We start from the raw sequence: 72,089 nt of genomic DNA on the forward strand, positions 1-72,089 counted from the left end.
TGTCTCTACTTACACTGTAAATCTATATAATAGTATTGTCTGTTGTATGTCTCTACTTACACTGTAAATCTATATAATAGTATTGCCTGTTGTATGTCTCTACTTATACTGTAAATCTATATAATAGTATTGTCTGTTGTGAGTCACTACTTTTACTGTAAATCTATATAAATGTAATAGTACTGTCTCTGCTGTATGTAACTACTTATACTATAAAGCTATATAAATATAATACTACTGTTTGTTGTGTGTCACTACTTATACTGTAAATCTATATAAATGTATAGTATTGTCTGTTGTACGTCACTACTTATCTGTAAACCAATAGAAATATAACAGCATTTTTTTGTTGTGTGTCACTACTTATACTTTTAAATCTATATACATATAATAGTATTGTCTGTTGTATGTTACTACTTATACTGTAAACCTATATTAATATAATAGTACTGTCTCTTGTATGTCACTACGTATACTGTAAACCTATAGAAATATAATAGTACTGTCTCTTGTATGTCACTACGTATACTGTAAACCTATAGAAATATAATAGTACTGTCTCTTGTATGTCATGTAATTACTTCTTCCCCTGTTAATAGACTGATCTTCACCTAATGTATTATGAATCCTTGTTAGGCAAATGTAGAGATACAAAAATCTTGTGGTTACACATTCTATGTTTTGCCGTTTTAATGTGTGTTTTTTAATAAATACATTTAAGAGAAGCACTTTTAATGTGCTAATATAACATTCAATTAATTATTTACAAATACATATCTTATTTGTGTTTTTTTTTTATGTCTTTCTTTGTAATGTGCTATGTAATGAGTTTGTATAGCAGCTGTAAGAGTATATTGAGGAATAATGATGGATTGCCACGTGCCATTGTTGTTTACTTAAATGTGTTACATAATCACAAAAGTTAACCACCTGGTGTGATTTATTTTCCCCACCAGTATTTCATGAAGTTTCTTGAACGTGAAATATTAAGAAAGGTGGAGTTATTTTGTTTTACAAGGAAACAGAACATTTAATTGAACTGGTTAGAAAACCTAGTTAATTCTAGTACAAAATTATACAGCTGTCAATATGTATACGTGATTTCGAAAATATAATTTCGTATTCTTGCATCATTTGGGCCTGGCATGGCCAAGCGCGTAAGGCGTGCGACTCGTAATCCGAGGGTCGCGGGTTCGCGCCCGCGTCGCGCTAAACATGCTCGCCCTCCCAGCCGTGGGGGCGTATAATGTGACGGTCAATCCCACTATTCGTTGGTAAAAGAGTAGCCCAAGAGTTGGCGGTGGGTGGTGATGACTAGCTGCCTTCCCTCTAGTCTTACACTGCTAAATTAGGGACGGCTAGCACAGATAGCCCTCGAGTAGCTTTGTGCGAAATTCCAAACAAACCTTGCATCATCAGCCTCATAGCTTACCAGTGAGCCCTTGCAGAGACAATAAAACTGTGTACAAACGTACGTTTAGAATTATTCTTCTTAATAGTAGATTATTTTCCCGAAAGAGGGTCAGAGAGTGCCTGGAGGGGCCATCTGTTTTAATCACTTGTACCTCTATACATTAGTGTGTTGTCTGTCAGTCAGGAGACTCTAAAATGACGTCACTTAAGGGATTTTAACTATGCACTTTGTTTAACTTTGTAAGTCAGTTGCGCTGTCATGGAGTCATTAAAATATGGTATACCATGAATGAAACAGAAAAGTCATGCGAGTGTGTGTTTTGTTTCCTCAATGTAAAGCCACTTCGGAGCTATCTGCTCTGTCCACCGGGGGATCGAAACCCTGATTTTAGTGTTATACGTCTGTAGACCTAGTGCTGTCCCACAGGTGGAGGTGGACAAGAATTATGTGTTTCTTAGATTACATCTCAGCTTGACATATAAACTTCGAAAACCAACAAATAAAATATATTTGTTACTCTATATTACTGTTTATTCAATCCTGACACAGTACACTTGCAAGGACCCTATGCAAGTAGATGTTAGAGATAATTTATATCTGTAATTAATAATCAATCTAACGGTGCTCATGAATAAGGTAAATCAATACATTTAGAGGACTTTCTCGTATCATCTTAATATTTGCACAATTTAGAGCTTTTGCCTCAGGAATTTCTGTCCATAACTGTCTTTAATGTTAAACTGATAGAAGACAGCTATCCAACAGCACCAACGGACAACTCTTACGTTACTATTGTCTGACCGACAAGTGAGTTTCGACCATCAGTTTGTTATATTCATCCGCTGTCCAAATTTACAATACTTTTTATATTAAGAGAAGTTCTATAGCAATACGATTACCTTGTGCCATTTTGTAATGTTAACTAGAGTGGCACTCATGTGAGCGCACATCTCCGTCACGCAGCATTGATCAAATTCCGGCCTCAAAACATAGGTAAGTGTTGCCCTATACGTCGTGTTCAACGGATACTGATCATATCCGGCAGGACAGTAAGGAATAATATTTTGCATGTGTCCACCAAATTTCATCAAAATCAAATCATTTTTGACTGAGTTATGGAGTAAAAATAGTTTGAAAAATCGGTTCGAATGTCAACAGATTGTTTGATCTTCGTGGCTTTAGGTTTTGACCTTGACTCTGCAAAAAAAGTAATAATTTCTAAGTTGGGTAATATTCTAAATGTGTACCAACCTTCGCCCAAATCCATTCAGTTGTTCTAGAGAAATCTTGCTAACAAACAAACAAACATAAACAAAGGTCCAAACTTTGTACTCGTCACTTTCGGTGGCAAAGGTAATAATTAAAAGGTGTGTTTGTTACCGGAAACGATTTACCATTACGTTAACCATTTTTGTCTAAACACTTAGATACTTGAGAGGAAATGACGTACAGGACAGGAAGTCATTGGTGATGGAAGTATGTCATTAATTAAACGATTTCTTCTAATTTTCTAATATCTTTTGTTGGAATCTTAGGTTTCATAACTATAGTATCTGTTTATTTAATTCGTGTAATTTAGGAAAACTTTCGAGTTTCAAGAAAGACAAACACAATAGTATTGCTATACCGGTAGGGATAACAAATATTTTTGTGGCGACATCTACTGTCGTTTTAGGACATCACGTATAAATTAAAATGATCCATGTCACACTGTTGTTTTAAACTTTTTCACAAAGACACCATAATAAGCTTCATTTAAAATAAATCAGACATTACGTCTGGTTTAAGTATAATTATACAATCAGTGTTCCAGCCACACGTATTATGTTAGAATATTGTCTTATAATATACAAACTATATTCCATCTTCACGTATTATATTAGGATCATGTCATAACGAACAAACTATATTCCATCTGCAGGCGTTATATTATTTTCATGTCTTATAATATACATATAATTATTCCATCTACATGAATTTTGTTAGTATCATATGTATATATATATATATATATAAACATAATACTGTTGGTTATCAGTTGTCTGCCAATCTAATTACCTTGAAGGGTGTAGGTGGATTTTCACCCAAATTGGTATAGGAGTTCTTTAGGTCAATGTGGGGTTTCAAAACAAAATTTTGCGGTTTCTACGGACAATTTCACATTCTTACTATCACCCTACTCCTTGTTAAGGGATCTTCCCCAAATTTGTCAAGAAGGCTTGTTAGGTCCATGGGAAAATACGTACAAGCTCGTTTTTTTCACATTTTGTGTTTGGCAGTTTTTAATGGGCGTTTTTGTAATCACACATAAAGGAAGCAAATTTTCATATCCTAAGATAACCTTCCATTAATTACGAATTTACATAACTTTCATACACGGGTACCCACAGCTAGTTCTGTAATATTCTGCGCTAGCCGTCCCTAATTTAGCAGTGTGAAACTAGAGGGAAGGCAGCTACTGCCAACTCTCGGGCAACTCTTTCACCAACGAATAGTGGGATTGACCGTCACATTATCACGCTCCCACCGCTGAAAGGGCGAGCATGTTTGGTACGACTAGGATTCGAACCCACGGCCCTCAGATTAGGAGTTGAATGTCTTAACCACTTGACCATACAAACAATGTCTAGATACACCGTCTACGTTGAGGTAACATTCTGTAATATACAATGTTCCATATGCACTGGTTATGTTAGGATAACATACTGTATTATACAAACAACGTTCCACATACATGTTAGAATCATGTTCTAAAATAAACAAATTGTGTTCTATAATTCACACGTTAACGTTATGAAACGAACTGTGTAATAACTGTTTGTGTGTGTGGTTCGAGATGAAACACATTTCCGTAGCTCAACCAGTTCCCAATCTCAATCACCCCGTGTTAAAGTGGGTCGAAATGTGCGTCATTTTGAATGCAAATCAATGGCCATTCTTTCTGTACACTAAAGCTATTACAAAGTTATTAGATTTCAAAATTAAATCACGCGCTTAAAAAATAGTCACGTGCTAGCTCATCGACAGGGTTCTAGTTCATGTCCCCACGCCACGGACACGCTGTTCTTTATATTGTGTATACAGTTTAGTATTGGAAATAACCTAACCCTATGTTGAAGCAACCTTCTTTATAAACCCAACAGACTAGAGAAGACGATAACAGATGCGCATAGTGTTTAATAACAAACTGTTGTTGTTGTTTTCGTCATCACTGCTTGGGTGATATATCATATTTCTAATGTCTGCACAGCTTCGTAGCTTCAATTTTAGTAATACGTAATAAGAATCGTAATTTATTTAACAGTCGTGCCGACTATTTGAAAAGCTCAGTTTATTTAATTCAGGATTAATCACAGAAGTAAAATGACTAACATGTTGTTTCAATCCTGAGAGGTTTGCTCGTTTTTTGAATTTCGCGCAAAGCTACACGAGGGCTATCTGCGCTAGCCGTCCCTAATTTAGCAGTGTAAGACTAGAGAGAAGGCAGCTAATCACCAACATCCACTGCCAACTCTCGGACTATTCTTTTACCAACGAATAGTGGGATTGACCGTAACGTTATAACGCCCCCGCTGCTGAAAGGGCGAGCACGTTTGGTGCGACAGGAATTCGAAACCGTGACCCCTGAGAGGTTGTAAAAAATTACTTAAATAGTTTGTTTTTAATTTGTTTTCAGTAACCCGTTGTTTAAAGAAGTTTTTTTTTTGGCAACATTATATTGTTTACTGAACCCTTGCCCAGAAAACAAAACAAAACACTTAAACAAAGAGTTACTGAAGAAACACGTTAAAAAAACCCAACAAATCACAGAAATCAGTGCAGTAAAATTTAGTTGTTTGTTGTCAAACGTAGTTGGTTGTCTGTGCTGGGGATTGTTAGTGTTATAATCTCTTATTGTCGAGCTGAATCGTTGATGGGTGAGTGGGATGCATGTGTGAATCAAGAGTTTAATTGCACCCTGTTTCTCCATGTTACAGTTTAATTGCACCCTGTTTCTCCATGTTACAGTTCAATTGCACCCTGTTTCTCCATGTTACAACTAAACACTTCACTAGGAAAAGCCAACAGGTCGTTATGAAGACTGAAATGTGGTAATTTAGGCCTAATTAGTTTAATACATGTGATATTAATGGCCAGTTCAGAAAGCAGCAACGTCCAAACATTGTCATTTCTTATTTAGAGCTGCTGACCAGGGTAAAGGTTAAACAGTCATCAGTACTTGCCGCGTATTATATAGCTACTTCTACCCGACTAGCAGGGTTGACTGCCATCGTTGTACTGCCCCTACGTTAAAGCTAAACGGACGGAACGTTTTCAGTGGTATATCGCGGCTCGAACCTTAGACCTTCCGAATTGTAGTACAAAAAGATGATAACGATGTGTTTTAGAGCTACTTATTAAACATAATAATGAATTCATCGTTTGAGCTACAAAAGTTTGAGTCAGTTGAGTTACAAATAGTTAATTTAGAATCACCCTCGACACCGATGAGATAATTTTATCCAAGTCTTAGAAGGGGCGTATTTCCATATTCTACTTTGCTCTGATTTCCTTTTTCTTTCTTTTTTTTTTTTTTTTTGAGGAATTGAACAATGGGACTAGACAAGGCTCAAACCTGTGATTATTTGTTATAATTACTTTCCAAGGTTACAGTAACAGGAAATTAAACGTTCACTGCTATTTCATCAGATAAAACTTTAATGGATTAAGTTCCCACTTTAAATATTCTTTTACGTTTCGTTTTCATTAACTTTTATTTTTTAATCGCACTTTCTTGAACAACAAACTTGAGAAAATTAAAGTTTTATTTGCTTCTTTGAATTTAGTTGCTAAGTGTGTTTTTTGTTACTTTTGTTGCCTTCCTGCGATCCTTCATCTGTACTTTCATTGTAGACACCCTTTGGAAGTACGACCGTTGCGACCCCTCGTGTCATGAAGTAGAAGAGCTTCAGGTCGGTAAGTATCTCAGTGTTCTGTTTCTTCCAGGTGTCGAATCTTGTGATCAGTGGTAAATGTATAGGACCGATAACTGACAACAAATAAATATTAATACAAACATAACAAAAGCAACACAAAAATATATACCGACTTTCGAATTAACAAAAAACAAACTATAATTATTTTGAAACAATTTTTGGTAAATTAAGCGCAGTGAAACAGGTAAAACTCTGAAACTAGATTGTATAAGAGAATGTAGTGAGTTCTTGTGCTCCGGTGAGGCGATGATTACTTTGGTTTCGGACTTATGTTTGTGTGTGGGATTCTTAGTAATACTTCTCTTAAACGGCTGAGTGGATTTAAGCAAAACTAATTATATATCTGGACTATTTTAGGGGAGGTCAAGGTCAAATGTCAAGGTCACAGGAAAGTCAGGAAAATCTAAAAAAAAACATCCCTATATGTTAACATGGTCACCGATATTCCACTTTTTCTTTTTGCTCTACAACCCAGACAAACATTTCCACGAAACTTGGCAGAAATTATCCTGCCAGAAATGATTCGTGCCAGTTGATAACTGTGGACATACGGATATATTTTCGTTTTGTTTTGTTTTGTTTTGGTTTTGCGTGATGAAGGTGTGCGATGTTGTTAGCTCCCTTCTGGTTCCAGCTGTCCACTTTTGTACGGTTTACTTCCAACAAATTAAAACTGACTCAAAGTTTTAGTACATAAAAATAAAACCAGTGGTTATCAGAAAAATGGGAAGTACACTTCCCATTTATATTATTATTATTTATATTATTATATTATTATTTATATTATTCGAGCTTTCACTTGAACCAGCACCGAGTTTAAAAACAATATCTCGTATTCACCTAATTAAACCAGAGCCTACTTTATACTTAATGTTTTACTACCTTTCTAATTTAACCAGCACCTAATCTATAGTTGAGGAACTAATATTTACCCAGTTCATTTAGTACCCAGTTTATAGTTGCTTACATAAAGTTTTTCTCCCAACCGTAAAAACAATTTCTCAGCACGTCGATGTTCTGTCAGTCTTACACGGTAGGGGGCGGTTTAAACTCTACAAGACGTTGTAGTCCTTATGTTATTGGCATAGCGAAGTGTAATACAATAATATTACAAACTATATAATAATCACCTGATGTGTGAAACATTTTAAAAGAAAAACATTGTTATTAGAATACCATGAGGGTTAACTCAGATATGTTTTAATTGTTGTCGTGTAGTAACGAACGTATTAGAGTAGGTTTAGAATAGGTGTGAAATACGAAATTCTGAACAAACCTCTGACGGTTGACTTACAATAAAAAATATTGTGGATATTGTTTCTAGGACTAGCATTACATAGAAAACGAAATAATAGATTAAACACTAGCCAAATTTTCGTATATTTCTATTTAATGAAAATGACGTTTCCACCTGGCGTCAAATCTACGGACACAGAGATAAAGATAGCTGTAAAAATTATATTTTATACTATTATATCTATATATGTACAATAAAATGTACTATTATAGCTATATCGATACAACAGAAGGTACTATTATATCTGTATCGATATAACAGAAGTTACTATTATATCTGTATCGATATAACAGAAGGTACAATTACCTCTGTGTCGATACAACGGAAGGTACTATTATATCTATATCAATATAACAGAAGGTACAATTACGTCTATCTCGATACGACAGAAGCTTTGTGTTTTACTACAAACAAACCAATACTAATTAAAGGTGTAAATACAATATATTGTGAAGACGCCCTCAAAGACACTTACCATGATTCAAGGTTAAACATTTTCGAAAGCTACATTTTGTATTTCCACTAATATGTGATTAATGTGTTGGTTGTAGTTCATTAATTTTCCATTTCATCACTAAAATGTTGGTAGTAAAGCAAGCGAATTCGTTAACGTACGTGAATAACTTTAGTTGTTTATATATATTTGGTGTTTATAGAATTAAGTTCAAGTTATGTTTAATTTCTAACTCAAGCGTGCACATTGTTCTCTCATCTTCTGGGTTTTTCGGGGTTGTTTTTTTTCCGTCAAAAGGGGGAGACATCGTTCGTGGTTTCGCTTTCTCTGGTTTCGAGTTGATTACATGGGTTAACTATTTGTAGCTACGTGTCTCTCTACCTTAACAGCTCAGACGTTAATAGAAACGTGCATGGTCAGTACGAAAAACGTGGAAAGGAATTTATGAATATATATGCAAATGATTTCCAGTTTGGAGATCACAAGAGTTTGTCGGAAGAATTAGCTTAAGTTACGTGTAGAGAGCCAGTTTTAATAATTTTTTTTCTATTTGAAATTCTTCGGAAACTTTCTAGAAATCCCCCAAATATTAAAATATGTAAGTTTCTCTTGATGAACGTCGCAGTGAAGACTTCGCTCTGTTCGTTACACATGTTTATCTAAACATAATTCCCTGAAATCTAGAAATTTGATGACTACCAGGCTGCTGAGTAAGAGATTTTTGTGTTTTTCTTTTTTTCCTCCAAACGACTCTGCAGCAAAAACTGCAAAGTCACGTTTCTGGGATCTTATAATAAAGATCTAAAGATAATGTTAGGCCTAGCCACTGAACTGTGACTAAACCAGATATTAAGCAGCAATGTATAATCTTCTAAAACCATTGAACCATTGAACCATGATAAACCCACACGCACTGCGGGTTCTCTACTGGAACAAGAGATGAAAGTCGACTACATACATTCTCGCTGTTTTATCAGTTTCGGAGGAACGCTATGTCGTTATATTTTAATGTCATTTTATCTACAGCCAGATAAATAAATTGAACTTACCGGACTGTTCTACAGTAAGTTGAACTTAGCGGACTATTTTACAGCCAGATAAAGAAATTGAACTTACTGAGCTATTCTACAGTTAAATAAATAAGTTGAACTTACCGGACTATTCTACAGCCAGATAAATAAACTGAATTTATCGGACCGTTCTACAGGCAGATTAGTAAGTTGAACTTAGCAGACTATTCTACAGCCAGATAAACAACTTGAACTTACCAGACTATTCTACAGCCAGATAAACAACTTGAACTTACCAGACTTTTCTACAGCCAGATAAACAACTTGAACTTACCGGACTATTCTACAGCCAGATAAACAAGTTGAACTTACCGGACTATTTTGTATAATGATGCTTTGGTAAACATAAGATCTTGTGAGCCGGAAAACTGAAGATTAATAACATACACATAGACAGAAATAGGTGTGACATAATTAGGGTTTATTGCCCAAGAAAAGAATAACGTATAAAACAAACAAAAACATAACTTGCCTCGTGCTTTCTAAATGTTGGATATTTCTACATAAACTATATTAATTTTTCTGTCAGGTGAAATAAGTTTGCATATCATAAACAGATGTATGTGCTGATTAGTGTCATTCAGGTGAAAGAACGTGTTGTATAACATAATGATATGTGGCTCAGTTCTACTAAGTTACAGAAACGTGTTGTATAACATAATGATATGTGACTCAGTTCTACTAAGTTACAGGAACGTGTTGTATAACATAATGATATGTGGATCAGTTCTACTAAGTTACAGGAACGTGCTGTATAACATAACGATATGTGACTCAGTTCTACTAAGTTACAGGAACGTGTTGTATAACATAACGATATGTGACTCAGTTCTACTAAGTTACAGGAACGTGTTGTATAGCATAAGGATATGTGGCTCAGTTCTACTGAGTTACAGGAACGTGCTGTATAACATAACGATATGTGACTCAGTTCTACTAAGTTACAGGAACGTGCTGTATAACATAATGATATGTGGCTCAGTTCTACTAAGTTACAGGAACGTGCCGTATAACATAATGATATGTGACTCAGTTCTACTAAGTTACAGGAACGTGTTGTATAACATAATGATATGTGGCTCAGTTCTACTAAGTTACAGGAACGTGCTGTATAACATAACGATATGTGACTCAGTTCTACTAAGTTACAGGAACGTGCTGTATAACATAACGATATGTGGCTCAGTTCTACTAAGTTACAGGAACGTGTTGTATAACATAACGATATGTGGTTCAGTTCTACTAAGTTACAGGAACGTGTTGTATAACATAACGATATGTGGCTCAGTTCTACTAAGTAACAGGAACGTGTTGTATAACATAAGGATATGTGGCTCAGTTCTACTAAGTAACAGGAACGTGTTGTATAACATAAGGATATGTGGCTCAGTTCTACTAAGTAACAGGAACGTGTTGTATAACATAACGATATGTGACTCAGTTCTACTAAGTTACAGGAACGTGTTGTATAACATAACGATATGTGACTCAGTTCTACAAAGTAACAGGAACGTGTTGTATAACATAAGGATATATGACTCAGTTCTACTAAGTAACAGGAACGTGTTGTATAACATAAGAATATGTGGCTCAGTTCTACTAAGTTACAGGAACGTGTTGTATAACATAACGATATGTGGCTCAGTTCTACTAAGTAACAGGAACGTGTTGTATAACATAAGGATATGTGGCTCAGTTCTACTAAGTAACAGGAACGTGTTGTATAACATAACGATATGTGACTCAGTTCTACTAAGTTACAGGAACGTGTTGTATAACATAACGATATGTGACTCAGTTCTACTAAGTAACAGGAACGTGTTGTATAACATAAGAATATGTGGCTCAGTTCTACTAAGTTACAGGAACGTGTTGTATAACATAACGATATGTGGCTCAGTTCTACTAAGTAACAGGAACGTGTTGTATAACACTACGATGTCCTGTTTTGAAACATTACGAGCTCGATAGCGACATCTGCTTAAACATTAATAAATATAAACAAATTATTAAAGGATGAACTACATAAACCACCTGCGACTTTTCTTTGTTTTGTAGAGTAACATGAGACTACCTGCTATTTCTACTGCAGTGAATCGAAAGTATATTAACGTTGTAAGTCCGCAGATTTACCAGTATCTAGTCGGGACTGTTTTTTATTGTGACAAAATTCTTTGTGTTTCTACTGCAAAATGTTGAAACAACGATTTGAGTAAAAACAAATTAAAGGCCTTCATGATTAAATGCTACTCAGAAGGTTGAAACAACGAGTTAAGTAAAAACAAGTTAAAGGCCTTCATGATTAAATGCTACTCAGAAAGTTGTTACTTACATTATCATGTTTTGTTGGCGTGACCTATTGTACAACAACTCTTTTATTTCTTACAATATTTGGACGAAACAAACAATTTCGTCAATTTATTTTCACTTACATTTTTAGCCTCTTTGATCAGAAGAAATGAAGCCTCGCTTCCTTCCGCGAATCGTCTAATCATATAAGCGCATCCTAAAATCGGAACTGAAACACGATCAGGCAATGACGAGAGAGGCGTGGGGTATCCCCCAATTGTGTTAGACTTCGCTAAGCCGAATGGAAGCAAAAATATTTTCGCTTGGGACATGTGGAATTTTAAAATATTCTGTTCTACGACTGGCGATTTGCTTTAATGAAGGAAAAAATAGCAAGCAAAGAACGAACATCGCAAAGTGAACTTTACAGCAGCTGAGGTTGCGTTTCGATGCTCAGAGGTTCCGTCACTCGAGACTTCGCTTCGAGCGGTCACTCAAGGGTAGGGAGATTGATACAAATCTTTGTTAATAGCGACTGTTTTCGTTTTACGACACAACTGTGACAAACTAACGAGAAAATAAACGCTTCTATTTTTCTAGCAAGCCTGTCATATAAATGCCGTTTCGGTCTTATCTTTCGTTAGAAAACTGTCTCTGGTTTCTTTGAATCTGTTTAACTCGGTTGATACATTTTGTTTACATTGCCTTCCATATACAGAAGAGTTATACATATAAATACCTATGTATTAAAAATCACACTTTTCGCCAACTCGTAGGATGACAGTATATGTTTTTAAAACCGAATATTTCGCGCTTTTTCAACTCGTAATCGTTACTAAACGTATCTTGTCACGCTTTCATCCCGTCGTGGCTTCTTTGTAGATGCATTTTATCACTCGGATATACAAGTAATTCATTTGTGTAATACTATATCTGGATCATTTATGAGTGAGCGTGCTCTATTCGTAATGGTTACTCGTGGGTAAGTTATGAATGAACATACTACTCTGGCACTTTTAAAAGATGTTACTTTAGGTTGTTCTGTTGTGAATAGAAGTTACATTGATGGTACCAGTTGTGACTGAACGTCGTACTTTTGTAGTTCTCCCAATACATCTTAATTTATCATTCAATTACAAAGGAACGTGGATATAACTATATTTTGATCAGTTATTAATGAACGTACTGTTTTTGATAGAGGTTATTTAATATTAAGCAATTATAAATGAACGAAGCACAACTGGTGCATATTCTGATAGAAGGTGTTTTACTCGGATCGGTTATAAATAAACGCCGTACAACTGGTACGTATTCTGATAGGAGGTGTTGTGCTTGGATCGGTTATAAATGATACATCTAGTTAGGGAAGTAACCACCACAGGCGGAATATGTCAGTACATCAGTACACAGGCAGTTATCGAAGTAATGAATATTTACGGCGCATGGAAATATATTTTAATTGAAATAAATACTTTTAGAAATAATATTATTAAATGTCGTTCCATTTCTGAACATCTCACCGATCTTGGTTGATAAAATATTCAGTTTTCCAAGCGTTCTACTAGAGTTGTTTGTTTTGGACATTTGTGCAGAACTATACTATAGTTACTTGAATTTCTAGAGGGGAGGGGGTAGCTACTGCTAACCCTTTCACTATTTTGATCGAAAAGAGGTTTCAGAGTCACTCTTATAACGCATGCAAGGCCTTCAACTACGGAGCATGTCCTTGTTCTAATGGAACGTGAACCTTGGCCCCTTACATCAACAGTCCAGTACAACAAGGTTAAAGCCATGTCAAGCCTACTAAGTCCGGCTTCACTGGTTGCAAGTGTTGAAAATCGCTTTTATTGATATATTTTGTGGTCTATACAGAATAGGGTATTCGCTATGAAGCGACGACTGGTGGTTAGGGCAATCGAGCCGCAATTTGCGGGTAGCGAGCTCGAATCATCGTCACACAAAACATGCCCGCCCTTTCAGCCGTGGGGGCGTTATAATGTTACGGTCAATCCCATTCCTCGTTGGTAAAAGAGTAGCCCAAGAGTTAGCGCTGGGTGGTGTTAACTGACTGCCTTCCCTCTAGTCTTACACTGGTAAATTAGGGACAGCTAGTGTGCAGATAGTCATTGTGTAGCTTTGCGCAAAATTCAACAAACAAACAAACAGTCGTTATGAGGCGTACGTGAAATCACTCACTCAACGTCATTTCACGATTAGACACAATAGTTATGGAAAAAAAACAGTAATAACTGTTACGTTGTTAAGGAGACAATTTCACTTTAATATGAGCGGGCTAACAGCAAGCGCGTGCTGGTAATCGTTAGTTTTCATCAGAACTCTTTCATTTAACGTTTTACGGTTGAAGTCGATAGACAAGTGATGGAGAACTCGAGTAGTAATTACTGTTGTTATTATTATAGCATCTTCAGGAAGAGACGTCACCATTTCAAACTCATGTCCACAAAGTGTTGAGTGTTGTACGAGGTATGACTTACGTAATTATTCACCAATTCTGATACTGTTCGTGACTTGGCGGTCATGACTGTCTCCTTGAATCACGTATGGTTTCCTAAACTCCTAATACTTTCTAAGTTATCGTATAATAATGTGCCCATTAGCAGTAATAAGTATATATACTTTCTCACGGTAATGGTTTTCGTCAATATAATAAGCTGTTTACAAAGACAATTGTCGTCTCACTCTAAGCGTTATGTTATTACTATCTCCGCCTTTAGTCAGTTTGCTTATTGTCTGGTTTGACTAAAACTATACCTCTTAAAGTTATGGATGGGAATTAAGCTAAGACTAAATATCTGGAAGTTTGACGTTTATTATGCTTAAAAACAACAAAAGAAACAAACTAAATAATGAGTTGTGGAATATTTCTAATATTTGTAAATGGACGTATTGTTGTTCCGTTCTACTTGTCACGTGAGTTTCGACAAACATGATTAGTTCGAAAATGAAGGATCGAACCGTCTAGGCTTAGTTTTGTAAAACCTGAGACTAAAACAGTTCTTAAACAGCAACTTAGCGATATGTGGTCATTTTTACTAGCCTACTGACATACGGAAACAAGAAATAACTATTGACTTATACACTCAAACACAGCATTCTTTCTCACTGAGTTACTCTGGCTAGCTTAATATACGGAGGAAGTATGTCGTCAGGCCTACTTCTTTATATATAGAGGAAGTATGTCGTCAGGCCTACTTCTTAATATATAGAGGAAGTATGTCGCCAGGCCTACTGCTTAATATATGGAGGAAGTATGTCGCCAGGCCTACTTCTTAATATATGGAGGAAGTATGTCGTCAGGCCTACTGCTTAATATATGGAGGAAGTATGTCGTCAGGCCTACTGCTTAATATATGGAGGAAGTATGTTGCCAGGTCTACTGCTTAATATATGGAGGAAGTATGTCGTCAGGCCTACTTCCAGAGGTTAAATAATTATAATAGTTTGTTTCTAGCTAAGTACAAAGCTACACAATAGGCTGGCTATTTATGCTGCATTCACCATGGGTTGATAGTGTTATAAACCTTCAGACGTATCGCTCAGTCAACGGAGGAAAGAAATTCACTAAGAAACAGAAATAGTTGCTTTTCACTGCTAGGTGTCGGTGTCGTTAATGAGTTATATATGAAAGAGTTTGGCTTGGTTTGTTTTGCATTTCGCGCAAAGCTACACAAAGCCTATTTGCGCTAGCCGTCCCTAATTTAGCAGTGGAACACTAAAGGGAAGGCAGCTAGTCATCATCACCAACCCCCGCCAACTCTTGGTCTACCCTTTTGCCAACTAAAAGTTGGATTGACCGAAACATTATAACGTCCCCACGTCTGAAAGGGCGAGTATATTTGGTGTTACAGGAATTCGAACCCGCGACATATGAAAGAAAGGTTATGCAATGTAATTGATCAGATTGGAACTCATGTTTAGGTCCCAATATTCAACCCGTCAGTACCCACATATATATGTATATATTTATATAGTCTTCTTTGTCTATAGACAGAGATGAGGCTATGACATCAATCTTATCCGGATGTCGTGGATAACATGTTGCTGTCAACTCGTATACAGATGACGTCATCATTATCCCCGTATTTTGATAAGCAAAACCATAATTCCGAGAACAACAGAAAACTGACAGATGGTAATATGGTAACTAAATGCAGTCGACAAAAAGTAATGCACCTGAGACTTCACCAACAGATCAGTAAATGTAATAATCTACAAATTATAATACGATGAGCTAAATCAGTGAGCTACATGTGAAAACACGTTAAAATTAAAATTTGACTAGTGTTGCTATGACAACACAGAAGCACCTACCAGATTCGCAGGTTCAATGGATTGTTTTCGTCTTTTTATCAAATCATATCAATCTGTCGACGTATTTTTTCTCCATTTCATTATATAATTCTAAATTCACTTTTACATTCGTCATTCTAATCAAATGATATTCTTGTATTCTTCAATTTCTCAGTTTGGAATTAATTAATTATTTGTTTGTTTTCAGGTCGTTTTTTTCCATTACTCTCAAGTTATACCAGTAGGGACTTCCTTCCAACTGTGTTTCATGTTGATTTGTTTAACCCTTACTTTGTATCCATATGGTCTTCCATCAAATAAATTCTCAGTTCATCTATATCGTTCCGTGGCCCAGCATGGCCAAGCAAGGCGTGCGACTCGTAATCTGAGGATCGAGGGTTCGCATCGCCGTCGCGCCAAACATGCTCGCCTTTTCATCCGTGGGGGCGTTATAATGTGACGGTCAATCCCACTATTTGTTGGTAAAAGAGTAGCCCAAGAGTTGGCGGTGGGTGGTGATGACTAGCTGCCTTTCCTCTAGTCTTACACTACTAAATTAAGGACGGCTAGCACAGATAGCCCTCGAGTAGCTTTGTACGAAATTAAAAAAAACAAACATTTATATGGGCAACTCCATATGTCATAGTGCAGATATCAAAATGTATTTATATCGTAGTGTATATGTCGTAGTGTAATTATATCATAACTATATATCATGGTGTATTTCAAAATGTGGCATTTCTTGCACCTTATTCTACTGACCATATATTCCGACTTCATATGATAAGAGATCAGAATCAAAATACACACAACGTGACACATTTATGCACTACTGTTTAAAAATGTGTGATATCACTGTAATAAACTGTAATATTTCAACAACACGCTAATACGTATCTCACGTCTTATTCTATGGATGTTACAATGTGTCTTGTGAGTGAGTGTTGATCGATTAAAAACACACACCTTGTTCAGATGTTTCTTCCATTACTAGTAATTTCTGTCCATAGAGACATTATTCAAACAACGAGGCTTTAATACATGGAACCAGTCCCTTCTGGGAAGTCTTTTAGCAATTATATTGTACTTATAATTCTTCTTATTAAAAGCTGTTTCATTAATGTTGTACAGAATATTTATATTTCTAATATATAACATAATTATTTCCTTTATAATTTAAATTTGGTTTTTCAAAATATCTCACGTAAGGTGCGTTACATCTCGCGTTTACTACATTCAACTTGTTTGTTATTCAAAGTGGTTTGATCAGGTTCATCCCGCGTAACACACTCCGCAAGAAGCGTTTTATTCTTTATCTGGTAACGGCTTCGTGACGACGAGAAACCCACTTGAAGTAAAAATGTATTTCTAAACAGCTGGTACGGGTATTAAAACTTTACTAAATATAGAGAGAGAACAACGTTTTGACCCTCTTTGGTCATCTTCAGATTTACAGTTGCAAACTCTCTCTCTGTTACCCTGAAGATGACCTAAGAAGGTCGAAACGTTGTTCTCATTTTATTTTAATAAATGTTTTAATACCCATACCAGCTGTCTCGAAATACATTTTTTCGGAATGGCTTTGTTTGTGAACTGTACAGTGTCATATATAAAACTGCCTTGTAGTCGACTGTGGATGTTACCGTGGATCTTCACGGGAGAAATGAACGAAACGTTCGGCTAATAAAAGTATAATAAGAATTACATATTAATTGCTATTGTAGCCAATAGAAAAATCTTTACTTTCTTAGTGCTTTAACTGTACTTTATGAACTGAAGTAGCTCAATAAATAAAACTTTTACGTCCGATTAATTACTCTGCACAACAAAGTTTTTGCTTCTTGAACACTGTTAGGTGTTCCTTATGGATGTTTTGCTGCTGATCACGAAAATCACATCCAAATTTGCCCATCACGTACAGTTTCATCGAAATCTTCAGTTTTACCAGGACATTGCTACAATAGAAACACGATATTAGGGCAACTGGAATCCATCAATGCTTGCTGACTAACTGTTGGACACTGCAACGTGATGCACCGGACATTAAACACAAGCGAAAATCAGGAGCAAAACACTTTTAATTATGTTGAACTTAATAGTGTATTAGAAACATAAACGCGATTAAACACGTTATTGCCGGTAAACAGTTAACTGTCTATTTCTTAGAGTTCCTGGGTGATGAAGCAAAACCAAAACTATATTTGTACATACCCACCAGGTACCTGTCACAATCAGCAAAAACTTTCCAGGAAGCAAAACTTTTCAAAAATATTGTTGTACAGTGTAATTTTGTAAACAATGTATCGCATGATGTCCTGGGAGAACAACAACAAGATATGTTTATCTGCATTTTTATCTTATAGAAAACCCACATCGAACTACCTGCTGTGTCCACCGTGGGTAATCGAACCCCTGATTTTAGCGTTGTAAATCCGTAGACTTACCGTTGACCAAGCGGTGGACGTTTTATTGGCTAAAGACATAAAAAACTTCTGATATTTTCATTTTTGTATAAAACAAAACTAATGTATTTTATATAAATACCATACCAACACATCTCTGTTGGTATTTCATGTTCCTATTAATACCATACCAACACATCTCTGTTGTTATTTCATGTTCCTATTAATACCATACCAACACGTCTCTGTTGGTATTCCATGTTCCTATTAATACCGTTTATGTTGGTGGTGTTTAATGTTCCTATTGTTACCGTTTATATTGTTGGTGTTTCATGTTCCTATTGTTACCGTTTATATTGTTGGTGTTTCATGTTCCTATTGTTACCGTTTATATTGTTGGTGTTTCATGTTCCTGTTGTTACCGTTTATATTGTTGGTGTTCCATGTTCCTGTTGTTACCGTTTATATTGGTGGTGTTTAATGTTCCTATTAATACCGTTTATATTGGTGGTGTTTAATGTTCCTATTAATACCGTTTATATTGGTGGTGTTTAATGTTCCTATTAATACCGTTTATATTGTTTCTATTTCATGTTCCTATTGTTACCGTTTATATTGGTGGTGTTTAATGTTCCTATTAATACCGTTTATATTGGTGGTGTTTCATGTTCCTATTAATACCGTTTATATTGGTGGTGTTTCATGTTCCTATTAATACCGTTTATATTGGTGGTGTTTCATGTTCCTATTAATACCGTTTATATTGGTGGTGTTTCATGTTCCTATTGTTACCGTTTATAATGGTGGTGTTTAATGTTCCTATTAATACCGTTTATATTGATGGTGATTAATGTTCCTATTAATACCGTTTATATTGGTGGTGTTTAATGTTCCTATTAATACCGTTTATATTGGTGTTGTTTAATGTTCCTATTGTTACCGTTTATATTGGTGGTGTTTAATGTTCCTATTGTTACCGTTTATATTGGTGGTGTTTAATGTTCCTATTGTTACCGTTTATATTGGTGGTGTTTAATGTCTCATTGTTACCGTTTATATTGGTGGTGTTTCATGTTCCTATTGTTACCGTTTATATTGGTGGTGTTTCATGTTCCATTGTTACCGTTTATATTGGTGGTGTTTCATGTTCCTATTGTTACCGTTTATATTGGTGGTGTTTCATGTTTCTATTAATATTATTTATATTGTTTCTATTTCATGTTCCTATTAATACCGTTTATATTGGTGGTGTTTAATGTTCCTATTGTTACCGTTTATATTGGTGGTGTTTAATGTTCCTATTGTTACCGTTTATATTGGTGGTGTTTAATGTTCCTATTGTTACCGTTTATATTGGTGGTGTTTCATGTTCCTATTGTTACCGTTTATATTGGTGGTGTTTCATGTTCCTATTGTTACCGTTTATATTGGTGGTGTTTCATGTTCCTATTGTTACCGTTTATATTGGTGGTGTTTCATGTTTCTATTAATATTATTTATATTGTTTCTATTTCATGTTCCTATTAATACCGTTTATATTGGTGGTGTTTAATGTTCCTATTAATACCGTTTATATTGGTGGTGTTTAATGTTCCTATTAATACCGTTTATATTGGTGGTGTTTTATGTTCCTATTAATACCGTTTATATTGGTGGTGTTTAATGTTCCTCTTGATACCCTTCAATTGGTGGTGTTTCGTGTTCTACTTATTCTTTTTATATTAGTGGTATATCTGATTGGTCTCGTATAATAAAGATACTAACATGAATGGTAGTTTTAGTTATAAAGAAGTATTTCACTGTTAAAGATGTTATATGTGTAGCATGCAAATTGTAACACCAGGCCTTGTCTGACCTGAAGATGTTATATGTGTAGCATGCACATTGTAACACCAGACCTTGTATGACCTGAAGATGTTATGTGTGTAGTATGCACATTGTAACACCAGACCTTGTCTGACCTGAAGATGCTATATGTGTAGCATGCACATTGTAACACCAGACCTTGTCTGACCTGAAGACGTTATATGTGTAGCATGCACATTGTAACACCAGACCTTATCTGACTTGAAGATGTTATGTGTGTAGTGTGCACATTGTAACACCAGACCTTGTCTGACCTGAAGATGTTATATGTGTAGCATGCACATTGTAACACCAGACCTTGTATGACCTGAAGATGTTATGTGTGTAGTATGCACATTGTAACACCAGACCTTATCTGACTTGAAGATGTTATGTGTGTAGTGTGGACATTGTAACACCAGACCTTGTCTGACCTGAAGAAGTTATTTGTGTCGTATGCACATTGTAACACCAGACCTTGTCTGACATAATTTCGTGTATTTCTAAATGCTAGCTTTCCGTGGAAAATGCTCACGAATTTGAGATTTTTCTTGTGACTTAGTTTACAACATTTTATACTGATAAATTGATAATACCAGATACAAAATACTCTAGCTGTCTAAAATGATTTTATACTGAAAATAAAATATAAGTTAAATTACATAGGAAAGACTTGGACAATGAAGAAGTGATTGTTATTTTACAAACTTTTAAAGTTTTTATTGTCTGTTATTATTCAGTAACAAGATAAACACAAAGTCTAGTGTAAAAAAAAATGACTTCTTGGATTGAAATCCCACATAACTAAAGGTAGGTCCGAGTTCACAAGTAAATAAAGTTTGATGTAAACTCTATTTAGGTGATGACCCAAATAGCTTAGGAGAAAATGTACCGACATTATAAACAGGCTTCGAAATCCGTGGTTGGTACATTATGTAGCTTTGTATTGATGGATATATACATATAGGAGCATATATAGACTGGTGTCTGGGCGTCCACGTTTTTGTTAGAGAGTCGAAACGTTTTAACTCTAATTTGTCAAAGTATAAAAAAAACCAGAATAAATTATGCATGTGTTGGTAGATGGCTGTCATTTTACCGATAATGAAAAATATTTCTTGAGTAGTATTTCAAAGTATGGTCTATGAATGAGTGATTTTTATTACTTTCTGATAAAAGAAAGAATAATTTAGGTACTGCTGTAATAAGCATACATTGACGCAGGCCTCGTCAGAGGTTTGTCAAGGTACAATGTGAAAAGTACGTATAATAAAATTACGCTGTTATTTCTTGCCTTGAAGCTGGAGTTAATTCGTTGCACACGAAGCTAGTGTTCTTGCCTATTATACGTATGTGAATGGATTCTATATAAGGCTTGTTTACTATAATTGCCAATGGTGAGTCTGTAATTGCGTCTAAGGTGCCCGATGCTTTGAAATGTAATCACACATTATAATGTAGAGGCGCCATTGTTTAACTGTATTCGTACAGTTTAATTCGTAGAGGTTTTCTCGTTTAGTGTGTGGGTTTTCCGTATAGCAAAGACACATCGGGATATCTGCTGAGCCCACCGAGAGGAATCGAACCCCTGATTTTAGGGTTGTAAATCCGTAGACTTACTCGCTGTACCGGTGGAGGATTTTTTGTTTAGTTAAGAGAAGCTTATGATAAAAGTAAGGGTGATTGTTTCAGTGTAGTGAAAACGAAATAAAGCAGCAAGTTGGAGTAGGTAATCAAATATTGTAGCTTGAAATTCTTACAAGTGTTTTTATTTCACATAATCAATTTGGTAATTATTATTACAAAATGAAATAATTTGTTCAAAAACCCATACAAGTCATAAAATTACTTATCATATTAATTGCTTTCAACTAGCCAACAGTTAGAGGCCAACTAACTATATCAAGCACTTTAAAATTCTCCTGAAAAGGACAAGTCAACTATTCTAAAGCGCCCGAGTTCTGAGTCTCGTTTTGAAAATGTATATAAAGCACTGTTACTGTCAGATAATAAAACAAATTATATACCAAGGAAATTAACAATTCTGCTATGTACTAAAGTCGGTTTTCCATCGCTAACGCACTTGTCACAAACAGTTTTGGAAATAGAAACTAGCGTGCAAATAAACAAACACAACTTCGTTACTTATTAATGTTCCAGCGGACACGGCACTTTTTTGTCTTTGCTATATTAAAACACAAACTCAGAATGTTTATCCCTTGAGTAAGAAACCGAATGAATCAGTAATCAATCAACAATCAATAAAACTCTCGTTTTACGCCGTTCGAAACGTTTTCTAACCTTTCAAGAGGACTGTAGTCGTCACGTCATACGACAGCTTTCTATAGATTATAAATAATAACAACACCTAAGTTTTCAAAGAATTAACAAACAGCCTGAACACAATTTTATTTGTGTAGTTAAACAAATAATCGGTGGTGTATTTAAAGTTTTGGCACCTGGTGTTATCTGCTTGTAACCTTTTATTGCATCCACTAAACGTCTGTTCCTAACTTCCCCTCTCATCTCCATCATTTGTCAAAATAGGCCTAATGCACGTACGCTTCCGCCAGAGGGCACACTTTGATCCACTCTGAAGTTTTGGCTGTCGAGTGGAGTGATTATTAGGCTTAACACGTGTTGACATAAGGCGTGGTCTGTAACTACACTAATGTTGTTATTCTGATAAGACAAGTGTTTTGTTCTGATATTTTCTTTCCCACAAAATTCGTGTGTGGCCAGACGTGAGGTACAAATGTCACGTGCTACAACTACGTGTCGGTTTAGGGACTGTGTTTAAATAAATAGGTAATTATAGCGCTATGTGTAATTATATAAATAAGAATACATAATCGCAACAGACATAACGTTCATGTAATATTATTCCCATATTAGAAAGCATTATTAAAAGCACGTGCGTTCATTTCATGTAAACTGACTTATCTTTATCGTTAACTTTGCCCTGATACTCAGTCAGTTCTTACTAACGACTAATTGTACAAATAGTAAATAAATATTTTGTTCTAAACTCTAATTTGATAAGCGCTACCGACACAGAAAGACATTACATGTACAGCGTAGAAAATTTCAATAACTACTTTCTGTTCCAATCCCGGACTAAACCAATCAGTTATTAGCTCCATATCCGGCTTCTGGATAAAGCAACCGTCAGTGCTTCCATTTCTCAGCAACTAGTCAATATTATCATTGTCGTCTCTGAACTTGGCAACCAGTCAGTATTTCTATTTACAGCTCTTCCGTATCCGATTATGAGCTAAGCAGTGAATGAGAATTTTGATATCCGGTTTTGGCTAAGTAACCACTAAAAACTTCTATACCAGGTTTCGGGTTGAGCAACCAGTGAGTATTTCCATAAGTGGCCCGGTATGGCCAAGCGTATTAAGACGTGCGACTCGTAATCTGAGGGTCGCGGGTTCGCATCCCCGTTGCGCCAAACATGCTCGCCCTTTCAGCCGTGGGGGCGTTATAATGTAACGCCCAATCCCACTATTCGCTGGTAAAAGAGTAGCCCAAGAGTTGGCGGTGGGTGGTGATGACTAGCTGCCTTCCCTCTAGTCTTACACTGCTAAATTAGGGACGGCTAGCACAGATAGCCCTCGAGTAGCTTTGTGCGAAATTCCAAAAAACAAACATTTCCGTAAGCGGTTTCGGATTAAGCAAACAAAGAGTACATCCGTATCCGGTATTAGCTAAGTAACCAGTGAGTACTTCCATTTCCGGTTTCGGCTAAGAAGTGAATGAGAAAATCCATATTAAGCCCCATCTAAGTATCTAGTATGTGTTTCTTTTTTTATAGCAAAGCCACATTGGACTATCTGCTTATCTGCTGAGCCCACCGAGGGGAATCGAACCCCTGAATTTAGCGTTGTAAATCCGGAGACATACGGCTGTACTAGCGGGTGGCTAAGTGTCTAGTAACACAATGTATTCGTAACTGTTGTGTAACAAAACACGATTGAATAAACGATGCTTCATTATTTGGTAATGTACAAACATAACATTACTAGAACAATTGCGTCTTGCTACTTGACCAATCAAGGTAATAAATAACTAGAAATACATTTGAAACGTACGTATGATGAAATTTACCTTTAAGTTTCAATAATAGTTTTGTAGCAGGAACCGACATTTAAGCAAAGCAAAAATGCTCGTGTTAATATACACTCTGAGACAGAACAAGTAGACTAGTTGTCCATTTTATATTTTTACGAACAAAAAGACAGCACAGTTGAAGTAGAAACAACGCCCTCTTTACTTAAATACGTCGTTACTGTTTATTCCAAAAACAAACATTTACAAGTTTTAACTAAAAATCTCTAGAATAAGCAATCACAAGGTGAGCAACTAGAAATTCAACATTTGTCAACACTTCAGTTAAATGTTGTTCATTCACGACACGTTTAATCTGCAAAGAAAGCAGCAGCACAAAGACATAAATTATATGTTATACTGAATACATGAACCAACATAGACATCATTATATGTTATACTGAATACATGAACCAACATAGACATCATTATATGTTATACTGAATACATGAACCAACATAGACATCATTATATGTTATACTGAATACATGAACCAACATAGACATCATTAAATGTTATACTGAATGCAGGAACCAACATAGACATCATTATATGTTATACTGAATACATGAACCAACATAGACATCATTATATGTCATACTGAATGCAGGGACCAACATAGACATCATTATATGTTATCCTGAATACATGAACCAACATAGACATCATTATATGTTATCCTGAATACATGAACCAACATAGACATCATTATATGTTATACTGAATACATGAACCAACATAGACATCATTATATGTTATACTGAATACATGAACCAACATAGACATCATTATATGTTATACTGAATGCAGGGACCAACATAGACATCATTATATGTTATCCTGAATACATGAACCAACATAGACATCATTATATGTTATACTGAATACATGAACCAACATAGACATCATTGTATGTTATACTGAATACAGGGACCAACATAGACATCATTGTATGGTATACTGAATACATGAACCAACATAGACATCATTATATGTTATACTGAATACATGAACCAACATAGACATCATTATATGTTATACTGAATACATGAACCAACATAGACATCATTGTATGTTATACTGAATACAGGGACCAACATAGACATCATTGTATGGTATACTGAATACATGAACCAACATAGACATCATTATATGTTATACTGAATACATGAACCAACATAGACATCATTATATGTTATATTGAATACATGAACCAACATAGACGTCATTATATGTTATACTGAATACATGAACCAACATAGACATCATTATATGTTATCCTGAATGCAGGAACCAACATATACATCATTGTATGTTATACTGAATGCAGGAACCAACATAGACATCATTGTATTTTATACTGAATACATGAACCAATATAGACATCATTGCATGTTATTCTGAATGGAGGAACCAACATAAACATCATTGTATTTTATACTGAATGCAGGAACCAACACAGACATTATTATATGTTATACTGAATGCAGGAACGAACATAGACATCATTATGTGTTATACTGAATACATGAACCAACATAGACATCATTATATGTTATACTGATTGCAGGGACCGACATAGACATCATTATATGTTATACTGAATGCAGGAACCAACATAGACATCATTATATGTTATACTGAATGCAGGAACCAACATAGACATCATTATATGTTATCCTGAATACATGAACCAACATAGACATCATTATATGTTATACTGAATACATGAACCAACGTAGACATCATTGTATGTTATACTGAATGCAGGAACCAACATAGACATCATTGTATTTTATACTGAATACATGAACCAATATAGACATCATTGCATGTTATTCTGAATGGAGGAACCAACATAGACATCATTGTATTTTATACTCAATACATGAACCAATATAGACATCATTGCATGTTATTCTGAATGGAGGAACCAACATAGACATCATTGTATTTTATACTCAATACATGAACCAACATAGACATTATTATATGTTATACTGAATGCAGGAACGAACATAGACATCATTATGTGTTATACTGAATACATGAACCAACATAGACATCATTATATGTTATACTGATTGCAGGGACCAACATAGACATCATTATATGTTATACTGAATGCAGGAACCAACATAGACATCATTATATGTTATACTGAATGCAGGAACCAACATAGACATCATTATATGTTATACTGAATGCAGGAACCAACATAGACATCATTATATGTTATCCTGAATACATGAACCAACATAGACATCATTATATGTTATACTGAATACATGAACCAACATAGACATCATTGTATGTTATACTGAATACATGAACCAACATAGACATCATTATATGTTATACTGAATACATGAACCAACATAGACATCATTATATGTTATACTGAATGCAGGAACAACCAACATAGACATCATTATATGTTATACTGAATGCAGGAACCAACATAGACATCATTATATGTTATACTGAATGCCGGAACCAACACAGGTCCCAGTCTGTGTTACACTGAATGAAAAATAATACCACAGTTATTTATAAGAAACACCAGGTTTCTGTCATACAGATTTACGTAACACAGAACTATCACCTTGTTATAAAAGAGTTCTAGTAGCTTAAAAAAAATAAAATGCTGTCTTCATGATTTACAACTTTACGATTCTGCCTTAGAATTTCTCTGGTTTCACGGAGTATCTGACGTGTTGGTTTATCCTGCTGTTGTCGGTAGAGAAGGGTTTTTGTGAACTGACAGACCGAATGTTTCTACTGGCCATAAGTGGGCAGCTTCATCCCACAGAGAGTTAAAATCTCCTGGGGGTTCATGTTTTCAGTTCTCTCGTTGTTGTTACTATACAAGTTTCTACCACCAACTCTTTTTCAGGACCAGGGTCATGACACTTAAACTGCCAGGTATTTGTTTTATTCTTATTTGTAACGGTAGTATCCCTCGTAATGGAATCTTCAATGATTCAAACTAGACACATGTAAGTAGCTAGACAGCTTATGAATAATTAAGTCCTTTTATCCCAAGTTTCTAATAAGAAACTAAACACTCTGTTCCTGTTAACGTTACTGAATCTACGTCATATATCTTTGTGAACATTTCTCATTTAATACTAGATTTACTTCTGTTACATGTTTTACTTAATTTACTTCTTTTACATGTTTTACTTATACTTATAACAAGCTTTTTTCAAACTTTACAAACGTATTTAGGTAACTGAGATAAGCGAGTTTTGTTCAATGTTATGGCTTAGAATACCAAGTTTTGCCCAGTACCATATATCACATAAACATTTTTTCTCCCGCATATTCCATAGCTTACATAAGGCATGTTTTATCTAATGCCATATTCTATCCGTGGGAGTTTAATATTATTCACGTATAGACATAATATGACATCTTTCTAAGATGGTTACATTTGTTTGCACTGTTGCATTATTACTGATACAACGTATCTCTAGTTATTATTATCTTGCTGGAAATTTGTGTTTAGTTACTGGCTGAATATTGTTCTCTATATATCGCTTATCTAAGAACCACATAAACAAAGTTGGATGGATATACCAAGCTTCTGAGAAAGTTGCCAGAAGACCAAAGACAGTTTTAAATATACGAGATGTAACTGGTGAAATTCCCGTAAGTGATCTGTTTCAATGATAAGTAAAACAAAGTTGAGAAAAACAAACGTGTTTTTGTTGCTTTCATCTGTCATACTATGTTGTAGTCTACATACATATTGTGAGTGGCTTACGACAGTACAAGTTAAGCGTCCCTTACGTTACGTCGTTTTAGTGTCTACTGACTGACGAACAGGCACTACTTTATAGTGGAGCGAATAGATAAAATAAGTAACATGCGTTGACGGCATTCGTCCAGATCTTTAGCTTTAAAATCCCTCAAACCTACCGCTGGCCAACGAGGGAGAGAATTGTGTTTGATTTATAATGTATAAAAAGAAACCGCATGAATGTTTCTTCCAGGTGGCGTTGTTTTTACTAGTATTGACGTTTTTACACCATTGATATTTTAGCTTCGATCATGTTTATATAGGAGTTAGAGTCGTAGTAGCTGATACTCAAAACATTTGTCATAAACAGATGAGCAGAAATAACCCTGTCAGCTGTGTGTATACCTGTAAACAGAACGGTACAAAAACCCAGTGTGTATACCTGTAAACAGTACGATACAAATACCCTGTCGTCAGTGTGTATACCTGTAAACAGTACGGTACAAATACCCTGTCGTCAGTGTGTATAGCTGTAAACAGTACGGTACAAAAACCCTGTCGTCAGTGTGTATACCTGTAAACAGAACGGTACAAAAACCCTGTCGTCAGTGTGTATACCTGTAAACAGAACGGTACAAAAACCCTGTCGTCAGTATGCATACCTGTAAACAGAACGGTACAAAAACTCTGTCGTCAGTATGTATACCTGTAAACAGAACGGTACAAATACCCTGTCGTCAGTATGTATACCTGTAAACAGAACGGTACAAAAACTCTGTCGTCAGTATGTATAGCTGTAAACAGTATGGTACAAATACCCTGTCGTCTGTGTGTATACCTGTAAACAGCACGTTACAAAAACTCTGTCGTCAGTGTGTATACCTGTAAACAGCACGTTACAAAAACTCTGTCGTCAGTGTGTATAGCTGTAAACAGTATGGTACAAAAACCCTGTCGTCAGTGTGGATACCTGTAAACAGTATGGTACAAATACCCTGTCGTCAGTGTGTATTCCTATAAACAGTTAAACAAGAACCTGTCGTCCGTTTGTATATGTGTAAATAATTAAAAAGGAACTTGTCATCAGTGTGTACACGTGTAAACAATTGAGTAAAAATGTTATCTTCCTTATGTATGTCTATAAACAGTTATGTAGTTTGAAGGTTATATTTCTGTATTTCTCAAGAAACTAAGTTAATGCGATACCTTTGCTAAGGGATTAAGTGTCATTGGTACAGAATTACCTGAGGACCGTGGTGTAGCAGCTCATATCTGTTTCTCAAGAAACTAAGTTAACACGATACCTTTGCGAAGGGATTAAGTGTCATTGGTACAGAATTACCTTAGGACCGTGGTGTAGCAGCTCATATCTGTTTCTCAAGAAACTAAGTTGACACGATACCTTTGCTAAGGGATTAAGTGTCAATGGTACAGAATTGCCTTAGGACCGTGGTGTAGCAGCTCATATCTGTTCCTTTTTCAATTGTCTTAAGTTTTGTCAGCTTTTTCACAACTCTTTGCTGGTTCCATTCCTAACCTGTCCATAATCGGAAAAAGTGTAAAAACGTTCCTAAAACTACAGTTTCTCACGCACCTTCCTTGAAAAGAAATTTATAAAAACTGACAGACACGTTAAAAACTAACACAACTGCACAGTTTAATTTTATTATTAGTTTTATTAGTAATAGTTCGTCAGTTTTGTAATTATTTTTCTTACTAAGCTTACTATTATATTATATTATAGTATTTTTTTTTCATTTGATAAATGAAAAAAGACAGTTAAACAGCCTTACATAAGAATTTTTTTAAAAGTGTGAAGTGTAATGGAATTGACAAATTAAACTGTTTAAAGAGAGTCAGTCCATATGACACAACCCAGCTATACGAACTGGAGATTAAAAGAGGGAACAGTGAATAGAGACCGGCTTTTAAAAATATACAGACATTCAATACCGAATTAAAACTATACAGACACTCAATACCGGATTAAACTTATACAGGCACCCAGAACTAGCTTTCAAAAATATACAGGTACTCAGTACGAGCTTTTAAGAATTTACAGACTCTTAATACTGGCTTTTAAGAATATACAGACACTCAGTACTGGCTTTTAAATAAAAGTTACAGACACTCAGTACTAGCTTTTAAAAATATACAGACACTCAATACCGGATTAAAAATATACAGACAATCAGTACTAGCTTTTAAAACTATACAGACACTCAATACCGGATTAAACTTATACAGGCACTCAGAACTGGCTTTTAAAAATATACAGACACTTAATACTCGCTTTTAGAAATATACAGATATTCAGCACTGGCTTTTAAAAATTTACAGACACTCAGTACTAGCTTTTAAAAATATACAGACACTCAATACCGGATTAAACATATACAGGTACTCAGTACCGGCTATTAAAAATATACAGACACTCAGTGCTAGCTTTTAAACATCTACAGACACTTAGTACTGGCTTTTAAAATTTTACAGACACTTAGTACTGTTGAAAACCAGTAGAATTTCATCCCAACTTTGATTCCATACCTTTTCGACTGATATAAGACATAAACAGTTGATATAAAACAAAATAATTTGTACAAATAACACAATTTTTACTTTTTCTTGTTCCTGGACAGAAAGTGTTATTTCCCCATTGCTTGTGCCTAAAGTAAATGGAAAAGACCTATTTTTATCTTCAAACTTTGCTTTCGTGACCTGGGTAATGAAATTTTCAAATTTACCCATTTTCCAGAACATTCCAGGTAGATTCAGGTAGCTGATGGAGAATTTTCTCGAACTTACAAGAATTTTCTAGAATGTTGTAGAACTTATGAGAATGTCCAAGAACCTTTTAGAATTTTCTAGAACCTTCCATAATAATATATATATACAGGGGCTCACTACTCACCACATCAGTTTAGTTCTAGCTGCCTAAGTGAATACACAGATCTATCTGATTTTATCAGAGATGGCATCAAGAAGCTGCAAGCATTCTCCAGACGCATTCTGCTGTGTATGTGGCCAATTTATCAAGACAAGAGCGAAAAAGTACTCTGTGACAGCATCTGCTAAAAATGTATGAAGCCTACAAGGCATATTTCGACATGCCTTTCGGGGATCAAGATAAACCCTGGACACCTCATTTTATTTGCGAGCACTGAAAAAAAACTGTAGAAGGTAAGACGGACAATTTTTGCTTGTTTGAATAGTAAAATTTATATTATACAAATTTTAGACCTTTTAAAATGTAAACATCTTTTACTTTTTTTAATTTCCAATAGTATAGAAAAAAATATCACATATAAAATATTTTGCATGAACCTCTTACACATTAGTTGTGGATGAAATAAATTTATTCTTCATAATAATAATTTTATTTTTCTCTTTTGCAAGATGGTACAGAGGGGAAAAGAGAGCCATGAAGTTCGCTATTCCAAGAACTTGGTGTGAACCCACTGACCACTCAAGCAATTGCTACTTCTACATGGTAGACCCTTCCAAACGTCGGACTGGCAAGAATGCATCTACTATTATGTATCCCGACCTTCCATCATCCATCGCCCCAGTGCCACACTGCCCTGAGATGCCTCTACCCACTCCGCCAAAGAGAAAGCAGCCATCCTCAGAAGAGAACAGCAAATCAGAAGAGGAGGAAGACGTTGAAGATCCTGATTACAATGTCAGAGGTGCAGCTGGTGAGAGAAACCCATACTACCCCAACCAAAGAGACATCAATGACTTGATCAGAGATCTTGGTTTAACAAAGTCGAATGCCGAGCTTTTGACATCTAGGCTCAAGGAGTGGGATTTGTTAGATGAAAGTGATTTACATTACAGTCGCAAATCTCGAAAAACTACTCACTTCTAAACATTTTTGTATAACTTAGTTTTATTCAGACCTTATGTAAATGAAAATGTGCAAATTTTACATAGAAAATAGGTTAATCTCTAAATTTCATTATCCAGGTCACAACAGCAAAGTTTGATGGGAAAAATGTCCATTTTTTGTACTTTTACAACATAAGTAATTAAGAAATAACACATACTATCCAGGAACAAACTTTGTGTTATACAGCATTATGGTTCAAACTGATTGGATAAATATTGGTATATGCTTGAAATTAGGTTATTCTATTGTTATTCGCACACCATGCATTTGAATGTAAACATTTTACGTTGATTACAAGAGCAAATAAACTGTCCACCAAATTTGTCTGTATTGATTAAGCTATTTAACTCCATGAGATACGCAGGTGTAGAAGGTTCTGGAAAGTAACCGAAGAAACAAACATGTATTTTCCTGAGTGTTGGTAAAGTGGCTGCGTGTACGCGTTAGTTAAAAACACCCATTTATTTAAAAAAAATATACCAGAATTTATACTTTGAGTGTCTAAAATTACGTAAGAAATTTACACGGGCGGAAAGTGAGCTGTCATCTACCATCACTGGCGGGAAAGTGAGAATTTTGTTTGTTTGTTTGTAATTAAGCACAAAGCTACACAATGTGCTATCTGTGCTCTGCCCATAACGGGTATCGAAACCCGGGTTTTAGTGGTGTGAGTCTGCAGACATACCGCTGTGCTATTGATGGGGGAAAGCGTGAAAGGTGATGGTTATTGTTCACTTTACATTGTATTTAAATATTGCATGGCGCCATTTTGTGTCCAGTCTCTGTCATTGGTTTCTTGAGAGTTGAGGTTCTGCGAAACATGGGCAACATGCAGTGATAACATTCGTAAATAGTGTCCCCTCGGTTCGTGTCTGTTCAAGTTCTGAACAACTCAAAAGAATAACAACAAACCGTAATAAATATTCTCCAGTAACTGTGCGCAGATAACACGATTTGTGCTTTAACGCAAAACTAAAGAATGGACGATATCTCATGACGGCTGGTATGGGTATTAGCACTTTTACTAATAAAGTACAGAACAACTTTTTTGACTTTCTTAGGTAATCTTCAGGCTAACAAAGACAGTGTTAGCAAACTTTGCCATGACGATTATACGAGAAGTGTAAGTCTGTTGTGTACTACGTTATCTGTTTCAGTTTACGCTACAGTTAACTGCACACTTTTAAACTGTCTTTCTTAACCTGAAGATAAAATAAGAAGGTCCAAACGTTTTTCTGTGCTTTATTTTAATTTAAAAGTTTCAATACCCACACGAGCTGTCTTGAGATACATTTTTACTTCAAATGGGTTTCTCGTCATCATAAACAATGGACTATCTGCATTGTGCTCATTTACGGTATTGAACGCCGATTTTAGCCCTCTAGGTAGCTGATGAGTCATCAGCAGGATGTACCTTAAAACAAACTTAAACTTGGTAAATCTATATTACTACAAATCAAACTTTAAAACAAACTTGGTAAATCTATACTGATACAAATCAAACTATAAAATAAATGTGGTAAATCTATACTACTACAAATTAAATTTTAAAATAAACTTGGTAAATTTATACTGCTGCAAATGAAACTTTAAAAAAGAAACTTGGTAAATCTGTACTGATACAAATCAAAGCTTAAAACTAAACTTGGTAAACCTATATTGCTATAACATAAATGTAAAACAAGTGCCATTTAAAACCATTTTTTGACTGTATGCTGCTGCAATAAATCTTAAAGCAAACTTGATTGGCTCGAGAAATTTACATGAAACGTGATTGGCTCTATAATGTTATCTTTAAAAGAAATTTCATTGATATGTCATACTACAATATTGTCTTTATATTGGGATAAGTATATACTGCTACAACGTGTGATATAAATCAGAAGTGAAGTGACTCGATACTCTTACGACGTGCGATATAAACCAGAACTACAGTTTCTACACACTGATAGAAGCTGTGGATTAAACCGAATTATAGTTGATAATATAAGGTTAATATAATATAAAACCGCTACAAGGTTTTCTTTAAACCAAAACATTCACGACTACTTAGTGGTACCTAGTTCGCTCTGATCCAAAACTACAGAAACTATATACAACCAGAAATACTTCTCTAATCCGAACTTTTACTACTCATATATTGCTGTAAAGTGTGCTTAGTCCAAACTATAGTGAATAAATACTGCTACACGTTACGTTTTAAACTAAAGGTATGGTAGTAGCTAAATACTGCTACACGTTACGTTTTAAACTAAAGGTGCAGTAGTAGCTAAATACTGCTACACGTTACGTTTTAAACTAAAGGTACAGTAGCAGCTAAATACTGCTACACGTTACGTTTTAAACTAAAGGTACAGTAGTAGCTAAATACTGCTTCCAGGTGTGATTTAAAGTGAAAGCTATAGTGACTATACGCTACTACAAGGTGTTTTAAACCAAACCTACAGAGGCTACATGGTGCCACAAGGTGTGTTTTACACCAAAACTACAGTAACTATATAATGATATAAAGTGCGCATCAAACTAAACCTACAGTGCCTATATGGTGCTACAGTGTGAGTTTTAAACCAAACCTACAAGGGATATATGGTGTTACAAGGTGTGTTTTAAACCAAACCTACAAGGGATATATGGTGTTATCTATTTTAAACGAAAAGTAAAATGGCTATAACTTGCTGCAAGGTGCGCTGTAATCCAAAACTACAGAGGCTACATGGTGCTGTAAGGACTGATTTCAACTAAAACAACAGTAATTATATACTGTTACAATTTCTATATAGAAAACATAGAGTAAGTAGTTTAATATAGTAAATTATAGATTCTATATAGTTATATATAGACATAAAATAAGTAGTTTAATATAGTAGATTATAGATTCTATATAGTTATATATTGACATAAAATAAGTAGTTTAATATAGTAAATTGTAGTTTCTATTTAGTTATATATAGATATATAGAATAAATAGTATATGATACTAAAGTATAGTTTATATATACTTATATATAGGTACATGGAGTAAGTAGTTTCATAGAGTAAATTATAGATTCTATATCGTTATATAAAGATATATGAAGTAAGTAGTTTAATATAGTAAGGTATAGATTCCATATCGTTGTACATAGATGTAAATTATAGTAAATATAGTAAATTATAGTTTTTAAATAGAGTAAGTACTTTAATATTGTGAATTATTTTTATGTATAGTTATTTATAGATAGAGTAAATTGTTTAATATAGTAGATTATATTTCTGTATAGTTATATATAGAAATATAGGAGTTGTATATAGTGTATTATAGTTAGTATTCAGTTTTATATATATATACAAAGTAAGTTGTTTAAAAAGTATATAGTAGTTTCTATACAGTTATATACAGATATATAAATTAAGTGGATTATTTAATATAGAAAGTTATAGTTTGTACTTAGTTTTATATGCATATATATAGGAAGTGAGTATGTTGTTTAATACAGTAAATTATAGATTATTTATAGTTATATATAAGTGTGTAGAGTAGGGTTGTTTTGTAAAATATAATTTCTGTATAGTTATATAGAGCAAGTAGTTTAAAGTAATAAATTATAGCTTCAATGTAGTTATATATAAATGTATAGAGTAAGTTGTTTAATATAGTAAATTATAGTTTGTATTTAGTTTTTTTATACATATATACAATATAAGTAAATTAATACAGTAAATTATAGTTTCTATATAGTCATATATAAATATATAAAGTAAGTAGTTCAATATAGTAAATTATAATTTCTATATACTTATATATAGATATATAGAATGAGAAATCATATGTAGTAAATTATAGTTTATATGTGGTTATACATAGATATATAGAGTAAGTAGCTTACTATAGTAAATTATAGTTTCTTTATAGTTATATATAGATATACAGAGTAAGTAGTTTAAAATAGCAAATTATCGTTTCGATATAGTTATATATATATATATAAAGTAAATACTGTAACAGAGTAAATTATAGTTTCTATGTAGTTATGTATAGATATATAGAGTAAGTAGTTTAATATACTAAATTATAGATTATGTATATGAATATATAAAAAAGTAGTGTAAGTAGTTTATTATAGCAAATTATACTTTATATAGTTATATAGAGTTAGTATTTTTATATTTATATTATAGTTTTTATATAGTTATATAGAGTTAGTACTTTTATATTTATATTATAGTTTTTATATAGTTATACAGAGTTAGTACTTTTATATTTATATTATAGTTTTTATATAGTTATATAGAGTTAGTACTTTTATATTTATATTATACTTTATATAGTTATATAGAGTTAGTACTTTTATATTTATATTATAGTTTTTATATAGTTATATAGAGTTAGTACTTTTATATTTATATTATAGTTTTTATATAGTTATATAGAGTAATTAGTTTACTATACTAAATTAGAATTTATATACACTAATATATAGATATATACATATTAAGTAGTTTAATATCGTAAATTATACTTTCTGTATAGTTATATAGAGTAAGTAGTTTTATATAGTAAATTATACTTTATAGTTATTTATATCGAGATATATACATTAAGTAGTTTAATAGAGAAAATTATAATTTTATACAGTTGTATATATATATATAGAGTGAGGAGAATAATATTGTAAATTATAGTTTCTATGCAATTATACATAGGTATATAGACTAAGTAGTTTAATATCGTAAGTTATAGCTTATATTTAGGTTTATATATATATACAGAGTAAGTAATTTAAAAAGTGAATTATAGTTTCAATAGAGGAATATATAGATATATAGATTAAGTATGTTAATTAACATAGCAAATTATAATTTGTATTTAGTTAAAAATATATAGAGAAAAAGTAGTTTAATATAGTAAGTTATAGTTTATACCAAGTTATATATAAATGTGTAGAGTAAGTAGTTTTATTTAGTGAGTTATAGTTTCTGTATAGTTATATATAAACGTGTAGAGTAAGTAGTTTTATTTAGTGAGTTATAGCTCTGCATAGTTATATATAGATATGTAGAGTAAGTAGTTTTATTTAGTGAGTTATAGTTTCTGTATAGTTATATATAGATATGTAGAGTAAGTAGTTTTATTTAGTGAGTTATAGTTTCTGTATAGTTATATATAGATATGCAGAGTAAGTAGTTTTATTTAGTGAGTTATAGTTTCTGTATAGTTATATATAGATATGTAGAGTAAGTAGTTTTATTTAGTGAGTTATAGTTTCTGTATAGTTATATATAGATATGTAGAGTAAGTAGTTTTATTTAGTGAGTTATAGTTTCTGTATAGTTATATATAGATATGTAGAGTAAGTAGTTTTATTTAGTGAGTTATAGTTTCTGTATAGTTATATATAGATATGTAGAGTAAGTAGTTTTATTTAGTGAGTTATAGTTTCTGTATAGTTATATATAGATATGTAGAGTAAGTAGTTTTATTTAGTGGGTTATAGTTTCTGATCTCTCTCTTTCTCTAAACTAAACCCCTGCCACGTTAGTTTGTTTTATACTAAATTATGGGGCCCAGCATGGCCAAGCGTGTTAAGGCGTGCGACTCGTAACCTGAGGGTTGCGGGTTCGCATTCCGTCGCGCCAAACATGCTCGCCCTTTCAGCCGTGTGGGCGTTATAATGTAACAATCAATCACACTATTCGTTGGTAAAAGAGTAGACATAGAGTTGGCGGTGGGTGGTGATGAATAGCTGCCTTCCCTCTAGTCTTACACTACTAAATTAGGACGGCTAACACAGATAGCCATCGAGTAGCTTTATACGAAATTCAAACAAACAAACTATATTATAGTTTCTATGTACTTATATATAAATATATATATTTGGTAGCTTAATTTCTTAAGTTACAGTTTATAAAGAGTTTTATATAGATATATAGAATAAATACTACGAGAAAGTAACTTCAGTTGTATACAGAAATACAGAGTAACTTCTTTAATACAGTAAATTACTGTATCTATATTTTTATATATATAGATATATTGAGTGAGCAGTTTAATATTGTGAGTTTACTTTATAGTTATTTATAGGCATCTAGAATAAACAGTTTAATATATTAATTATATTTTCTATGTATCCTATATATAGAGAGAGAGTACGTAATTTAATAATGTAAATTATAATTATAGTTTGTATATACTTATGGATAAATATTATAACCATATAATAGAATATAGTAAATATAATATGCTTAATCATAGTAAGTACTTTAATATAGCAAAATTATAGTTTCTATATAGCTATTCATAAGAGACCTTAGTTTTGCAGCTCGAAAATTCTGCCACGTTCAAACTCTGTCAACTTTTTAGCCTTTGCCATGTTTTTACCCAATGTAACACAGGAGATGTCAATGGGAGATGTTGACAACGCTAACGCTTGAACACAAATGACTAAATTTCGTTACGTGTTTACCGATTAACGCTTCGTTTCAGTGTGGTCTTAAACCTTCGACCAGCTAGTATTTAGGCTAATTTCATAGTGTTCATTTTTATTTTCCCTTTTCTTATTTTCATCTTTCGAAATATATATGTGAAAACGGCTCGTTTGGGTTGAGAAAATATTTTACGTAGAGGAGCGAACAACGTTTCGGCCTCCTTCGGTCATCCTCAGGTTCTTTGTGAAGCCCTTTTTACATATATATTTCTCTACAAGTGGATTTTCTCGACATCACTCATTTTCATCTTTCGAAGCTCTACTCAAATAAGTGGTTGAGTCTAACAACGCAAAATGCATATTTTTTATGCTCATTGGCCTTACGATTTTGGCCAGCAGTGTATATAGAGTACATGGATCAATATAGTAGATTATTATTTGTATGTAGTTTTATATACATACATAGAGAAAAGCAATAGATATTAAATTAGACAATAATAGTAATAGACAGTAATAGACAAATATAAGGTGTATGTAGTTTTATATGGTAAATTATAGTTTGTATATAGATTTATAGAGTAATTTTTTTATCGTAAATTATAGTTTCTAAAATGTTATATATATGTAGTGTAAATATTTTAATATACTAAATTATTGTTTCTATGTAGTTTTATATAGATGCATACAGTAAGTAGTTTAATAGAGTAAACTATACTTTCTATATAGTTATATATAGATACATAGAATAAATAGTGTAAGACAGTAAATTATAGTTCTATGCAGATTTATGTAGAGTATCTTTTGTGATATAGTAAATTATAGTTTCTATTTAGTTGTATATAGATATATAGAGTAACAATCTAAATAGAGTAAATGATAATTTCTATATAGTTTTACTTATATATATATTTAGTAAGTATTTTTATATGGTGAATTATAGTTTCTATGTAGTTATATATAAATGTATAGAGTACGTAGTTTAATATAGTAAATTATAGTTTCTATATATTTATGTATACATACATAGAATAAATAGTATAATATAGTAAACTATTTTATATATTAATATATAGAGTAAGTAGTTTAATACAGTGAAGAATCGTTTTATTGATATGTAAAGTGAATAGTTTATTATAATAATTTATCGTTTCTATATAGTTTTATATAGATACACAGAATAAGTAGTTTAATATATTAAATTATATTTTCTATATTAATATAGAGATACATAGGATAAATACTATGAAATAGTAACTTATAGTTGTTTACAGATGTACAGAGTAATTTCTTTAATACAGTAAATTATAGTACCTATATACATATATATGGACTAAACAGTTCAATATTGTAAGTTATTGTTTCTTTATAGCTATATATAGATATACAGAGTAAATAGTTTAATATTCTAAATTATAGTTTCTATATACCTATATATATGTAATTAAATAGAGTAAATTATAGTTTGTATTTATTTATGTACAGATATACGGAGTAAATTGTTTAATACAGCAAATAATAGCTTCTATATAGTTATGTATAGAGATATACAGTAAGTTGATTAATATAGTAAATTATAGTTTCTGTATAGTGATATATAATGCGAGTAACTAGTTTAATATTGTAAATTATAGTTTCTATGTAGTTATATATAGATATGTAGAGTAAGTAGATTAGTATAATATATTATACTTTCTATATAGTTTTATATATAGAGAGAGTAAGTTGTTTAATATCGTGAATTATAGTTTCTATATGGTTATATGTAAATGTATAGACGAAGTACTTCAATGTAGAAAATTATACTTTCTATAGAGTGACACATAAATCTATAGAGTAAGTAGTATAATATGGTTAATTATAGTTTGTTTATAGTTATGTATAGATTTAGAGAGAAACTAGATTACTATGGTAAATTGTAGTTTGTATATAGTTATATATAAATATAGAGAGTAAGTAATTTAATATAGTAAAGTATAGTTTGTATTTAGTTAGATATAGATATACAGAGTAAGTAGTTAAGTATATTGAATTGTAACTTCTATATAGTTATATATAGATATATAGAGTAAGTAGTTTAATGTAGTAAATTGAAATTTCTATGGTTATATATAGGTATATAGAGTATATAGTTTAATATAGTAAATTATAGTTTGTATAAAGTTTTATACACATACATAAATAGTATAAGATGGTATATTGTAGTTTCTATAGGGTTTTATATTGATATACAGAGTAATGAGCTTGATATAATAAATTATAGATTCTATATAGTTTTATATAAATATATAGAGTAAGTATTTTAATATAGTAAATTATAGTTTCAATTTAGGTATACATAGATAATTAGAATAAATAATTTAATATAGTGCATTATATTTATATATATAGATATATTAATTAGTTTAATGTAATAAATTATTGTTTGTATTAATTTATATATATATGTTTGTAAAGAGTAAGTTGGTTAATATACTAAATTATAGTTTATATTTAGATATATATTGTAAGTAGTTTAATATCGTGTATTATAGTGTCCATTCAGTCTATATATACATATATATTATAATTTTTGTATAGTTGTGTATAAATACTTACAGTTAATGGTTTATAACAGTAAATGTGGATTTATTATGATGTGTTGAATTAGCGCAAGAGGTATTATTTCTTTACAGATCGTTTCGATAAGTAATGTATTCAGTGACAGGAACCTATTGCACAATACATTGTCAGTACCGTTGAAAAGATCACTTTCGCAAGGTGTTTGTAGACTCGGAACGCGTGTAACGCATGCATCTCAGTGGGGACCCAGTCTCTAAGGTAAGGTAGTTTCGTAGTAAAAACACGGGGTAAATTAACAGGTACTCAGTTGTAGTAAATGAAACGCGCGAATTGGTTGGAGACCAGCTCGCCTGGTAAGATAAACATTTAGTTACCTCTATTATTTGAGATGTATTGTATACTGATCGAAGCAGTGAAACTGATTACATCTTTTTGTCACTGATGTTAATATTTGTTTTTGTCGCCACTTTTGAATTCAAAAGTTTATTAACTGATAATAACATACAAAATTGAGACTCAATAAAAAAAACAGGTTTCATCCTGAACTTATAGTGTTAAAAACCCATTAAATCAAATTCGGTTTGAAATTGTTGTGTTTAACAACATGTGAAACACCTGCTTACAATGTTGTGTTTAAAAACAGATGAAACAACTGTTTAGATTATTTTATTTAATAACAGATGAAACAACTGTTTAGAATGTTTTGTTCCATAACAGATAAAACAACTGTTTACAATGTTTTGTTTAAGTATGCTATAAAACGTTTCCTAAAAGATAAATCGTTTTGTAACAGAAAAGAAACCAACCCCTAAAGTGTAAGTCAAGAAATTTAACTGGAATTTTTACTGTTATTATTGTATCTTTGCTCACTTTAAAACCATCTTGTAGAGGTACGTTACTGATGTGATCCGATTACCTCGTGAACGAGTGTCGCAAAATTATATAGAACCGTTTTGGGGTTCTCACCAAATTAATCATTACCCATTGAATGCCCTGGATTTAAATGGTAATTTAACACATTCCTAGCATCGTTAGTGGCCAAATTAAAGCGTTCGAAGTTCTCCCATTGGCTACTAAACACAAAATAGTGCAGATACCATAGTCTTTGTCCAAAGTTCGAATGCACGTGACTAGCACTTTCTGACCCCCTTTCGTTCTTTTCCCTTGTCTCGAAGTATTTGTCTTCACGTGAGCAGACTTATTATAAATGGACCGGTGACTGAAACCATAGCCTAACTCAAATTAATTAACAGACTTACCAGAAAGCACGCTTTGTGTATAAGCAGTTTCATGTACGAGGTTCGACAATCCTCGGAATTCTCAAATAATCAAGTCATTTTCTAAAGGGAAATTCTCTACACTTGCTGATCATACATTATAATTAAAACTTTTTGATTTAACACTGTTACTAATAAAGCAGACAACAATATTTTATCATTCTTATGTATTGGTATTAACACTGTTACTAATAAAGCAAACAACAATATTTTGTCCTTCTTATGTATTGGTATTAACACTGTTACTAATAAAGCAAACAACAATATTTTGTCCTTCTTATGTATTAGTATTAACACTGTTACTAATAAAGCAGACAACAATATTTTGTCCTTCTTATGTATTGGTATTAACACTGTTACTAATAAAGCAGACAACAATATTTTGTCCTTCTTTTGTATTAGTATTAACACTGTTACTAATAAAGCAGACAACAATATTTTGTCCTTCTTATGTATTGGTATTAACACTGTTACTAATAAAGCAGACAACAATATTTTGTCCTTCTTATGTATTAGTATTAACACTGTTACTAATAAAGCAAACAACAATATTTTGTCCTTCTTTTGTATTGGTATTAACACTGTTACTAATAAAGCAGACAACAATATTTTGTCCTTCTTAGGTTATCTTCAGGCTAACATAGAGAGAATTTTCATCTGACCATTACTGGGCAAACGCTAAGAACGAATGTACAAACGGGTATGGGATTGTATGGGCTGTTCAAGTTAGATGTTAGGTTATTAATTTGTGTAAGTATAAAGGTGTTCCTTTATGTTGGTTTAATTTTGGTTTTAATTGTTGTATTAGAAGAGCTTCTTTGAATTTTTGTTTGTTTCTATTTGTTTCCATACTTAGTATTTTGGTGTTTTCTATGTTTATGTTGTGTTTATTTGATTTGCAGTGTTCAAAAACGTGTGAAGATGTTTTTTTTACGTGTACGTCCTTTGAATCTGGATTCCATTTTTCTTCTTGTTTCTCCAATATGGAAGTTGCGGCAGACGTTGCATTCTATGCAACAGTTCAAGGTTTTGAAGTTTATTAGTTCTTTATTAGTATAAGTGTTAATACCCATATCAGTCGTCCTGAGATGCATTTGTACTTTAAGTGGGTTTCTCGTCACCAAGAGTTGTTCTCAATAGTTATCTTTACACCTAACTACATTGTAATATTATAAATAATCACGAAATGTTATACCTAAAAATAGCTCTATAACACATCTCACACAACACAGTAGTGTGTTGCTTTGGGTTTCACGCTTCGTAAAATAATGTGTATAGTGTGAAAATAATGTGTACAGTGTGGAAATAGTAGAGAAGTATGAAATAGGAAAGCAGACACTCTGATTAGTAAAGTTAAAAGGAACAGCTACATACACGGGTCAGACATTATAATTAATATTTTAGTTACAAGACGAGATTAAATACGTCATAGAGCAATGTTTGATTATCAGTTCGTTAGGAAAATCATAATGAATGTATAGTAAAATATATAGTTTGTTTAAAGAAAAGTGAAAATATAAAATAAATCACATACACGTATACAACTTAAAACTCTTCATACAAAAAGAACCTTTCACACTTCTATAACTGTGGTAAATTAGGTAAAGTACTAATTTTGTAACGGTGATAAATTACGTAAATTCCAAATTGTGTAACTGTGACAAATTAGGTAAATTCCAAATTCTGTAACTGTGGTAAATTAGGTAAAGTACTAATTTTGTAACGGTGATAAATTACGTAAAGTACTAATTTTGTAACGGTGATAAATTACGTAAAGTACTAATTTTGTAACGGTGATAAATTACGTAAATTACAAATTGTGTAACTGTGACAAATTAGGTAAATTCCAAATTCTGTAACTGTGGTAAATTAGGTAAATTACTAATTCTGTTACTGTGAAAATTAGGTTAATTACTAATTCTGTTACTGCATTAAATTAGGTAAATTACTTATTCTGTAACTGTGGTAAATTAGGAAGGTTATCAATTCTGTAACTGTGATAAATTAAGCAAGTTACTAATTCTGTAATTGTGGTAAATTAGATAAATTACTACTTCTGTAACTGTGGTAAATTAGGTAAGTTACTAATTCTGTAACTATGGTAAATTAGGAAGGTTATCAATTCTGTAACTGTGATAAATTAAACAAGTTACTAATTCTGTAATTGTGGTAAATTAGGAAGGTTATCAATTCTGTAACTGTGATAAATTAAACAAGTTACTAATTCTGTAACTGTGGTAAATTAGGTAAATTACTACTTCTGTAACTGTGTAAATTAGGTAAGTTACTAATTCTGTAACTATGGTAAATTAGGTAATTTACTAATTCTGTAACTGTGTTAAATTAAGCACGTCACTGGCAGGCTACTGGAAAACAACAGCACAGGTGCATCTTATGAATGAACGGTTACTGTATTACACCTCTTGTAAAGAAATACATCACCCAGTTTCTCATAACTTAATCAAAAGGTTAATAATGAAATGCAGTGCTTGATTTATTTAATTTATATTTCATTTCGTGAAGACATAAACAGTCTCATGATGTAATATAGCAAGTGAGGATCTATTTGTTAGCCATCTAATGATGTAAAATGGTAAATGATGATCTATTGGTTAGCAAACTAATTATGTAATGCGATAAGTTATGATTTCCAGTCACATCAAACATAATCGTTCTTTCAGCCATGGGGGTATTATAATGTATGGTCAATCCCACTATGCGTTGGTGAAAGAGTGGCCCAGTAGTTGGCTGTGGGTGGTAATGATTAGTCAGCTGACTTCCCTCTAGTCTTACTCTGCTAAATTAGGGACGGCTGGGGCAGTTAGCTTTCGTGTAGCTTTGTGCGGAATTAAAAACAAACCAAACCAAGTTATTATTTTTGTTAGCCATCTAATGATGTGATACAGCAAGATATGACCTATGAGGTTAAATATTTAATGAGGTAATGCAGCAAGTCATGATATATTAGTTAGTGTTAGGTTTTTGCGCATGTTTGGGCAAGATTCTATACTGTAGGTAGGTGTCTGTGACAGGTTGACGATAAATTACAACAATAATCCGACATGTACAAAATACACTTGTTTTATAAAGCATATTCAAAGCAAATGAAACATGTATATAAAACTGTTCGTTAATCACCAAAAGTTGTATCCAGACCTTTAAATAATTATATTTTCCGTCAAAATTCCACACAGGCTGGTTCGATTATTTCAGAACCCTATAGACATAATTCATTATTCTTCTCTACAATGTTATTCCAATACACTCTGTGATTACAAAACTTTAAAAATCGCTACTTTACACTCGTAACAGAAAAACTCAATAGCAAGTCTAAATCTATATCTCTCATTAACTTTTTTCACAAACATATTTAATTTTCCTTGGTCACGTACATATATTGCCCGAATGAAGTTTACAACTGTCTACAAACAAGGAGAGAATATGACGTCACGATAATCGCTAAACACAACGAGAAAAGCGTAGAAAGCTTCAGCAACAAAACATTAGTTAACAACCTCTGAACTACACAACAACTGATTCGTCAACAATTAGTACTTAAATTTGCTATAACTGTCGCTTTTAAAATTAACTTAATTTGACACTCGCGCTGAGTAAACAATATGAATATTAAAGATCATACTAAACACAAAATTCAAACATTCAAGCTTATCTAACGCTTAATCATTTAATGGCGTAATCATGAAGAGTTATGATCCACTAAAGAACAATTGATCATTATATTTAAAGCAAGATCATACAATACCAGGAAGATCAGGAACTACATGATAATTTAAGATTAAGATTTTCATTACACGATTAAGAAAACTGGGTACTACTGTGGATGTATTACTCAACGAAGGGATGGAAACCCCATATTCAAATCTTAGATGAGTCGAGGACATATTTCAGTGTCTATATACATATATATATTTATTTGTTCAAAACATTTAAGACCATATTTATAGAAAGCACATATTTGTTGTAACAAATATATGCTGGATATCTGAATACAAACAAGTGAAGGTAGCATCATAATATAGTATCTACATATGTATGTGCAATCCAGAGAAAATACAACAGAATGATGTATTTAAAGAAGGTACAACATCATGATGTAGTATCTAATTATATATGAATACACTCAGTAGAGGGTAGCATCATGATGTAGTATCTAATTATATATGAATACACTCAGTAGAGGGTAGCATCATGATGTCGTATCTACCGATATGTGAACAGAATATAGTGATGGTGACATCATCATATAGTGTCTACTTACATCGGAATACAACCTAGAGAAGATACAACTTTATGATGTAGTACCTACTGATACGTTATTACAATATAATTAATAAAGCATTATTATGTATTATCTACTGATATATAAAAACGATCTAGTGAATGTAGCATCGTGATGTGTATCTACTGCTATATGAATACAATCATGAAACGTTACAACACCATGATGTAGTACCTTCTGGTATATGAATACAGTCTAGAGAAGGTACAAGATCATGATGTATTATCTAGTGATTTATGAACAGAACCTAATTAAGGCAGCATCTTGACGTAGCATCTACTGGTATATTAAAACAATCTACTGAAAATATAAAAATATAATGTAGTATCTACTGGATATATGAATACAATTTAGAGAAGGTATAACATTGTGATGTACTATCTACTGATATATGAATACAAATCAAAGCAGGTAGTATCATGATGTAGTATCTACTGGTATGTTAGTACAATCTAGAGAAGTTACAACATCATCATGCAGTATGCATCGATATATTAATAAAATCTAGCAAAGGCAAGATTATGATACAATATCTACTGATTTAGGAATACAATGTATTGAAGGTAGCATCATCATGTAATATCTACTGATCTCTGAATAGAATCTACTGAAGGTAGCATCATTATTTAGTATATCCCTATACCTGAATACAACTTAGTGAAAATTGCATCATGATGTACTATCTACTGATATCTCAATACAATCTAGTGAAGGTAGCATCATGATGTTGTATCTACTGATATAAGAATACAATCTAGTGAAGGTAGAATCATGATGTAGTATCTACTAATATCTGAATTCAATCTAGTGAAGGTAGAGTCACGATAAAGTACCTACTGATATATAAATATATTCTAGAGAAGATAGTATCATGATGTAGTATCTTCTGAATATGAATACGATCTAGTAAAGGTAGCAACGTAATGTACTGTCTTCTAATATCTGAATACAATCTAAAGTAGGTAGAGCCATGGTGCTATATTCACTGATATATCAATACAATTTAAAGAAGGTAGCATAATGATGTGGTATCTACTAATATGTGAATACAATCTAGTGAACTTAGCATCGTAATGTAGTGTCTACTAATATATGAATACAATCTAGTGAAGGTATCATCATGATGTAGTGTCTACTAAAATATGAATACAATCTGGAAAAAGTACAACTTCATGATGTAGTGTCTTCTAATATATTTATACAGTCTAGTGACGGCAGCATCATAATGTAGTATCTCCTGATAGCTGAATACAATCTAGTGAACGTACCATCATGATGTATCATCTACTGATATGTAAATACAATTTAATAAAGTAAGCATCACGATGTAGTGTCTACTGATATCTGAATAAAATACAGAGTACGTAACATCATGATGTAGTATCTACTGATATATTAATACAATCCTCACAAGGTAGCATCATCATGTAGTATCTTCTTATAGATGAATACAATATAGTGAACGTAGCATCATGATATAGTATCTTCTTATGGATGAATACGATATAGTGAACGTAGCATCATAATATATTATGTACTGATATATGAAAACAACCTAGACAAGCTACAACATCACGATGTAGTATCTATTTATACATGAATACAATCTAGTAACGGAAAAACAATGATGGAGTATCTACTGAAATATATATAGAATCTAGTAAAGATGTGATATTTGCTGATATGTGAACACAATTTAAAGAAGGTAGCATCACGATGTAGTTAGTACCTACTGATGTATAAGAAAATCTATTGAAGGCAGCATGATGATGAAGTATCTACTGATATATGAATACAATATGGTAAAGGTAGCATCATGATGTAGTATCTTCTTATATATGAATAAAATGTAGTGAACGTTGCATCATCATATAGTATACATTGGTATATGAGTACAATCTGGAGTAGTAGCATCATCATGTCGTATATATTGATATATCAACACAATCTGTTCAATTTACAACATCAGAATATAGTATACTATATCTACTGATATTTGAATAAAATCTAGTAAAGGTACAACATCATGATGTAGTGTCTACTGAAATATGAATACTGTCTAGTGAACGTAGCATCATCATTTAATATCTTCTGATATATGAATACAATCTATTGAAGGTAGCATCTTCATTTTGTATCGACTGATATCTAAGTACAATTTTGTGAACGTAGCGTCATAATGTAGTATGTACTGACATATGAATAGAATCTACTGAAGGTAGCATCATGATGTAGTATCTACTGATATATGAATACAGTTAAGTGAATGTAGAACATTATGATTCAGTTAGTATCTAATGACATATGAATACAATCTAGAGAAGGAAGAACAATATTACATAGTATTATCTCTTATATGAATACAATTCGTGATGGTAGCATTATGATGTCGTACCTACTGATATGTGAGTACATTCTAGAGAAGGTAACATCATGATGTAGTATCTTCTTCAAAACGTATAATCTAGAGTAGGTGGTATCATGATTTACTATCTACTGATATATGAATACAATCTGGAGAAGGTAGCATCATGATGTAGTATCTACTGATATACAAGTACATTCTGGTGAATGTAACACCATGATGTATTATTTACTGATATATGAGTATATTGTAGTAAAGGTAACATCATGATGTAGTATCTACTGATATATGAATAGAATCTACTGAAGGTATCATTATGATGTAGTATTTACTGATACATGAATACCATCTAGAAAAGGTACAACATTATGATGTAGTATCTACTAATATCTGAATAGAATCTAATGAAGGTAACATCATAATGTAGTATGTACTGATAGCTGAATACAATCTAGTGAATGTTGCATCATGATGTAATACATACGTATATATGAATGCAATCTAGTGAAGATAGCATCATGTTGTAGTATCTACTGATATATGAATTGAATATACTGAAGGTAGCATCATGATGTATTATTTACTGATATATGAAAACCACCTAGAAAAGCTACAACATCATGATGTAGTATCTATTGATATCTAAATAGAATTGAATGAAGGTAACATCATAATATGGTATCTACGGATAGATGAATACAATCGAGACAAGGTATCACCATGATGTCGTATGTACTGATATGTGAATATGATCTACTGAAAGTACAACATCATCGTGTAGTATATACTGATATATGAATACAATCTAGTGAAAGTAGCATCATGATATAGTGTCTACTGATACATGAGTACCATTTAGAGAGGGTATAAAATCGCGATATAGTACCTACTGGCATGTTAATACAATCTAGTGAAAAAAAGCATGATGATGTCGTACCTTCTGATATGTGAGTACATTCTAGTGAAGGTAAAATCATGATGTAGTATCTTCTAATATATGAGTATACTCTAGTGAAGGTAACATCATGATGTAGTATCATCTGATATATGAGTATATTCTAGTGAAGGTAACATCATGATGTAGTATCTTCTGCTATATGAGTATATTCTAGTGAAGGTAACATCATGATGTAGTATCTTCTGATATATGAGTATATTCTAGTGAAGGTAACATCATGATGTAGTATCATCTGATATATGAGTATATTCCAGTGAAGGTAACATCATGATGTAGTATCATTTGATATATGAGTATATTCTAGTAAAGGTAACATCATGATGTAGTATCTACTGATATGTGAATACAATAAAAACGTTATCATTGAATATCTACATTGGAAGTTCGAAATACAAAGAACTTTCCAACTGAAGAGATATAAGGTTCGTTTTACTTACTTATATCACTGTGATAGTACACCACTAGTTACTGTATAAATATTCCGTTAAAGTTTCTCTTTTGAAGTATATTAGCATTTACAGGTGTTTTGACGTACTGCTAGAACATATAGGTAAATTAAGTTTGAAGAAATCGAATGTGTTTTTTAATGCACATCATATGCACGTGCTATCAGTGATGTAAAGACATCCGAATAAAGCCACATAATAAAATACAAACAGCCAAACGGAGCGGGTAATCTCGTTTTCATCAGCGCTTCAACAGAAGCACTCTAAGTAGAGGTTTTTAAAAGCTTGGGAGTTCACCATCCGAGAGATTCATCTTCTTAAGCCGACGAATTAATTCGTTTCATCATTTCTCAACGGGAGCCGTGTCCTAAATGTTTCATTCGACATCAACACACATGTCTAACAATGAATAGTTGGTTGTTCACATGTACTATTGTTACTTTGACATTCTTGAAAGAACTAGTTGAGAGTCAGGTGTCCCCATCCAATAGACGGGTCTAGTCTCTAGTGTCCACAGTGTAATACAAGACTGCAGATTAACTGGCAATCAGTGAATGGCTGAACGGACAGTTTAGTAGATATTGAGCTGTTGTAATCCTCTCAGCGACAAGATTCTGCTGCGAAGTAAGAACCATTTTATACTGCAAAGTGAATGTGATCTCACTGGCTTTACTTGTTCCACATTCAGTGGTTTTGTGCCGTAAATTGATTCGCTTGAATAAGAGACGTCCTATTGAGATCAGCCAGAGTTCTTGCTAGCAATAACAGAAGTATTCCACCTCTTCAAATAGCCTAATATGTAGCTTAGAAATAATATAATAATATACTCAGCGCTGGAAACGTACCTATCTATATGTCTGTCTACCAAACCACGTACTTCTGACTTTCAAGTCACGTTATTTCAGAGCTCAAATAGTTTAGCATGAAATGAAATAAAACTTGGAATTTTGCTACCTTCTTGTTTTTAACGCTGATTTAAAATTCTGAAACTGAGTCCACACGTAGCAGAATTTGTTTTGCGGTTATAGACTTAAGCTCGTAAAGTCAGACCGTAAGGTTATTGTTTCAGTTTGTCTTTGAAATTAAAACGGAAGGTTTAGAACCCCCGTCTTCTTCAGATGTGCTGAGAATGTCCAAGTTTTCTTATGTTTAGAAAAATCAAGGAGAGCGCAAAGTTAGGGCTACTCGCCACGCCAGCCACGCGAGAACGCGTTCTTATTAGCTCCGCTCGCACGCGTCGCCGCCAGCGCTGAAACGTTGGGATAATTAAATTAAGAATCCATTAGTAAGTCATCACGCGGTGTACTGTTACTGTTCACAAAGAAAGAATGGCTGTAACTCTGCGCATGCGCTAGAAGAGATGATAAAATTGAGAAATATTCAAGGTAGGCAAATTGTGTTACGAGTGTATTTTCGTATGTTATTTTGCTCAGGCAAAATGTTTATTAAGATCGACACAAATTTAGAAGTCAGCAAATTGTCACGAAAAAAGAAGCGTAGGTGAGCACTGAACGTAGGCGAGCACTGAACGCAGGTGAGCACTGAACGTAGGTGAGCACTAAACGTAGGTGATCACTGAACGCAGGTGATCACTGAACGCAGGTAAGCATTGAACGCAGGTGAGCAATGAACGTAGGTGAGCACTGCTTTCATATCCTAATAATTAAAACTGAATCACCATTCCTCTTTATTGATTAACATTACAAACATGGACCTGATGACGCGTGAGGGAAAATAAGGTTCCAGGAAGAATACATTATTAAAACTGTGTCTCTACATTGCCAAACTTAACACCACGTGAGGAACATGTCCGATGTTGAGAGGCCCGGCATGGCCAAGCGTGTTATGGCGTGGGACTCGTAATCTGAAGTTCGCGGGTTCGCATCTCCGTCGCGCCAAACATGCTCGCCCTTTCAGCCTTGGGGGCGTTATAATGTGACGGTCAATCCCACTATTCGTTGGTAAAAGAGTAGCCCAAGAGTTGGCGGTGGGTGGTGATGACTAGCTGCCTTCCCTCTAGTCTTACACTGCTAAATTAGGGACGGCTAGCACAGATAGCCCTCGAGTAGCTTTGTGCGAAATTCAAAACAAACAAACTGATGTCAAGCTAACACTCAGCGAATAAGATGTTCTTTATGGTTCTTCTATAGGTAAACTTTCAAAATTGATGTAAAATAAGGTGTTCAGTAAAAACAACACCAAATGTTAAAGTGAAATATCACTTTTATGTCTACGAATTTACAACGTTAAAATAAGGATTTCGATTCTCCTCGGTGGGCTCAGCAGATAGCCCGATATGGCTTTGCTATAAGAATACACACACACACACACACACTTTTATATAGACATAACAGAAACACGGAATAGATCTCCGCGCTCTGACATTTCTTCCATTGTGTTACATATTTGCCTCCTTATGTGGCGGCCCGACAATGGCCAGGTGGTTAAGGCGCTCGATTCGTAATCCGAGGGTCGTCGCAGGTTTGAATCCTCGTCACACCAAACATGTCCGCCATTTCAGCTGTGGAGGCTTTATATTGTTACGGTCAATCCCACTATTCGTTGGTAAAGAGTAGCCTAAGAGTTGGTGGTGTGTGGTGATGACTAGCTGCCTTCCTTCTGGTCTTACACTACTAAATTAGGGACGGGTAGCACAGATAGCCCTCGTGTAGCTTTGCGCGAAATTCAAAACAAACCAATCCTTATGTGACTCATGTGAGTAAAAACTAGGGAAAAAAAAACCAACGTAACCCTACTCTTTTCTTTACTCTAACGTAATTAATATTGAGCAGTGTTACTGTATTAATTATTCTTTCCGTTCACAGGGTTCTCTCCCGATCACGGAAGTTATGGTAGTAATGAAGAACTAATCAGTATGAACAAAAAGAAGAAGAAAAAACGAAGACACAGGTAAGTCATTAAGGGGTTTGTAGACAGTTAACGACAAGTGATTATTTTAAAATGTATGTGCATAAGTGAACTACACTCACCACGTTTTGACAGTCCTTATCAAGTCATCACTACCGTTTCATCACAAATGTAACAACAGTGTATTAAATAGTCTGTATGTTAATTTGTCTCTATACTAACTTATCAGTGTGTTCACTTGTGTATATGTTAATTTGTCTATGTGTGAAGTCATCTGGGTGATCATTTCTCTATATATTCTATTACTTGTATTTTCACTTATGTGTATTCACTTGTCTGTAAATTCTATTACCTGTATTTTCATTTATCTGTGTTCATTTGTCTGTATGTTCTATTCCCTGTATTTTCGCTATCTGTGTTTCTTGTATGTATTTTCTATTACCTGCATTTTCACTTATCTGTATGTTCTGTTTTCTGTATTTTCACTTGTCTGTGTTTCTTGTCTGTATGTTCTATTACCTGTTTTTCCACTTATCTGTGTTTCTTGTCTGTATGTTCTATTCCCTGTATTTTCACTTTTCTGTGTTCACTTGTCTGTATCTTCTGTTACATATATTTTCACTTCTTGTGTTTCTTGTCTGTATGTTCTATTCCCTCTATTTTCACTTCTTGTGTTTCTTGTCTGTATCTTTTGTTACCTATATTTTCACTTCTTGTGTTTCTTGTCTGTATCTTCTATTCCCTATATTTTCACTTAGCTGTATGTTCTATTCCCTATATTTCCACTTCTCTGTGTTCACTTCTTTATACAACGTCAGTAAAATACCAAAGTTCAAACCACCGATACTTTGTTCTTACCTTCAGGTACTTTCTTATGTAAGCAACATTATCGTTCAATGGGTTTGTAAGATTTGAATTTATAAAGAAAAACCTCCTTTGTATCTCTTTATCATCTAACTGCTATCATTCAAGAAATACCTCTCTTAAACATATCTTTTTTTTTCAGTCTGTTTATTGATCAGCGGTAAACAATGAGCTATCTTCGCTCTGCCCACCATGACTATCGAATTCTGAAATTTACTGTAATAATTTCGAATGGTTTCGCTGAGCCACTGGGGATCATCTGTTTGTAGAATGTGAGGAGTTCCTAGAAGATCCCCACGGAACGACGTAGCACCATTTTTCCATAAGTGGAAACGTGAGAACATGGATCATTAAAGAATCTAAGATTTTGACCACACTTGACTTTACAACAGAGAGATGTATCGATGACGTATTGATGATGCGTCCACTCTATTAATTAACAGTTTGATGGCAAGTTTAAAATAGCCTCCACGTTCACTTCTGTTGGCGCGTTACTTGTAAACTCGCGTTATCAGGTGTTTGTTTCCTCGCGAACTAATCGTTTCCACGTGCATTGTCGTGTTACGTCTTTAGGACAGAAATTAACGATTTCTAGTGGGCAGACCAGTTCCATTTACTAAACACATTACACGAATTCAATCAGACCTTCCCAAATATTTGCTAAGTCTCATTCTGTCGTCTTATTCTCGATAAAATATTACTTCTCTTTCCAAGACCAACGTGTATGACGTCACGCGAGACGAAGGACAGGCTTTGACGGCGTGAAATGTACAGACAGCTACTGCGAATTTAATAATACACAACGAGAGAGAGAAATTCTATATTAGTAAAATACTTATTGAAATTATTAATCCTAGAACCCTTTAGCCGATGTACAAAACGTTTACAGCCATTCATACAGAAATCAATCAATCTCGAACAAATCTTGATGTGGTGTGTGGCACGTTCAGGCCTAATTGACGGGTTCTCCAATTCACTATTATTATACAACGTTCTCACTGTTGTTCTTGTAGAATACATTAGAGGCTTTGTTTAGGGTAGTAATACACGGGCGTATCCTCTCTCTTCCATTCGCTGACAGCGTTTCCAATTACCTCAAAAGCTCTTAAGTATATGAGTTTATTTCTCGTCTAATGATCCACCATAATACTTGCTATAGATTCTCTCATTAAAAGTTAACTATCAGAAACCCAAGCTCATGTAAAAATCAATGTCTCTTCTTTGTGTATTCATATATTTTACGCGGTAGCAATTTATGGAAACGATCAAAATACGTATTTTCGGTTACTTCCTTCTTTTTTTTTTTTAGCGGAACAATAAAACCTTCCGTTCGTTTTCACCCTCGTGAGCGTTGGGTATTAGAACGCTAAAATTTAGGATTCTATCCCTGCGGCTGATACTGCGCTGATAGTATATAGTGCATCATAACGCTTAAACCAGAACAAACTTACATGTATACAGATATATATGACAAGTATCTTCGTTAAAACAATTCTGGCATGGCCCGGTGGTTGAGTCGCACGACTAGCAATCTTTGATTCACGGGTGTCAAATCCCGTCAACGAATATGCTCGCCGATTCAGCCGTGGGGGTGTTACAATGTAATGGTCTATCTCGTTATTTGTTGGCAAAAGAGCAGTCCGAGTGATGGCGGTCGATGGTTTTGACTGTGTGCCTATCCTCGAGACTATCACTTTGAAACTAGGGACAGCTGGCGCAGATAGGCCTAACATCTAACTGCAATGTTCCCATAATACCATACCAGTTTTTACTTTCGACCCTAAGACTTGTGTCTGGCAACGGTCAGTTGCAAACTCTCTATATTAACCTGAAGATGACCTAAGCAGGTCGAAACATTGTTCTCTGCTTTATTAGAAAAAGTGTTAACACCAATATGAGCCGTTCTGAGATACGTTTTTACTTCAAATGGGTTTCTCATCTTCAAGAAAGACATCTCTCGAGTTGTTTGGAATAAACTACGAAACAAACAATGTTTTATTGTTCATCGTTTGATTGAAGTTATATTAAGTTTCAACAGTGCTTTATTAAACAAGTCATGTGCAACTGAAATAAAAGTTTAACGGAAATAAAAGAGTTCGAAATTTACTCTGAAAATGACGAAACTAAGACGTGACAATGTAAACAAAACAAATCGAAAGGCATTACGTATCACAGAAGAACAGCACGCATCTTTGATCGACTGCTAATTATATATAATTATATGAAATATATTTACCATAATTTCATGTAGTTTTTGTTTTGTTGTAATTTGCTTATTTCGAACACAAACTACACAGTGGGTTATCTATGTTGTCTCCACCACGAGTATCGAAAACCGATTTTTGGAATTGAAAACCTGCATACTTACCAGGTGAAGAGAAGGGATGGGTTTGTTTGGTTTGTTTTGAATTTCGCGCAAAGTTGCACGAGGACTATCTGCGCTGGGCGTCTCTAATTTTGCAGTGTAAGACTAGAGGGAAGGCAGGTAGTCATCATCACCCACCGCCAACTCTTGGGCTAGTCTTTTACCAACAAATAGTGGGATTGACCGTCACGTTATAACGTCTCCACGACTAAAAGGGCGAGCATGTTTGGTGTAACGGGGAGTTGAACACGCAACCTTCAGATTACGAGTCGAGTGCCTTATCCACCTGGCCATGAGGGTATGGGGGTATTCTTGCAATGAGAAACCTTGGAATATCAAAAGCGCATTTATCTATAACATACATAGTGGGTTGTAATGAATTTTATTCTTGTTCTGAATAAACTTTAGACACTCTTGATGTCCCTAGTGGCTCACACCACTAAAATCCAGGTTTAATACTGTTGGTAGGCGCAACACAATTAGCCCACTGTGTTTTATTTGTTTTTATTAATTTCGCGCAAAGCTACGCGGGGGCTATCTGTTCTAGCCTTTCCTAATTTAGCAGTGTAAGACAAGAAGAGAGGCAGGTAGTCATCACCAGCCACCGCAAACCCTTGGGCTACCCTTTTACCATTGAATAGTGGAATTGATTTTCACCTTATAACGCCTTCACGACTAAAAGGGCGAGTATGTTTGATGGGAAGGGGATTCGAACCCTCGATTCTTAGATTGCTAGTCGAGAGCTCTAACGATCTGGCCATGTCGAGCCAGCCCATTGAGTGGCTTTGCGCTTAACAACGAAGAAATAAAAGGACACTTGTGTGAATGCGGTGTACAAGAAGATATGTCTTCTCAAAATTGTACTCAGTTCAGGAATACTGAAATTACCGACGTTTCGGCTGCATACTGTCGTGATGGAGTTACGCTACGGCTTCAACTAGCAAAGCTGGCTTAGTGCTTAAAGTTAGGCTTAGGTACGACACTCAACTATGTAGTTTACAACACCACTTCACTGAGATGTATTGTTGTATCGGTTTACATCGTACAAAATATTCTGTCACACATTCTTGTGTTTTAATGAAGGCCGAAACAAGATACAATCCTCAAGCAAGAAAAGACGATAATAAGTTCATGGTGTGAGATTCAAAAATATATATCGATAAATAAGGTACAATGTAGTTAAACCAACGGTATACAATATGTCAGATAAATAAGGTACAATGTAGTCTTAAGTTAAACCAATTGTATGCAACGTATCATTTTCTATGTAGGACAATATTTACGAGCTATCAACTGGAAGAGTTGGAAAAAGCATTCAAAGAAGCACATTATCCGGACGTGTACGCTAGAGAAATGTTATCCTTGAAAACTGACTTACCAGAAGATCGGATACAGGTGAGGTGATAAATTAAAAAAAAAATTCTTCCACGAAACACCAAACGTGATTATTTTTATAGTGCGTGTTACGAGTCACAAATCACTGATGGCTGTTCCAGGCACACCTTCCAGACAAAATATTAAAAGTGAAATAAATAATAAATTGAATTCTACAGTTTTATTTGAATTGAATATCTTTATTAGTTGAATTGTTATAAAGAAAATATTGGAAGTCTTTGTTGAGCGATGTTACTAGAATTAGAAACATTTTGATTCGAATAAGATAAAATGACAACCCTCGTTCGAATGCGACAAACATTAACTATTTCCACTCTGAGATTGTGAGAAATATGAATAAACTTTGCAAGTTTAATAAAATACTGTTACATTAAGAATTACACTCACTTCTTTGGGTCAGTATAAGTATTGTAACAATAAAAAAACGAAAATTTCTCTTTTAATTTCATTTCAGAATAAATGTTGAAAATATATTAATTTATACGAAACCTGCCCTCTATTGTTTGTTACATGAATTTATTTTATCCTGAAATATTTATTATTATTTGCAGTTTATTTGTGCACCACTTGACTAAAGTGTGTTGAGAACTCAGTTGAGTACCACTTGAGTAGAGTGTGTTGAGAACTCAGTTGTGTACCACTTGAGTAGAATGTGTTGAGAAATCAGTTGTGCACCACTTGAGTAAAGTGTGTTGAGAACTAAGTTGTGTACCACTTGAGTAGAGTGTGTTGAGAACTCAGTTGTGTACCACTTGAGTAAAGTGTGTTGAGAACTCAGTTGTGTACCACTTGAGTAAAGTGTGTTGAGAACTCAGTTGTGCACCACTTGAGTAAAGTGTGTTGAGAACTCAGCTGTGTACCACTTGAGTAGTGTGTTGAGAACTCAGTTGTGTACCACTTGAGTAAAGTGTGTTGAGAACTCAGTTGTGTACCACTTGAGTAGTGTGTTGAGAACTCAGCTGTGTACCACTTGAGTAGTGTGTTGAGAACTCAGTTGTACACCACTTGAGTAAAGTGTGTTGAGAACTAAGTTGTGTACCACGTGAGTAGAGTGTGTTGAGAACTCAGTTGTGCACCACTTGAGTAGAGAGTGTTGAGAACTCAGTTGTGCACCACTTGAGTAGTGTTTGTTGAGAACTCAGTTGTGTACCACTTGAGTAGAATGTGTTGAGAACTCAGTTGTGCACCACTTGAGTAAAGTGTGTTGAGAACTAAGTTGTGTACCACGTGAGTAGAGTGTGTTGAGAACTCAGTTGTGTACGACTTGAGCAAAGTGTGTTGAGAACTAAGTTGTGTACCACTTGAGTAGAGTGTGTTGAGAACTCAGCTGTGTACCACTTGAGTAAAGTGTGTTGAGAACTCAGTTGTGTACCACTTGAGTAGAGTGTGTTGAGAAATCAGTTGTGCACCACTTGAGTAAAGTGTGTTGAGAACTCAGTTGTGCACCACTTGACTAAAGTGTGTTGAGAACTCAGTTGAGTACCACTTGAGTAGTGTTTGTTGAGAACTCAGTTGTGTACCACTTGAGTAGAATGTGTTGAGAACTAAGTTGTGTACCACGTGAGTAGAGTGTGTTGAGAACTCAGTTGTGTACGACTTGAGCAAAGTGTGTTGAGAACTAAGTTGTGTACCACTTGAGTAGAGTGTGTTGAGAACTCAGCTGTGTACCACTTGAGTAAAGTGTGTTGAGAACTCAGTTGTGTACCACTTGAGTAGAGTGTGTTGAGAAATCAGTTGTGTACCACTTGAGTAGAGAGTGTTGAGAACTCAGTTGTGCACCACTTGAGTAGAGAGTGTTGAGAACTCAGTTGTGCACCACTTGAGTAGTGTTTGTTGAGAACTCAGTTGTGTACCACTTGAGTAGAATGTGTTGAGAACTCAGTTGTGTACCACTTGAGTAAAGTGTGTTGAGAACTAAGTTGTGTACCACGTGAGTAGAGTGTGTTGAGAACTCAGTTGTGTACGACTTGAGCAAAGTGTGTTGAGAACTCAGTTGTGTACCACTTGAGTAGTGTGTTGAGAACTCAGTTGTGTACAACTTGAGTAGAATGTGTTGAGATCTCAATTGTGTACCACTTGAGTAAAGTGTGCTGAGAACTCAGTTGTGTACCACTTGAGTAAAGTGTGTTGAGAACTCAGTTGTGTACCACTTGAGTAGAGTGTGTTGAGAAATCAGTTGTGCACCACTTGAGTAAAGTGTGTTGGGAACTCAGTTGGGTAACACTTGAGTAGAGTGTGTTGAGAACTCAGCTGTGTACCACTTGAGTAAAGTGTGTTGAGAACTCAGTTGTGTACCACTTGAGTAGTGTGTTGAGAACTCAGCTGTGTACCACTTAAGTAGTGTGTTGAGAACTCAGTTGTGTACCACTCGAGTAAAGTGTCTTAAGAACTCAGCTGAGTACCACTTGAGTAGTGTTTGTTGAGAACTCAGTTGTGTACCACTTGAGTAGAGTGTGTTGAGAACTCAGTTGTGTACCACTTGAGTAGTGTGTTGAGAACTCAGTTGTGTACAACTTGAGTAGAATGTGTTGAGATCTCAGTTGTGTACCACTTGAGTAAAGTGTGCTGAGAACTCAGTTGTGTACCACTTGAGTAAAGTGTGTTGAGAACTCAGTTGTGTACCACTTGAGTAGAGTGTGTTGAGAAATCAGTTGTGCACCACTTGAGTAAAGTGTGTTGGGAACTCAGTTGGGTAACACTTGAGTAGAGTGTGTTGAGAACTCAGCTGTGTACCACTTGAGTAAAGTGTGTTGAGAACTCAGTTGTGTACCACTTGAGTAAAGTGTGTTGAGAACTAAGTTGTGTACCACTTGAGTAATGTTTGTTGAGAACTCAGTTGTGTACCACTTGAGTAAAGTGTGTTGAGAACTCAGTTGTGTACCACTTGAGTAGTGTGTTGAGAACTCAGCTGTGTACCACTTAAGTAGTGTGTTGAGAACTCAGTTGTGTACCACTCGAGTAAAGTGTCTTGAGAACTCAGTTGAGTACCACTTGAGTAGTGTTTGTTGAGAACTCAGTTGTGTACCACTTGAGTAGAATGTGTTGAGAACTCAGTTGTGTACCACTTGAGTAAAGTGTGTTGAGAACTCAGTTGTGTACCACTTGAGTAGAGTGTGTTGAGAACTCAGCTGTGCACCACTTGAGTAAAGTGTGTTGAGGACTCAGTTGTGTACCACTTGAGTAAAGTGTGTTGAGAACTCAGTTGTGTACCACTTGAGTAAAGTGTGTTGAGAACTCAGTTGGGTAACACTTGAGTAAAGTGTGTTGAGAACTCAGTTGTGTACCACTTGAGTAGAGTGTGTTGAGAACTCAGTTGTGTACCACTTGAGTAGTGTGTTGAAAACTCAGTTGTGTACAACTTGAGTAGAATGTGTTGAGAACTCAGTTGTGTACCACTTGAGTAAAGTGTGTTGAGAACTCAGTTGTGTACCACTTGAGTAGAGTGTGTTGAGAACTCAGCTGTGCACCACTTGAGTAAAGTGTGTTGAGGACTCAGTTGTGTACCACTTGAGTAAAGTGTGTTGAGAACTCAGTTGTGCACCACTTGAGTAAAGTGTGTTGAGAACTCAGTTGGGTAACACTTGAGTAAAGTGTGTTGAGAACTCAGTTGTGTACCACTTGAGTAAAGTGTGTTGAGAACTCAGTTGTGTACCACTTGAGTAGAGTGTGATGAGAACTCAGTTGTGTACCACTTGAGTAAAGTGTGTTGAGAACTCAGTTGTGCACCACTTGAGTAAAGTGTGTTGAGAACTAAGTTGTGTACCACTTGAGTAGAGTGTGTTGAGAACTCAGTTGTGTACCACTTGAGTAAAGTGTGTTGAGAACTCAGTTGTGTACCACTTGAGTAGAGTGTGTTGAGAAATCAGTTGTGCACCACTTGAGTAAAGTGTGTTGAGAACTCAGTTGTGCACCACTTGACTAAAGTGTGTTGAGAACTCAGTTGAGTACCACTTGAGTAGTGTTTGTTGAGAACTCAGTTGTGTACCACTTGAGTAGAATGTGTTGAGAACTAAGTTGTGTACCACGTGAGTAGAGTGTGTTGAGAACTCAGTTGTGTACGACTTGAGCAAAGTGTGTTGAGAACTAAGTTGTGTACCACTTGAGTAGAGTGTGTTGAGAACTCAGCTGTGTACCACTTGAGTAAAGTGTGTTGAGAACTCAGTTGTGTACCACTTGAGTAGAGTGTGTTGAGAAATCAGTTGTGTACCACTTGAGTAGAGAGTGTTGAGAACTCAGTTGTGCACCACTTGAGTAGAGAGTGTTGAGAACTCAGTTGTGCACCACTTGAGTAGTGTTTGTTGAGAACTCAGTTGTGTACCACTTGAGTAGAATGTGTTGAGAACTCAGTTGTGTACCACTTGAGTAAAGTGTGTTGAGAACTAAGTTGTGTACCACGTGAGTAGAGTGTGTTGAGAACTCAGTTGTGTACGACTTGAGCAAAGTGTGTTGAGAACTCAGTTGTGTACCACTTGAGTAGTGTGTTGAGAACTCAGTTGTGTACAACTTGAGTAGAATGTGTTGAGATCTCAATTGTGTACCACTTGAGTAAAGTGTGCTGAGAACTCAGTTGTGTACCACTTGAGTAAAGTGTGTTGAGAACTCAGTTGTGTACCACTTGAGTAGTGTGTTGAGAACTCAGCTGTGTACCACTTGAGTAGTGTGTTGAGAACTCAGTTGTACACCACTTGAGTAAAGTGTGTTGAGAACTAAGTTGTGTACCACGTGAGTAGAGTGTGTTGAGAACTCAGTTGTGCACCACTTGAGTAGAGAGTGTTGAGAACTCAGTTGTGCACCACTTGAGTAGTGTTTGTTGAGAACTCAGTTGTGTACCACTTGAGTAGAATGTGTTGAGAACTCAGTTGTGCACCACTTGAGTAAAGTGTGTTGAGAACTAAGTTGTGTACCACGTGAGTAGAGTGTGTTGAGAACTCAGTTGTGTACGACTTGAGCAAAGTGTGTTGAGAACTAAGTTGTGTACCACTTGAGTAGAGTGTGTTGAGAACTCAGCTGTGTACCACTTGAGTAAAGTGTGTTGAGAACTCAGTTGTGTACCACTTGAGTAGAGTGTGTTGAGAAATCAGTTGTGCACCACTTGAGTAAAGTGTGTTGAGAACTCAGTTGTGCACCACTTGACTAAAGTGTGTTGAGAACTCAGTTGAGTACCACTTGAGTAGTGTTTGTTGAGAACTCAGTTGTGTACCACTTGAGTAGAATGTGTTGAGAACTAAGTTGTGTACCACGTGAGTAGAGTGTGTTGAGAACTCAGTTGTGTACGACTTGAGCAAAGTGTGTTGAGAACTAAGTTGTGTACCACTTGAGTAGAGTGTGTTGAGAACTCAGCTGTGTACCACTTGAGTAAAGTGTGTTGAGAACTCAGTTGTGTACCACTTGAGTAGAGTGTGTTGAGAAATCAGTTGTGTACCACTTGAGTAGAGAGTGTTGAGAACTCAGTTGTGCACCACTTGAGTAGTGTTTGTTGAGAACTCAGTTGTGTACCACTTGAGTAGAATGTGTTGAGAACTCAGTTGTGTACCACTTGAGTAAAGTGTGTTGAGAACTAAGTTGTGTACCACGTGAGTAGAGTGTGTTGAGAACTCAGTTGTGTACGACTTGAGCAAAGTGTGTTGAGAACTCAGTTGTGTACCACTTGAGTAGTGTGTTGAGAACTCAGTTGTGTACAACTTGAGTAGAATGTGTTGAGATCTCAATTGTGTACCACTTGAGTAAAGTGTGCTGAGAACTCAGTTGTGTACCACTTGAGTAAAGTGTGTTGAGAACTCAGTTGTGTACCACTTGAGTAGAGTGTGTTGAGAAATCAGTTGTGCACCACTTGAGTAAAGTGTGTTGGGAACTCAGTTGGGTAACACTTGAGTAGAGTGTGTTGAGAACTCAGCTGTGTACCACTTGAGTAAAGTGTGTTGAGAACTCAGTTGTGTACCACTTGAGTAGTGTGTTGAGAACTCAGCTGTGTACCACTTAAGTAGTGTGTTGAGAACTCAGTTGTGTACCACTCGAGTAAAGTGTCTTAAGAACTCAGCTGAGTACCACTTGAGTAGTGTTTGTTGAGAACTCAGTTGTGTACCACTTGAGTAGAGTGTGTTGAGAACTCAGTTGTGTACCACTTGAGTAGTGTGTTGAGAACTCAGTTGTGTACAACTTGAGTAGAATGTGTTGAGATCTCAGTTGTGTACCACTTGAGTAAAGTGTGCTGAGAACTCAGTTGTGTACCACTTGAGTAAAGTGTGTTGAGAACTCAGTTGTGTACCACTTGAGTAGAGTGTGTTGAGAAATCAGTTGTGCACCACTTGAGTAAAGTGTGTTGGGAACTCAGTTGGGTAACACTTGAGTAGAGTGTGTTGAGAACTCAGCTGTGTACCACTTGAGTAAAGTGTGTTGAGAACTCAGTTGTGTACCACTTGAGTAAAGTGTGTTGAGAACTAAGTTGTGTACCACTTGAGTAATGTTTGTTGAGAACTCAGTTGTGTACCACTTGAGTAAAGTGTGTTGAGAACTCAGTTGTGTACCACTTGAGTAGTGTGTTGAGAACTCAGCTGTGTACCACTTAAGTAGTGTGTTGAGAACTCAGTTGTGTACCACTCGAGTAAAGTGTCTTGAGAACTCAGTTGAGTACCACTTGAGTAGTGTTTGTTGAGAACTCAGTTGTGTACCACTTGAGTAGAATGTGTTGAGAACTCAGTTGTGTACCACTTGAGTAAAGTGTGTTGAGAACTCAGTTGTGTACCACTTGAGTAGAGTGTGTTGAGAACTCAGCTGTGCACCACTTGAGTAAAGTGTGTTGAGGACTCAGTTGTGTACCACTTGAGTAAAGTGTGTTGAGAACTCAGTTGTGTACCACTTGAGTAAAGTGTGTTGAGAACTCAGTTGGGTAACACTTGAGTAAAGTGTGTTGAGAACTCAGTTGTGTACCACTTGAGTAGAGTGTGTTGAGAACTCAGTTGTGTACCACTTGAGTAGTGTGTTGAAAACTCAGTTGTGTACAACTTGAGTAGAATGTGTTGAGAACTCAGTTGTGTACCACTTGAGTAAAGTGTGTTGAGAACTCAGTTGTGTACCACTTGAGTAGAGTGTGTTGAGAACTCAGCTGTGCACCACTTGAGTAAAGTGTGTTGAGGACTCAGTTGTGTACCACTTGAGTAAAGTGTGTTGAGAACTCAGTTGTGCACCACTTGAGTAAAGTGTGTTGAGAACTCAGTTGGGTAACACTTGAGTAAAGTGTGTTGAGAACTCAGTTGTGTACCACTTGAGTAGTGTGTTGAGAACTCAGCTGTGTACCACTTGAGTAGTGTGTTGAGAACTCAGTTGTACACCACTTGAGTAAAGTGTGTTGAGAACTAAGTTGTGTACCACGTGAGTAGAGTGTGTTGAGAACTCAGTTGTGCACCACTTGAGTAGAGAGTGTTGAGAACTCAGTTGTGCACCACTTGAGTAGTGTTTGTTGAGAACTCAGTTGTGTACCACTTGAGTAGAATGTGTTGAGAACTCAGTTGTGCACCACTTGAGTAAAGTGTGTTGAGAACTAAGTTGTGTACCACGTGAGTAGAGTGTGTTGAGAACTCAGTTGTGTACGACTTGAGCAAAGTGTGTTGAGAACTAAGTTGTGTACCACTTGAGTAGAGTGTGTTGAGAACTCAGCTGTGTACCACTTGAGTAAAGTGTGTTGAGAACTCAGTTGTGTACCACTTGAGTAGAGTGTGTTGAGAAATCAGTTGTGCACCACTTGAGTAAAGTGTGTTGAGAACTCAGTTGTGCACCACTTGACTAAAGTGTGTTGAGAACTCAGTTGAGTACCACTTGAGTAGTGTTTGTTGAGAACTCAGTTGTGTACCACTTGAGTAGAATGTGTTGAGAACTAAGTTGTGTACCACGTGAGTAGAGTGTGTTGAGAACTCAGTTGTGTACGACTTGAGCAAAGTGTGTTGAGAACTAAGTTGTGTACCACTTGAGTAGAGTGTGTTGAGAACTCAGCTGTGTACCACTTGAGTAAAGTGTGTTGAGAACTCAGTTGTGTACCACTTGAGTAGAGTGTGTTGAGAAATCAGTTGTGTACCACTTGAGTAGAGAGTGTTGAGAACTCAGTTGTGCACCACTTGAGTAGAGAGTGTTGAGAACTCAGTTGTGCACCACTTGAGTAGTGTTTGTTGAGAACTCAGTTGTGTACCACTTGAGTAGAATGTGTTGAGAACTCAGTTGTGTACCACTTGAGTAAAGTGTGTTGAGAACTAAGTTGTGTACCACGTGAGTAGAGTGTGTTGAGAACTCAGTTGTGTACGACTTGAGCAAAGTGTGTTGAGAACTCAGTTGTGTACCACTTGAGTAGTGTGTTGAGAACTCAGTTGTGTACAACTTGAGTAGAATGTGTTGAGATCTCAATTGTGTACCACTTGAGTAAAGTGTGCTGAGAACTCAGTTGTGTACCACTTGAGTAAAGTGTGTTGAGAACTCAGTTGTGTACCACTTGAGTAGAGTGTGTTGAGAAATCAGTTGTGCACCACTTGAGTAAAGTGTGTTGGGAACTCAGTTGGGTAACACTTGAGTAGAGTGTGTTGAGAACTCAGCTGTGTACCACTTGAGTAAAGTGTGTTGAGAACTCAGTTGTGTACCACTTGAGTAGTGTGTTGAGAACTCAGCTGTGTACCACTTAAGTAGTGTGTTGAGAACTCAGTTGTGTACCACTCGAGTAAAGTGTCTTAAGAACTCAGCTGAGTACCACTTGAGTAGTGTTTGTTGAGAACTCAGTTGTGTACCACTTGAGTAGAGTGTGTTGAGAACTCAGTTGTGTACCACTTGAGTAGTGTGTTGAGAACTCAGTTGTGTACAACTTGAGTAGAATGTGTTGAGATCTCAGTTGTGTACCACTTGAGTAAAGTGTGCTGAGAACTCAGTTGTGTACCACTTGAGTAAAGTGTGTTGAGAACTCAGTTGTGTACCACTTGAGTAGAGTGTGTTGAGAAATCAGTTGTGCACCACTTGAGTAAAGTGTGTTGGGAACTCAGTTGGGTAACACTTGAGTAGAGTGTGTTGAGAACTCAGCTGTGTACCACTTGAGTAAAGTGTGTTGAGAACTCAGTTGTGTACCACTTGAGTAAAGTGTGTTGAGAACTAAGTTGTGTACCACTTGAGTAATGTTTGTTGAGAACTCAGTTGTGTACCACTTGAGTAAAGTGTGTTGAGAACTCAGTTGTGTACCACTTGAGTAGTGTGTTGAGAACTCAGCTGTGTACCACTTAAGTAGTGTGTTGAGAACTCAGTTGTGTACCACTCGAGTAAAGTGTCTTGAGAACTCAGTTGAGTACCACTTGAGTAGTGTTTGTTGAGAACTCAGTTGTGTACCACTTGAGTAGAATGTGTTGAGAACTCAGTTGTGTACCACTTGAGTAAAGTGTGTTGAGAACTCAGTTGTGTACCACTTGAGTAGAGTGTGTTGAGAACTCAGCTGTGCACCACTTGAGTAAAGTGTGTTGAGGACTCAGTTGTGTACCACTTGAGTAAAGTGTGTTGAGAACTCAGTTGTGTACCACTTGAGTAAAGTGTGTTGAGAACTCAGTTGGGTAACACTTGAGTAAAGTGTGTTGAGAACTCAGTTGTGTACCACTTGAGTAGAGTGTGTTGAGAACTCAGTTGTGTACCACTTGAGTAGTGTGTTGAAAACTCAGTTGTGTACAACTTGAGTAGAATGTGTTGAGAACTCAGTTGTGTACCACTTGAGTAAAGTGTGTTGAGAACTCAGTTGTGTACCACTTGAGTAGAGTGTGTTGAGAACTCAGCTGTGCACCACTTGAGTAAAGTGTGTTGAGGACTCAGTTGTGTACCACTTGAGTAAAGTGTGTTGAGAACTCAGTTGTGCACCACTTGAGTAAAGTGTGTTGAGAACTCAGTTGGGTAACACTTGAGTAAAGTGTGTTGAGAACTCAGTTGTGTACCACTTGAGTAAAGTGTGTTGAGAACTCAGTTGTGTACCACTTGAGTAGAGTGTGATGAGAACTCAGTTGTGTACCACTTGAGTAAAGTGTGTTGAGAACTCAGTTGTGCACCACTTGAGTAAAGTGTGTTGAGAACTAAGTTGTGTACCACTTGAGTAGAGTGTGTTGAGAACTCAGTTGTGTACCACTTGAGTAAAGTGTGTTGAGAACTCAGTTGTGTACCACTTGAGTAGAGTGTGTTGAGAAATCAGTTGTGCACCACTTGAGTAAAGTGTGTTGAGAACTCAGTTGTGCACCACTTGACTAAAGTGTGTTGAGAACTCAGTTGAGTACCACTTGAGTAGTGTTTGTTGAGAACTCAGTTGTGTACCACTTGAGTAGAATGTGTTGAGAACTAAGTTGTGTACCACGTGAGTAGAGTGTGTTGAGAACTCAGTTGTGTACGACTTGAGCAAAGTGTGTTGAGAACTAAGTTGTGTACCACTTGAGTAGAGTGTGTTGAGAACTCAGCTGTGTACCACTTGAGTAAAGTGTGTTGAGAACTCAGTTGTGTACCACTTGAGTAGAGTGTGTTGAGAAATCAGTTGTGTACCACTTGAGTAGAGAGTGTTGAGAACTCAGTTGTGCACCACTTGAGTAGAGAGTGTTGAGAACTCAGTTGTGCACCACTTGAGTAGTGTTTGTTGAGAACTCAGTTGTGTACCACTTGAGTAGAATGTGTTGAGAACTCAGTTGTGTACCACTTGAGTAAAGTGTGTTGAGAACTAAGTTGTGTACCACGTGAGTAGAGTGTGTTGAGAACTCAGTTGTGTACGACTTGAGCAAAGTGTGTTGAGAACTCAGTTGTGTACCACTTGAGTAGTGTGTTGAGAACTCAGTTGTGTACAACTTGAGTAGAATGTGTTGAGATCTCAATTGTGTACCACTTGAGTAAAGTGTGCTGAGAACTCAGTTGTGTACCACTTGAGTAAAGTGTGTTGAGAACTCAGTTGTGTACCACTTGAGTAGAGTGTGTTGAGAAATCAGTTGTGCACCACTTGAGTAAAGTGTGTTGGGAACTCAGTTGGGTAACACTTGAGTAGAGTGTGTTGAGAACTCAGCTGTGTACCACTTGAGTAAAGTGTGTTGAGAACTCAGTTGTGTACCACTTGAGTAGTGTGTTGAGAACTCAGCTGTGTACCACTTAAGTAGTGTGTTGAGAACTCAGTTGTGTACCACTCGAGTAAAGTGTCTTAAGAACTCAGCTGAGTACCACTTGAGTAGTGTTTGTTGAGAACTCAGTTGTGTACCACTTGAGTAGAGTGTGTTGAGAACTCAGTTGTGTACCACTTGAGTAGTGTGTTGAGAACTCAGTTGTGTACAACTTGAGTAGAATGTGTTGAGATCTCAGTTGTGTACCACTTGAGTAAAGTGTGCTGAGAACTCAGTTGTGTACCACTTGAGTAAAGTGTGTTGAGAACTCAGTTGTGTACCACTTGAGTAGAGTGTGTTGAGAAATCAGTTGTGCACCACTTGAGTAAAGTGTGTTGGGAACTCAGTTGGGTAACACTTGAGTAGAGTGTGTTGAGAACTCAGCTGTGTACCACTTGAGTAAAGTGTGTTGAGAACTCAGTTGTGTACCACTTGAGTAAAGTGTGTTGAGAACTAAGTTGTGTACCACTTGAGTAATGTTTGTTGAGAACTCAGTTGTGTACCACTTGAGTAAAGTGTGTTGAGAACTCAGTTGTGTACCACTTGAGTAGTGTGTTGAGAACTCAGCTGTGTACCACTTAAGTAGTGTGTTGAGAACTCAGTTGTGTACCACTCGAGTAAAGTGTCTTGAGAACTCAGTTGAGTACCACTTGAGTAGTGTTTGTTGAGAACTCAGTTGTGTACCACTTGAGTAGAATGTGTTGAGAACTCAGTTGTGTACCACTTGAGTAAAGTGTGTTGAGAACTCAGTTGTGTACCACTTGAGTAGAGTGTGTTGAGAACTCAGCTGTGCACCACTTGAGTAAAGTGTGTTGAGGACTCAGTTGTGTACCACTTGAGTAAAGTGTGTTGAGAACTCAGTTGTGTACCACTTGAGTAAAGTGTGTTGAGAACTCAGTTGGGTAACACTTGAGTAAAGTGTGTTGAGAACTCAGTTGTGTACCACTTGAGTAGAGTGTGTTGAGAACTCAGTTGTGTACCACTTGAGTAGTGTGTTGAAAACTCAGTTGTGTACAACTTGAGTAGAATGTGTTGAGAACTCAGTTGTGTACCACTTGAGTAAAGTGTGTTGAGAACTCAGTTGTGTACCACTTGAGTAGAGTGTGTTGAGAACTCAGCTGTGCACCACTTGAGTAAAGTGTGTTGAGGACTCAGTTGTGTACCACTTGAGTAAAGTGTGTTGAGAACTCAGTTGTGCACCACTTGAGTAAAGTGTGTTGAGAACTCAGTTGGGTAACACTTGAGTAAAGTGTGTTGAGAACTCAGTTGTGTACCACTTGAGTAAAGTGTGTTGAGAACTCAGTTGTGTACCACTTGAGTAGAGTGTGATGAGAACTCAGTTGTGTACCACTTGAGTAAAGTGTGTTGAGAACTCAGTTGTGCACCACTTGAGTAAAGTGTGTTGAGAACTAAGTTGTGTACCACTTGAGTAGAGTGTGTTGAGAACTCAGTTGTGTACCACTTGAGTAAAGTGTGTTGAGAACTCAGTTGTGTACCACTTGAGTAGAGTGTTTTGAGAACTTAGTTGGGTAACACTTGAGTAAAGTGTGTTGAGAACTCAGTTGGGTAACACTTGAGTAAAGTGTGTTGAGAACTCAGTTGTGTACCACTTGAGTAAAGTGTGTTGAGAACTCAGTTGTGTACCACTTGAGTAGAGTGTGATGAGAACTCAGTTGTGTACCACTTGAGTAGAGTGTGTTGAGAACTCAGTTGTGTACCACTTGAGTAAAGTGTGTTGAGAACTCAGTTGTGTACCACTTGAGTAGAGTGTGTTGAGAACTCAGTTGTGTACCACTTGAGTAAAGTGTGTTGAGAACTCAGTTGTGTACCACTTGAGTAGAGTGTGTTGAGAAATCAATTGTGCACCACTTGAGTAAAGTGTGTTGAGAACTCAGTTGTGTACCACTTGAGTAGTGTTTGTTGAGAACTCAGTTGTGTACCACTTGAGTAGAATGTGTTGAGAACTCAGTTGTGCACCACTTGAGTAAAGTGTGTTGAGAACTAAGTTGTGTACCACTTGAGTAGTGTTTATTGAGAACTCAGTTGTGTACCACTTGAGTAAAGTGTGTTGAGAACTAAGTTGTGTACCACTTGAGTTGTGTGTTGAGAACTCAGTTGTGTACCACTTGAGTTAAGTGTGTTGAGAACTCAGTTGTGTACCACTTGAGTAGAATGTGTTGAGAACTCAGTTGTGCCCCACTTGAGTAAAGTGTGTTGAGAACTAAGTTGTGTACCACTTGAGTAGAGTGTGTTGAGAACTCAGTTGTGTACCACTTGAGTAAAGTGTGTTGAGAACTCAGTTGTGTACCACTTGAGTAGAATGTGTTGAGAACTCAGTTGTGTACCACTTGAGTAAAGTGTGTTGAGAACTCAGTTGTGTACCACTTGAGTAAAGTGTGTTGAGAACTAAGTTGTGTACCACTTGAGTAGAGTGTGTTGAGAACTCAGTTGTGTACCACTTGAGTAAAGTGTGTTGAGAACTCAGTTGTGTACCACTTGAGTAGAGTGTGTTGAGAAATCAGTTGTGTACCACTTGAGTAAAGTGTGTTGAGAACTCAGTTGTGCACCACTTGAGTAGAGAGTGTTGAGAACTCAGTTGTGCACCACTTGAGTAGAGTGTGTTGAGAACTCGTAAAAATGACAGTTTCTTTCTCTGAACCTTAATAAGTGACTTTCTCAGTATCTGTCCAGTAATAGCTGGTGCTCTCCTGCCATTATGTCTCATACTGCTCGTTGGGTAGAGATAGAAAATAAAAATTTCAAATGGACAGGTTTTTCCTTATCCCTCTGTTATCCTAAACTGACATTGGTCACTCTAGCCCTTTCAAGTAACGTCCATTTGTTTGCTTTGTTGTTGTGCACAGTCGTCTATCTGTCTCCTGTCCGTCTCAGCCCGGGTTTTAGTGTTCAAATCTACGGCTGACTCCTAGGGAATAAACATCTACTTACAAGTTTGGTATAATTTGTTTCAACAACTCTACTCGGATGGTAGGAAATATTTACTGAATTAGGTTCATCCATTCATCGCTTACTGTTTAAGTATCTTCCATGTTTAACATATACAATAAGAGTACCATTTGATTGCACCGTATTTCAAAATGAAAGTACAGCGTGAAATTATTTGAATGGAAAACGCAGATACAGAAGACAAGCAAATAACAACAAACAGGAAACAAATTATCATTTTCAAAATGTGAAACAAATTACCATGCTAAATTACCTTCCGGTGTTTCAAATGAAGTCATTAATATCAGATTAGGGTTAACAAAAAGATTAATTATCGTGCGATCTGATGGACGTTGGAAGTTGATTTGAAGAGTAATTAGTTGTTTTTACTTGCGCTTAACTTTT

The 72,089-nt window shown here is 35.2% G+C and overlaps 1 long non-coding RNA gene across 1 annotated transcript; it reads left to right on the plus strand.

The window, feature by feature from the left end:
• The first annotated feature begins 6,302 nt into the window (after nt 1–6,302).
• Nucleotides 6,303–57,613, plus strand: LOC143227270 (uncharacterized). The gene is made up of 3 exons (XR_013014974.1): nt 6,303–6,370; nt 52,940–53,024; nt 57,483–57,613. It is a non-coding gene; the product is annotated as an uncharacterized LOC143227270 (long non-coding RNA).
• Nucleotides 57,614–72,089: the final 14,476 nt, after the last annotated feature.

Source organism: Tachypleus tridentatus, chromosome 9 (genome assembly GCF_004210375.1).
Source record: "Tachypleus tridentatus isolate NWPU-2018 chromosome 9, ASM421037v1, whole genome shotgun sequence".
NCBI classification, from domain to species: Eukaryota; Metazoa; Arthropoda; class Merostomata; order Xiphosura; family Limulidae; genus Tachypleus; species Tachypleus tridentatus.